The sequence below is a fragment of the Catharus ustulatus genome, chromosome 1, assembly GCF_009819885.2.
Source record: "Catharus ustulatus isolate bCatUst1 chromosome 1, bCatUst1.pri.v2, whole genome shotgun sequence".
Taxonomy (NCBI): Eukaryota; Metazoa; Chordata; class Aves; order Passeriformes; family Turdidae; genus Catharus; species Catharus ustulatus.
In genome coordinates, this window is record NC_046221.1 from 155,585,446 (window position 1) to 155,657,534 (window position 72,089).

A 72,089-nucleotide genomic window follows, 5' to 3' on the forward strand; every position below is an offset into this window, starting at 1 on the left:
GAGATCCTTTGTTTCCATGGGTGGTTACAAGCAGATTAGCCCTAGGACTAAGGCAACAGTCCAGCTTCAGATTCAGTTCCTGGCTCCCTCTGTGCCTGGGCAAATAATGTATCTTTTACAGAAGTGCTTTTGTGGTTACTGTTTTAATTCATTGAAGATCTAGATCCCCAAAGGCTTTCAGGGATCCAGCCCTTTGCTTCACTTTTCCTTGGGATTTCAGAGCCAGAACAACAAGGCCCTACTGTTCATTGCCTCTGTTGAGAGTGAAAATGCCTCCAGCAGGAACTGATGCTCATTGTACATTTGCGCAGTGGCCCCAGGTCTCTGCTGGGACCTGAAAGTGATGCCAACATCCAAGAAAAAACAATTATGGCACTGAGGAGATATCAGAATCAGGCCCCTCTGCTGCAATGGGCAAGTGAAAGGCTAAAAAAAGGTTGACAGTGACAATTTTACAATCCACCTAAGCCAAGACAGTTTGACACACATTCAGCTCATGGCACTCATCCTGCTGGTCCTGCAGGCTGGGTCAACGATGAAGGGTGTGATTTTGAAGGTCTGATCAAGCCTCCAGCTATCTCCAGTGACCATAGCCACTAACCTTCTGTGGAGGCTTCTCCAGAGTCAGGACAGTAGCTCAAGCCACCTTGTTTGGGAGCCCCAGAGAACAGGTTATCTACTCATCCTCAAAGAAGAAGGCATGAAGCTTATTAAAATGCTTCTCCATGTAGTGTTGGCTGGAATTTAAAACACCATTTTGGTGTGCATGCAACTGGAAACAGGGTCTAGTGCAGTTGCCATGTTTTTGATGTTTTCACTAAGGCTGTGATGTGTATATGTAATATTCCAGGAAAACCACAAAATTTAGAAAGACTGTGTCACCTTGTTAATTAAACCCTGGGATTTTTTTTGTCCCAGCTTTCTTGAAGGAAATTTGAAACAAACAGTTTATTAAATTGATAGAGACAGTGTTCTCATTATTTAGAGGCACATCTTCATACATTTACCTTCTCAAATTGTGACTTTCAAGTTTTAACATTTCCATAGCGTTATTTCTGTAAGCTTCATACACTGAAATATATGAAAAATTAAAGGGAAAACCAGATTGGTTTGGCAGTCTGAGTTACTCCAGCTATATAACACATTACTTGTTTGTAATGCTTCATGGTGAGGTTTTTTAAGGTAGCACATTGCTGCTGTGATTTAAACATATTAACTGAGTGGCAAATGGTTCACGAACCTGTGACTGACGCCTCATGTAGAAATTTAGGCTAGCAAATGAAGGTGAAATATATCTGTGACTGACATTTCCTTTTCCCATCCTCTTGCTTGGCCAATGTCCAAGTGGGCATTTGCAATCTGTGACAAAGCTGTGACCTGGAGGACACATAAAAGTAAATGTGGTAAAAAGGATGGTCTGAGAGCATTTACTTAATTTTGAATATCTTGGCAGATTGGAAAAGCCAGTTGTTTCCCAACTAGCATTTCTTTGCTGGTCTGTTTCTGGTTCAACATTTGGGGTTTTTTTCTGCAACACTCTTATTGGGCTTGGGCAGAGGTCTAGAGTCTTTGGGCAAAGTGGAGTGTATTACTCAACCTGCCTAAGCATGTCTTCATTATTGGCTCTCTTGAGAAACTGCTGGAGTAACCTGTTTACAGCAGCCATACATACTCAAATTGTTCAAACAAGGTCATAAAAGACATGGGGAAAAGCATTTAAATTAAAGAATCACTGTTTTGTATCCCTTCATTCACATACCCCCAGAGCTAACCCCAGTAAGGATTCTACCTTTTAATTCTAGAAAAAAAATACTCTTAGTGTTTTCCCACAAATCAAGTTTGGGAGGGCAGTCCTGTATATTTTTAAGCATTTTCCATCCAACTGTGCCTCTGGCAATAGCTTTCAACAAAGGTACCACGTTTCCTTGCTTTCTCTACCAACACCAGAAGTCCCATCTGGCCTCTGCAACCTCTGCTCACCCATGAGCAGCTGCCCAGCACACGATTTTGCATCCTGGCTTCCTGGCTGCTTTCACTAGTCTAGGAATACCATCATCTCCTCAGTACTTTGCACTTTCCAAATAGACTGCTGACTCTTTGCAGGGCTCTAATTCTGTAGGATCTCTTCTGCCCCAAACACACATGAGCAGCAGAGAGGGAGTCACTGCAGGATCAGATCAACATTGGCAGCTGGTGATATAAAACTAATTTTTTTAGATTAGATTTTTTTTTGTTTGGTCATATTATCATTAAAAATAAATGAAAACATATTGCAGTCATTCAGTAAAAAATAATTTCCCGGCTGGAGAGATCTGTGTGGGTCTGACAGGCTGGTCAGACAGCGTGCATCACCACTGGGTGCCACCTTTGCCAAATCTACAGGCAGACTGGCCATTCCCTGTGCCAATGCCAGGTCCAGGGGATGGTGCAGACCCTCAGCTCAGCAGCCCCATCCTCCCTGCCCATCGTGGTGCATGTGGGGTGCTGAGCCTCGTGGGCACTTTGCACACACACAGGTACATACACACACAGAGCCAGGGGGTGAAAAGCCCAGGCTGGTGCCATGTCCCAGGTCCTGCTCTTTTCTGAGCGCCCTGGCTCGTGTAGGCTGTGCCTGCAGCTGCCCCAGCCCATGTCCAGCAAACAGCCCTGCCCTCCCCCACGCACTGACCTTGACCTGAATACCATAATCCACTCCAGCCAAAGCAATTGCAGAGAGTGGCAGGTCACCCAAGGATACTTTTTGCAGCTCTGCTGCACTATGGTGCAGCTGCTTGTGAAGGAAAACTACCTGCTATCCCCTTTCCCAACCCTTGGGTTCTTCTGGACGTGCCCAGTGATGGCATCCAGTGTTTGATGCACATCCCACCAGTACCAAAATACGGAAGGGTGTATGGGATGTGGGGCTGCCTCTTTAATGACATCAAAATAACTCTCCTCAGCCTGTAGGAGTGCTGGGTGAGCGAATGATCCCCACGCTGAGTTGCAGAGAACAGACATTGAACTGTGTGGCAGTTGCAATCAGAAGCCTTTTCTTTTTCCTTTTTCTTCCCCCCTAACGCTGGTCAGCAGCTGTGTTGTTTATAAAATGAATGGAGCCCTTAATGAAGCAACAGATAGAAACAGTGAGAGGCTGTGTCTGTCTGTTACAAAAGGCTGAGGGGGAAGGGTTGAGCTCTTAAAATACCCTGACATCCTTTCTGTCAGTTATTTAAACATTAGGCATGGCAGTGATCAGCTACCAACATAAAGTCTGTATTTGGCTAAATCCACACACATCAAAACAGCTGTTCATGTAGACAGACAGGGGGAGGATTTCTGTGCCCATGAATGTGAAATAGTGCAAAATAGTGCAAAGAAAAGAACCAAGCAGACAGCATGTGGGAAGGGGGAGGGCCAAGCTGCAAGCAGCACTGCTCACTGTGCTGTATTGGTGGATGCAACACACCCCATTACAGGCACATTGAGGATTGCAGCAGATACTCTGCCCAAGATGCAAAAGCAGGAGAGAATTCCAGCGCTGGAGAGAAAAAAATAAGCAGCTTTACTATAAACAGTTTTCACTCCAGCTCAGTCCATCTCTCACAGCACATGACATTAATCATAAACCTCGAAAACACATCTAGGTTAAAGTTTCCAGCTGTTCAGTCAATAGAGATTTTTAAAGAGGAAAGCAGCAGCATCCTTCAGCACAAAAGCCCTGCTGCCATGACATGGGATTGGCACACCCTCTCCCACTTCCCTTCTGTAAGGACAGGGAGAGATAACATGAAATTCTGCCACATTTTAATACAGTAGATGTTGAGGCCCAGGCAGATATGGAAATAACTTGGATTTCAGCAATGATATCCTTTCTATTAGCAGTTTTGAAGAGTACCACTGCAGTAAGATTTGGCATTGAGATACACTAATGCAATCAGGAAACCTCATGGTCCCTGGGAGCCCATCCTGTTTCCTTTTTTTATAGCCCCAAAAGCACTGTGAGGGGCAAATTAGTTATTTTCTGGAAATCTCCCATTACCCAATCAGAATTTCCTCTATGCCACAGCAGCTCTTTGCTCCCTAGTGGCCATTCACACTTGTAAAAAAGTGAAACCCCAGCTCCTGTTTTCCAGGTTAATGACTCTACACTATTCAGGCTAACCTGGTCTCCAACAATAATGCAGAAGTCAGTTTTTGCAGGTCTGGGAAAGGTTTTTATAAAATTTCTAATAAATCTGCAAGCCACTTGCATTTCTTCAGTTACAACACAAGCTAAAGATGCCAGCATACCAGTACTGCAGGGAAAGTGGAGTCATAACTCCTTGTAAAAGGTAAGACACCACTCCTCTGTGCTGCCCTCCAGCTTTTATGCACAAGAACACAACGTTCTTTGCCAAATGAACACTTTTGATTGCAAAGCTGACATTTACAGTGATCCTAGCAACTCCTTGCAGCTCAGAAGTGCTCACAGATCCCTTTTGTGCTGCAGTAAGGCTTGGATGCATTCCTCCCCATTAAACCAAAATAAACTGCCTAGGCTTGACAGGCACACCATGGTGTCCTTGTGGAGGGAATGATTAGCCATTCCCAGAAAAGCTCAGCAAAGAAAGTAACTTTGCCCTTCTTTTGTAAGATGAGCTGGCACAGGTTGCTCCTGGTTTCACTGGCACTGGCTGTCAAACTCTGTGCTGGTATCAGTCCAGTCCTGACTGCTGAATCATCACATCTAGTAGAGCCTTGGCTCAGACATGACAAATATTTGCTTTTACATCTTCCTGTCACAGGAGTTTTTGAGATACAGGAGGAATGAGCAGCCCAAAATAGTCCCAGCAAAGTCATCAAAGTACCTGTCCCTGAAAAGTCCAGTGCTTTAAGTCACTAGGTTAATCTTTACTTTTCTGAAGTTATATTCTTGTAAGTTTCAAAAAGAGCACAATCAGAAAAATCAAGTGGGATCTGCAGTTTTAGTCAGGAGGCCTGAATAACTCCAGATATCCATGGGAAACTCATCACATTAGTGGATTGAAAGATCAGAAAGGCTGCAATGAGTGTGGCACCAACTCCAGTGAGGAAGTCAGAGCCCAGATCTGTGCACTACACACTATTTTATCCAGGGAGACAAAAAAGTTCAAACAGCAAATAGTACTCTGTATCATGGCTCAATATTTTTCTACATTTCTATATCCTTTAGCATAAAATAGTCAGCAACGATGCTGAAGTGTGTGTGGTGTTTGCTTAGAATAGTAGGCTGGAGGAGGGAAAGCTCTGAGCACAAAAGCAGGGGATGATAGACCTGAGCAAAATCAAGAAGACTTCATTGATACAAAGGGATGACAAGAATATGTTTTGACTGAAAAAGAGTATTGTACTCCTGGTAAAACATGAAGACACCAGACATTGCAAAGTTACAAATTTATTTGTTTTGAAATAAATACAAATACTTCATTAAGAAACTTTTCTTGATAGACTTTACACAATAGCTTTATTCTTTCTGGAAATTGTCTGTTCTTCCCACAAAATGTTATGGATATTCTACACAAGAGCTGAAGTTAGTCAATATAAAGTAACCTAGATGGTGTTCTTCGGAACAAGCAATCCCAAAGTATTAACATTTGCTATTTAACCACTCAGCATTTGAGCTTTTTGTCTGTGTGAGGACTGTAATTCAGCAGGTATGCACTGGAGCTCTGGAAATCCTCTCCCACTAGCTATGGAAGGACAAACTTAAGAACACCCAACTGTGACATTCTGAGTGGCAGAAAGGTATCAAGCCACTAGGTTCAAAGAAAGCAACCCAAGGCTATGTAAATGATGCAGAACCAGCAGATCATTACATTTACAAAGTCATTAGACACTGTATTCCAGAGATACAGTGTTGCTGCTCCACCACTTCGTGGAATACACTTTTCAGCACCAGTGAGATCTCATCAAATCTAGTAATTAGTGGCAGTTGAATGTACAGTATCTAATTACATGCCCATCCCACAGTTATTCATCTCTCCTGACAAACAGCAGCTGGATCTGTCTTTGCTTACAGAATTCCAAATTTATCACAATTGTGCTGGACACAAAACTTGAGCTGCAAAGATAAGAAGCTTTCTGAAGGAAATAATCAAGCTGTTTCTGCTTAGCTGGCATGTACAGCTATACCCTATTTGTTACAACTACACCAACTTCTGCAGTTTGGTAAACCCTTTGGCCCAAGTTCCCAAACAGGAAATTCTACCTTGCTTACCAAATTTAAATCCCATCCTCATTTGGCTAAGCAGGTTTTAGGGTCTAGGAGGGGGGGAAGGAAAGGAAGACTGGAACTAAATCTCAAAAAAGTGAAATGAAAAACCTTAAAGATTTAGTTCATCTCAAAGTCACATTAAAATTGCCTATTTTAGTAGTATATTATTGTACATAGGAAAACAGGCTTGCATACTAATGAATTAGAAGGCCTATAAATGCACGATACGTTAACTTTTCTATCATTTGAAGTCAAGCTATATACAATGAATTCAACTCCAGCTTCAACATGAGGCCATAGCACATTTGTTTCATTTCCTTTTCCTAAAGTCATCCTTAAAAGTTCTTTTTTCTCTCCCCCACTTTGAAACTCGTCTCAAATTGTGCCAGTTTACTTACAAGAGAATAAGAGATAAAGGGGCCTGTAACAGCTTTGATTTTAAAGGAGGGTATTCAGCAATTCTGGTTTGACTCTGAAGTGTTTACAACCACATCAGCTTTTGGCAAGTATCCTTTAGAATTTGGCATCCACTGAAGGAGGGCACAATAGCAGCAGCTGTCTGAGATACAAGAATAATGATAGAGCAAATGAGATGCTTCTTTTCTTTGGTCCCTCTCAGACCCTGGTGAACAGAGTTCATCCTACAGAATAGCTAGAGATTAATACCAGTTATGGTTTTGTCATACACAGGGGGCATCCGTTACTTTTTCGCACTGTGACCAGCTGAAAACCTCCCACAGCCATCTAACAGGACACTTCCATGGACTTGGGGCTTGATTGTTCAGCGTTGCTCGCCGAGTTGGGCGTCAGCTCGATCCGCGTGTCGGTGTGGGAGCGGCTCCTCGTGCCCTCCCCGGTGTGGGAGCGGCTCCTGGTGCCCTCCCCGGTGTGGGAGCGGCTCCTGGTGCCCTCCCCGGTGTGGGAGCGGCTCCTCTGTCCTTCCAAGGAGGTGACACTGGAGCCAGAAGCCGTGCGGGACCTCATCAGCCTGGTCATGCTGGCAGAGGGCACTGCAAGAAGAGTTTTCATTAACATTAACACCTCGCTAGGGAAGGAAGCCTTCGCCTTCCTCTTGGCTCAACCACGCTTGGAGGAGCCTTCATGGTTGAACAGATTCTTTTCACATGTACAAGGACCTCCCCTGCTCCAGGCATGTAATTAAGAACAAATTACTACAGTGGAATTAGAGGCCAGGGTTGAGGGATTCAAGAAACTTTAGGTCACACTGCTCTGGCTGCAGGAATCCAGAGGGAAACTGAAAAGACCCATCAGCCTTCCCATTACTTTCCAATATTCAACCTTTGCTGGCAGCCCTGGCTCATAGTGCAGCCTCACAGCAGCTGTCAGAAGCAAATATGTGAAAAACAAACAGCTACAACTCAAAGAAGTCTCTGAGCCAGTGGGGTTTTAAATGTTGTGTGCAGTAGATGAACCATTTCCTTTGATGCCACGAGGGGACACTATTACAAATGGCCCCCTTAAAAACATTGAGATCAAGTAAAAGAAGTATATTGTGGGTATAAGCTGTTCACAAAGCTCTCCACTATTTAATAACATCACTTGGTCTGAAAATCCTTTGCCCAGATGTTTTTTCCCCCCTTGCAAATGCATACCCAAAAGGGAAAAGCTGACACATCCGGGATCAGAGTCTCCCTGGGTGCTTAGATGCCCAATTAACTTCCATAGCAAGATCAGCCATTCAATAAAACAAATACTTACTGTATCCCATTCCCTGAACAAAGTATTTGAAAGCTTCAGCAAGTTTGGCAGGCTGCAAAAGAGAGACAGTTATTGTAGGAAGTGCTCAGTAGGTTATATTATAATGTTACAAATTCCATAGATGCCCTGTCTTAACAGGGACGTATTAAATCTTCTCTGAGTTCTACTGACTCTATGAAAACTTCATTTATAAGAAAATGTCCCCATTCTTCTTCCTAGTCACCTCCCCATTATTTTACAAAATGGATACATGCGTTTGAGATCCATGGAACACAAGTGGCTGAAAACCTGACGTGTGCAGTTACTGAGGCAGGTGAACCAAAGTAAAACAACTGGCCTCACAAAATGTACAAGGCAGTTCATACAAGACTGGTAATTGAATAATTCCTAATCAGCAGAGAACAAGTTCAGCTATTCAGAGCTGACACTTATGTTTATAGGGCAGGAAAGCTCACCAGGAATACACAAGCACAACTGCCTACAACCAACATTCCTGCAATGAGGCACCCCCTGTTTTTCTCCTCTGCTAACAGTGGCCACATAAGCTTCACAGTCTCAATGATTTCACATGAAAATATTTTTTGTGTAATTCTCTGAACCACTGCAAAGAACAGACTCTATAACAGAAGCAATGCCCATACTACTGAGGGGCTTTAAAAAAGCCTTTTCCCAATTCCCACTGTTGGAGCATACACTGCCTGTACAGGGACTTCAGCTGCAGGCAATTCCAAATTTAGCTTTCCCTGAAGTTCACAAAGACCAGTTTATACTGCATTAGAAATCTGTTTAAATGTTAGATCACAAAGTATTTCAAAGCTGATTTACAAATCAGCTCTTTTAATGAGGCAACACAAGGGCATAGGTACATTTTAACTTTGCCAACCTGGCTTTATTAGCAGTTATTTATTGGAAGTTATGCCTAAATGTGTTTTAAAGTCCAGTTCATCCACAGTCAAGCTGAGCCAGTGTATGCAATAACCTAGCATTGTTATTTCCTGTCTCCCACTTTCCTGATGTATACTATAAATAGTCCAAGTAGGAATGCTGTTAAAATGTCAGTGGCTCAAGCCTTAATCCACATTATCTTAGTAAATGGGCATAAAATAATACCTCAGTTAATACCTCTGCATTCCCACCTCAGTTCTTCACTTGGTTAGGACTTTACTAGTAAAAATAATATTCCCCTCTCAAACTTAATTTTGCATTTCATTGCTCTTTAAAGTAAAAAAGAAAGCTCAGATGACCAACTGAATCATTGTAAATGAAATCATAACCATCCTTTTGGCTGACATTTGGGAACAGCCAGTACCCTACAGGAAAACACCCATTTGTTGCAGTCTGACACGCTGCAGAACATGATTAGTAGGATTTCCGCCAGCCAAATCCTACCTGGGAGACTTGGGGGAGCCCACCACAGTCAGCCATCTGAAATGGGATGAGAACAGCCAGTTAGCATAATGCCAGAGGAACCCACTTATGCTCAGGATATATTGCAATGACCTTTTGAGCTATCTGGCAGAAAAACCACTTCCTTTTGTTGTGTGAGTAATACGCACGTGGATGAATGTATCAAAGCAAGCTGTTAAATGTTTATAAAAGCTATGACTGCACCCCAGAAAACCACAAAGTGTCCTGGTGCTCAGGGAAAGCATCACCTGGAGCTACAAATGCTTTTTGCTGGGCAGTGATTGCCAGTTTCTTAGAAACCAGCCTATAGTCCTGGTTGCAAGTTCAGCTCTGAATTACAATAACATGACTCTGTATTGACATGGATGACAAACAGGGTAGAGAAGACAAACACCTAAAAGCTCAGAGGTGAGAGGGAAAAACGATTTGCTTAGATTGCTGATGGCAAGCATCAGCCTGACTTGCCAAGGGAAGCAGGGAAAGCCAAATGAGAAAAGCTATCTTGAGTGCATGAAATATTTTTGGAGCATTTCATTTTTCCTGCCACTCCACCCCTCAAAGTCAACCCAACAAAAACAGTCCTGTTCCAAAGAACACTACAAGCTGAAAACAGTAGAGTTGTAAATTACAGGAAACCCCAAATCCTATCTAGGATTAGTTAGCAGTAAAACAGACCTGCAGCAGGATCTGGCATCAGCCATATCCCTGGGCTGAGCAAAGGCTGGACACCGAAACAGGGTCTGAGACAGTGTCAGAAACTCCCTTAGTGTGTCTGCCACACCCACATTATAGGGCAGCAGTGTAACTCTTCAATGTTAGGAGGAAAAACATGAAATATCTTTACTTAAATTTTCACTGACTAACTCACTAAAGAGAGATGCAGTAGAAACTCTTGGCAAAGCATGACCAGACTTGTTTCACTGCCTGCATGCTATTACTTCATCAGTAAAAAGCTGAAGATTGCACTCTTACTCTGAACACCAAATATCAGCCAAAGCCTTTGCATGATGTTCTGCTGTTTGTAAGAGCATTCTGCAAAATTTTTTCTGGAAAATAGCAGTAAAATGTCCTGGACTGTACCCTCATAAAAGGCAGGTTGACCAAACTGTGGCTGATAGATTAGCTGTTGATTCACCTGACACTGTTGCTGAGAAGCAAGCACAGGAACAGAATGAACTGGTTTACACTCCTACTTTGCTCACAGCTTTTCAAACATTTCAAAATATCTCAAGATCATCTTTGCCAGCTCTAGTCAAATTCATTATGGGTATGTGAAATACTGAACATTTCAACTCTCATTCCTGCTATTCTGAAACGGAGGAGCTGAGAAATTCCCTGCTGTTAATTCTGACAAGAAGCCCCTAGTCTTGTTTATCCCATTAAAACATTCCCAACCCTGAAGGAACTGTCTTTTTAAATCAGAACTGGACTCTCACTGTATTGTCAGTATTGCATCACATCACTCTAGTTCTGCTTTTTTAGCTAATCCGGCTGGTTTTATGCGAGAGGAATGTTTATTTTAGAAAGCACAGTTTTTGTTATTACCTTCAGAAGGGTGGTCCGTGTTGGGTCCAGTTTTGAGTTGCATTCAACCTATAGAAAAGAATAGCAGCATAAGGCCTTGCACACAAGATTTTAAGTATGAACTCTTGTACAAGAACAGATCCAACACCTTGATTTGTGGCTTAATACTGACTAAACCAAGTGTTATGTGTGAAGACTATGTATACATATACACATCTTTAAACTCAGGTAAGTCAGTTCACATTTTTAACTGCATTTTTTCCATGTACATTGTGCATTTTTTTCCATAGTTGGGAACTGGAGATTTTCTTTTCATCTGTTTCTGGGACTTCAATGGCAACAAGTGTTGTTTATCTTGTGATTTGGGGTCATCTGGTAGCGTCCCAAGTGGTGAGCAGCCATGTGGCCATGGGCCAGCAGACTGGGCATGCCCATTAAGGCACAACATTTGAAGTCATCCAGTCATCTGGGGAGAGTTATAATGGTCAAAAAGAAGCTCTTCACTTCCAGAGTGACCCAGGGCACAGCTCCAGCACCACACAGCAAGTTAAAATACCAGCAGCAGATTCTTCTCTAAAGGAAAATATTTGCGGTTCACTGGAACTGCTGTGGTGATTGTTCCTAACGTGGTAGCTATTAAATAATAGTGCACAGGCAGAGGGGACAAACAGCATGGAATTTATGGCAGCTCTCCTGCAGTCTGGGAGAGCCACAGGGTTGGATTGAGAGCCAGCAGGGCTGCTGTGTGGCAGGGGCTCTGCTGGCCTCCTGCAGCCCCTTGGCTCGCCCACCCTTCCTCAGCAGGGTGGCAAAGATGGCTCGAGGTACCCACCACAGCATCCACTGCTGGGGAGCTGTCACCAACCACCAGGAGGACAGGACACCTGCAAAGAAACACACACGAGTGGTGTTACCTCTGCCACTCAGCCCAGACTTGCCCTGAGCTGCGTTTTGTACCTCTGGAAGGGTGAGAAATTTAAGTGTGTGGAAATTATTTAGTTTGTATTCCAGACACATTAAAGACACATCAAATCCTCTACTAGCTGCAGATCTACTGGCATGCCCTGATTCCTTCCCTGTTCTTTTCCCCAGCTGGCAGGAAATCAGCCCTTGCCAGCACTCTTATTCCTTCCTTGCTTTATAAGAAATTGAATGTGGGCATCAGCATCAAAGTCTCACACCTACCACTCCCCAGACCCCTGAGTTCCAACTTTTGGGTCTGTCCACCCAATTCCAAACAGATTGTCAGAGGAACAGTCTCCTGTGTACAACCACAGGACTTAACAACTTATGTAACACAAGTTGCAGCATAAACAAAAGGCAGATGATCTGACAGTCATTCTCATATCTGCTCTATCTTCCTGAAAGTTTTTGTTGTTTGGTTGGTTTTCTAAACAGTTTTAGGTTGGGGTTTTTTGGTTGTATAAGCACAGCTCAAGTGCCTTCCAAGCTATAGTTTCCATTAACATATTTCACATTTCATATATAGCATGCATACACTAACTTTTCAAGCACTTTGTAAACCCAAATTTTCAGATACACAGTGACAGGAACTACTTCACTTTAAATTTCAGTATGTTTGCCAGGTTTGAAGAGAGGAGTTCTTCCTAATGGCAGTCTCTGACTTGCAGTAAGCTCTCCAGTAAAATACTTACTGAAGGGTGACAACATTCACTCCAGGAACAGGGCGCTCAATTTCTAGATCTCGCCGACTAAAAAAAATAGAGAGGACAAAGGTTTTTGATACACTGGAATTTTATAGATACTTCTGTATTCTTCTAGTTTAGAGAAAGCACAGGCACTCACATGCTAATTTAATCTATGTTGTGGCCTCCATAACTGATGCAGAACCACACTTGGACTGAAGGATCCATGTTCAGTCCCAGTGTACAACCTTTCACCCCACAAATGCACAAGGTCCTTCTCCAGTAAGCAAACCACCTGAGATCCCTAAAGACACTTTTAAGCAGAACTTCATACTGGGGGAGCACATGTTATCCCACCACACAAGAAATACTGTCTCTAAAGAGCTGGACAGCCTCTTAAAAGTTTCCAGTTATAAATCAGGTAAATGTATTTACCTGTTGTAAGAGTTGACAAAGAGATGAAGGTTGGTTTGATTCATATCATTAATGATATGCTGACGGTAAGTATGGATCAGGTCATGGTTGCTGTGAATCTCTTCCTAAAGTGGAGACAGAATTGTTCAGAGCAGGGGCTATTTTCTGAAAGGATCTGAAGACATGGCATAGTAGTTGTGTATCAGACTCATATCTGCACAACAGGAGTGCACCTTGGGGAAGGGACAGCTTTCAGCACCCAGTGAAGTCACCCAGAATTAATATTAGCTTCTGATTGCAGTACCACAATTTTCACTTTAAAATTGAAGTATGTTGTAATGTTGAAATCTCACAATTGCAAAACATGTTGTAGTGCAGATGGTTGCAGTCAGACAAGTGTGAGGTTTTAAAACAAAAAAAAAAAAAAGGAAGATCCAGGGTAAGAAGCCTAATAAATGTTTCCAGGGTAAAGCAGATGTTGAAAGCTTACAAACATGTAATGTGGAACTCAATTTCACAATAGTAAATAACTAAGCATCGAGGACTTCAATCAGTAACATTTTCAAACAGTTGGGTTCTAAAGTCTTATTATCTAAATAATCTAATATAGATTACTTCCTTGTTCTGCTGGAATAGAGTTTTCCATTGCATTTGCTAACAATTTCAAACACAGCAAAGTAGCCTCAGAAAACAGACCAGCACTTTGCATTAGGCTTGCACTGAAGAGCACCACTAATACTAATGGCCAGCTGTCACAGAGTTACAAGTATATTATATAAATAAAAAAAATCTGTGGGGTTTTTCAGCTCAGAACATGAGCATATACAACTCTTATACTCATGTTTAAGTGCTGGCTGCCTAGACAGGGAGCTGCCCCTATTAGAGCTGTCACAACTGAGATGCACTTGAGTACTGAAGACACAGAAAACCCCATGGCAGAATACTGCCCAAAATGCTGGGGACACAAGTATGAATCCTATCTCACAGTTTCTCTTTTGTTGTTTAACTGAAAACTTCCACTCCCCTCCCAGCCCCAGGAGGGAAACACAGATGACTGAATACATCAGAGGAATCTTTTGAACATTACCTTTCCAAATAGATGTGAAATGACCATGTCTGGCAAAGCATTTGTCCAACCTGAAATCTGAACAGCAAGATTACCTAAGTACCTGCTATTAACACAGCCCCTGAACAAATGACACCTTTCAATTACCCATAAATGGACCACTGAGGGTTTCTCTGCTCTCTACATGTACAATATCCTAAACTGATATTTGCCCCTCCTCAATCCAAATAGAACACCATTAGGGGTTTAAATAACTCTGTCTATTTCGATAAATTTGATATAGGAATATATTTAGTAACTAAGCCTTGAAAGAATGTTACATCCTGGCTCTGCAAGTTTCTCCTAGGAGTTTCTTTTATATCAACATTTTCTGGTTGCATGAACAATCTGTAACCAATGCTCTGAGTCCTTTTGGCAACTAAGACTCAGATAATTGAAACATGGAAGATGCTGTTCTGGACATTTTTCTGTGCTCTGCTTCATATGTTGGTAAACAAAGCCATGGAAAAGAAAGTACTGAATATTAAATTTGAAGTTTTCTTGAAAGTTTTCCAAAATTACCACGTCGAGGTAAACTCTCAGCAGTTAGGAGCTCTTAAGAATTGTCCCAGTAGCTCCACTGTGCCACATGTATCTGTTTTCTCCAAGTACTTATTTTTATCACTAGCCTTGGATGAAGTTTTTTTTGCAAATGGAAGAATAAGCCCCAAACAAATTAACCCAGGATGTTTAGTATCAACAGCCATGCCTTGACATACAAGGCTGCCAAGCTCCTTGTGTCCCACAATGAAGTAAGATTTATTTTTCTAGCTTAAAGATGCTTACCTTAGTTGCTGCCCAGTCCATCCAACCTTCAGCACAAGGGTTTACATTAATGAGAACTAATCCCTCCACCATCTCTGCATGATTTAACTGCAAAAGAGAAGGTCTAAGATTGATCACACATCCTTAACAGCTCAGACAGCAAAAAAATTTAAATTAACAGATTATTTCATGGGGAAGAAAGTGGTAGGTCTAGGTTTATCTTGCAGAAAAGCATATGTATGGAAAAAAAATTCATTAGAGTAATTTAACTGAGCAGCTGGAGAACATTAGGATTTAACTTTTTCTCCACCCTCAGTTTAAATAGAGAACTCCCATTATAAAAACCTTCTGCAAATTAAGTGGGTAGAGCCCAGGCCTTAAAGTGGAAAATTTAGGTCTTCTGGATTAGCTATCCTGCAGATTGTGGTATTTCACTTAAAAGCCTGGCTTGCATACTTAACTGGGCACAGCAACACAGGAATTCTCCATGCACAGGATGGGGACAAAAACGTGTAAGGGAAATCAGGCTTGAGGCTTTAGGGAAGCTGCACAAAACTTACAGCAAATCTGGTTAAAATGTAAGCACCAGCTCCAGTTCCCATTCCTATGATGGTCTTCAGCCTGCACAGCAATAAAACAGAAGAGACAAATGAGGAAGGGTGCTGAAAATAAATTACACCAGTAGCCTTCCTCTTTCACATGCCAGGGTGTATCTACAGAAGGGTGGGCTCAGCTTGGGCAAGATGTGGACCCTCAGCAGTGGCCACAGAAATATCTGCAGGACCCTGGTCCTTGTGCACTGCAGGGCAGCAGCTATCCCTCACTTATCTTTGAGTAAATATACTGAGTAACCACAGCATTGTTCTGATCCTGGGAGGAAACGATTAGCCTCTGCCAGAAAAACTTGCAAGATACAGACCTGAAATCTGCAGCCTAAATACAAAGCTCCCCCTGCCCTCCCCATCACAGCTGGGGCACTGGTTCCTCTCTGACAGGAGGCTGGCAGGGAAACACCTCCTGCTATCCAGTCACTGGGGTGATGAGGTTTAAACTTCATAACCAAACAGGGCAGAGACAAACCAAATATTTGCATTAACTGAAATCAAGTTTAAAGCATCACCTTCAAGGTTGTAGAAAATACATGGAAGGGAAGGCTAGACAAAACCACTGAGAAAAACAGAATATTCAATGCTTTTAGGATAATACTTGAGTTTTTATTCTCATTAGCAACATTAAATCAAGACTTTTTAAATACACTCCAGTTGAATTGATTTTCAAGGTACTGATGTTATTGGTCACATTTTCTTTGCACAGTGCAACAGAACAGATGACCCTGCACCTGACATGAGGCAGTTAAGAAAACACACATCCCCTAAGGAGGTAGTGAGGTAAAGTACTTCACAGTACTGTAAGAGCTGGTTATAACTGTGGGGAGATGATCCAGCCTGTACTTTCCAAAGCTGCCTAACCCTGAATGCCAAGTTTTCTCTGCTTGTCCTAAAAACCTCTTGGAGGTGTCTACCTGCCCTCTCCACTGTGTACCAGGAGCACAAGTTCCACAGGAAAGGAACCTTTTTCAGCTACAGCTCCTGCTAAAGCTGAGCTTTAAGGCAGGAAAAATCTCCAAATGTGGTGCAGGTAGACAGCCCAGGAGCACTGCCACTAGGTCTTTCAACATTGATAACCTGGCACCTGCACTTGGTAGTAGAAGAGGCTCAGGGAGGTCAGACTGACCCCCTAGAACACTCAAGCCACAGAAGCAAAACAGTAAACGTCTTCAGATAGGACTCTGCTTTTTTTTTTTTCCTGCTTAACCACACAGGAAAACGTGGGCTGCTACAGTGGGAAGAACAGATTGTCTGTGCCCTGCCCCTGCGAGGGCGATGCACAGAATACTGGAGGAAGCCCCTAAATTAGGCACATGGGATTTCTCCTAACTTGCTTCCTGTCTAAAAATAAACAGACACTTCAAAAAGGGCCAAAAAAATTAGCTCTTTGAGAAACCAAGGCAAAAGCAATCCATCTATAACAGAGGAATCCAAAACAACCACAAGTGTAGTTCTAGCAAACAAAATGCCAGACAGCCAAGTCAAAGCAAATGCCTTCTCTTTCAGTGGGCCACATAGAGAATGAGAAAAATAAGCAAACAATTCTGCACTCACCCAAACTGTTTCAGGATTCCAGGAATCATTTCAGCCAGCTGATCCATGGAGGGATACACATACCTAGAACAAGCATGTTTTTGAGGAGTAACTACATCATGTCCAGCAGTACACACTGTCTAGAGGCACAGAGATCACTCTACCAAATGTGGTCATCATGAGATCATTGAGTGCATGGGCTGAATTTAAATCAGGAGCAAGCACAAGTAATTTTGCAAAAATATGAGCATAATCTATATATATTCTATATATTACAGAACAATAGATGTCTAAGAATAAAACAGATGACAGTGAATCTTTCCCAAGGAAAGTTAACATTCAGAATTTATGAAAAAGTTTGAACAAGAAAATGAGTTTCCAGCCACATTCCCTATGTTTGCATTTCTACTCCACCACAAAAAATTTTCCTAGTATTGCATAATCAGAGACTACAGAAATGAGTTCTAGATATTTGCAAAAAGCTTAAATGTGTATTTTTAGGGACACAAACATTGCTGTAGGATAAATGAGAACTGCTTGCCATCAATATTGATGGAGAAAATGAAGGCATAAGAAAAGCTATGAAGTTGATGAAGGCTCAATAAAAACAGTTGTTTGTTAATGCTCCTGGCCTTCTTAAAAGCAGAAATAAAACTTTGAGGGAAGGAGATTCTGAGAAAAATCTCAACTGAGTAGCATGTGAAAAAAAAATCTGTCCAGAGTAGAACTGGAAAACATCTGCCTAGGATGTGTTTAAACCTCTGTTTCCCATCAGAATTACACCTAATTATTCTTTAGTTTAGCCTCCAAAATATAACCAAACAAAAAACCACCAAAGACTGCAAAACATTTAATTTCTTGGTTTTTCTTGGAAATTAAAACCTTAACGTGACAAAAGCTGGTATCACTGCAACAGCTTTGTTCTGGGAGACTTTATTGCAGCCTTTCAGTACTTAAAGGAAACTATAAGAAAGAGGAGGACAAACTTCAACAGGGTCAGTTGTGATAGGGAAGGGGGTAATGATTTTAAACTAGAAGAGGGTAGATTTAAACTAGATCTAAGGAAGGAGTTTTTTTACAATGGGGGTGGCAAACCCTGAAATGGGTTGCCCAGAGAAGTGGTGGACTCCCCATCGCTGCAAACATTCAAGATCAGGCTGGGCAGGGCTCTGAGCAATCTGATCAAGCTGTCCCTGCTCATTGCAGAGGGGTTGGACTAGGTAACCTGCAAATTTCGCTTCTAAACCAAACCATGATTCTATGACTTAATTTGGGCATGCTGGTCTCCCAGCTAAAGGGCAAGCAGAGATAACACAGCTGCTTACATGGCCATCACGATTTTATCAAGTCTGTGCTAGCCACAGATTGTGATGGTTGCCCTCTGCAGCTGGCAACTCAGAAGCATTAACACTTGTTCAGGACATGAGGGCTAAGGCACTTAAAAGCTCATGGTTTAAACAAATGCAAAGACAGGGGGACTGAAATAGCTTTGTAGGCTGCTCTGATAGACAACTGGGCCATTGCAGCTAACAACAGCATCAGACCAGCTTAAAAATTAAGCAGGGAAATAGACTGGCTCATGCAGCAAGGGGACTTGTAAGCTCCTTAATAGGCAGCTCTTACAGAACAACTGGTCCTTGCCTTGTATCCTCCCCTTGGCATGTTGGCTGCTCCCTTCCTCAGCCAAGCTGATTCTTGTCCAAGGGGCATCTCAAGGTAAACCTGTCTCACTTGACCTAAACAGGCAAAGCATTTTGGCAATGACAGTGCTCATGGCACACAAGGTTTCCCAGAGTTACAGCATGGTACACAGCACAGTCAGGAGCACACAGCTACCTACAACCTTCTGTGAGGTGTTTCACCACCTTGTTACTGCCCAAAAACCTGGTTTTTCCAGGTAGGTTATCAACTTTACCATGCTGTGTCATTTCATAAAGACCACAGATTTATGAGGGATGTTATATACAGGTCAATGCCTGTCTTGTTTATAATAATCATCTAGTTTTCATTTAGTATTTATATCCAGAATGTCATTACAAAACAAGCTGACTCAATACTTAAATTTAAAAGATGTAGATCTCTGTCAAGGAGCTAAAACACAAAATTGCAGTCCCAAAGTCTACTGTGAGCTGGCACAACAAAACAGAGCTCCCAAAACTCCTGTACTTTAGAAACAGTGTCAGGATCTAAGTTCAAAAACCAACTACTGTGCTTGGTGCAAGTACTTTTTAATGAAATTGCAGATCAAGACTTTTTTTCCAAAGAGAGGTAACTATGAAAGCATGGGCTGTTTCCCTGGCAACTCACCCAGCCTGGAAAGATGGTGCTCCATCCTGCTGCCCAGGGGCATCCACATGGCAGACTGCAAAGTGCTGGGTGATTTCCTGCATGTCCTCAAAGTTGAAGAGAGGATTGAAGCAAGTTTTATCTTGGGAAGGAAGAAAATGGTAAATAATTATGCTGGAGGAAATACTAAGTTTGCAGCTACAAAAATAATTTATTAATCTATCCTACAGGTTAATGAAAAGTTGAATAAATCAGGTCAAATAAGGTTTTCCATCTTATTTTTGTATCTACTAGAAGTATTTCCTTGCTATACCTCATGCCTCAAAAATTATTCTTTATGCAAAGTTTAGATACTAACAAAATTTAGCCAAGGGTATTTATCCCAGATTTTGTCTTAAGTTATTTCCTTGTCTATTTTCTTTTTTTCTTTAATTGTGTCAAGAGAGATGAAGGAAAAAAATATTCAAGGTTAAGATTGTGACTTGTGCTTTTGCCCAAATATTACAAGTTAAACATTGTGATCCACTGCTGCAGACAGCTCAAGACAGAAGCATTTTTACGGGATACTCAGTGCTGCAGGCTCCAAGGCTTGAGGTGATCTGATTTCTGATTTTTAAGCAAGATTAATACAGGGAGAGGATTAGCATATTTTCCTTCTGGTGTGGAAAGCACCATCTTTGAGATGCCTAGAAAATGGTCCAATACCCTATGTCCTCACACAATACACATGCAAGATCTTGACAGAATATAAAATACTTTTAGCTCAAATCAGCTTTAGAAGATGCAAGTCCAGAACAACTTTGTCACTCTGGAAAGAAAAAGGTTTAATTTAAAGTTAAGTTCCAGATTTTTCTCTGTCCCAATTCACTGAAAATCAAAATGAAAGACACTTCTATGAAGCACAGGCAAGAAAGTTTGTTTGTTTTTTTTTTTTTGGTCTTAATAGTAATATTCACCCCTTTGCAATAGCCAGCCTGTAAAGATCAGCAGATGTTTTTAAATATTGATAACTGATTAAGAAACCATGAACTGTGTGCAACAAATATGACAAAAGAACAAACTAGAGCAGGCCTGGATATTAACTCATTATATGACAGATAACAGGCACTTAAAGTCTTTTTTCCTAATGCTGGCTAAGGACACAAAGCCAGTACTCATTTCATACTGACTCATATGAACCCCAGCAGCACAGGACCCAAAGCCCCAGCCGAGTTCTTTTTTCAGTCCTGCTGGCAATATACCACCAGTCTCCCCCTGAGATCTTTTAGTATTTATACACAGTCACTAAACTAACAGAACTTCTGCCTCTTTAATTGAAGTATTCTAATTATTTACTGAACAAAGACAAAAAAAAAAATCCGAGAATTACAGTAATTTCACAATTATAAGCCGCACCTGATTATAAGCTGCACGTCCAGGTGTCGGCAACGGTCTTGGGTTACAGTACAGGATGTGATAAAAGGTATCTGTTCTATCACCATCTGTTGAGGGTGGGGGCAGTGATCCTTATCTCAATGGCAGATATTCTGCTAATGGGCCATCCATTGAAACCAGGCAGGGCATTGTTCTTTATCTTTTCACAACCCATCATTCCTCCAGCCAGTCATTTTCTGCTAATGGCCATTGAGTCCCACTGTGGGACTGATAAAATTACTGCATCCCATTGGAAGTTGCTCCAGCCAGGGGGAAAGAGCCCAACATTTCTTACCAAGATAAAAACAGAGGTTTTGGGACACTAAGGGAGCCCCTTTCTCCACTGGACTCCAGAGGAAAACCGGATTTCTCCACATCACCACTGGACCTCCGGAGGGAAACTGCACCTTGTACAGGAGCACTGCTCCAACTGAATCACATCTGTCACTGCAGGAGGATGCAGCCACCATTTAATGGGACTGCTACCAACACCCTGCCTGACAGGGTGTCAGGTTGTACTCTGACTTTGTCAGGGTTTGGAGTTTGTTTCTTTGTAGTACTGTATTTCTCTTTTAATTTCCCTAGAAAAGAACTGTTATTCCTAATTCCCACATTTTTGCCTGAAAGCCCCTTGATTTCAAAATTCTAATAATTTGGAGAGAGGGGGTTTACATTCTCCATTTCAAAGAGAAGCTCCTGCCTTTCTCAGCAGACACCTGTCCTCCAAACTAAAACAGCAACTTTTCATTCTTTGTCCATATATAAGCCACACCTGATTATAAGTTGCAGTTTGGGTTCAGACAAAAATTTTAGTCAAAATGGTGCGGCTTATAATTATGAAATTACTGTACACTTGCTGTAAGAGAAGAGTTAGGTGCCACCTAACAGCTTCCAATGCACACAGCCAAGCAAAGAGCTGGGCAGAGTTTCCTGGCCCTGCTGTTGGTTTTGTGGTGCCCCAGAGCCGAGCTGCCAGCAGGTACTCACGGTTCAGGCCGATGTCGTGGTAGGTGAGGATGGCCGGCCGGTTCCCCCTGGGGGTGCCACACATGGTGACACGCACGGAGCCATGCACAGTCTCCACATCCTGCTCCTGGGAGAGAGCAGAAGAATCTGTCAGGGCTGGCCAAGTGTTCCACAGCTGCTGCAGCAGACCCTGAGAGACCACGGGCACAGGTCCTGCCCATCCCAGGTCTGCTCTGCGATCCCATCCTGACACCCCCTGCTCTCCCCCAAGGTGGGGGCTCTGTGCTGATATTTCACATTTCACTGTCACCTCCTCCAGTCCACAGACAATTACAGAGGCACTCAAGCTGCTAGCTCTAACCAGATACTGAGGGAATAGTTAAACAGTTTTTAACCACATTAAAAGGCAGGATAAGAAAACAAAACAGTTTTGTTGTAATAACACCTAGAAAAACAGGAGCTTACAACTATGACTCAGTATTTTCAAAAGTACAAGTCACCATGATAAAATATTTCTGATTTCTATGAAAAGAACTGAGAAAATAGCCACTACTCCCCAAAGAAAGCAGCATTAAGTAGGTTGCATATGCTTATTTGCCATAAGAATTTATTACACTGTAAAGCCTTGTGATTGCAGTCGTCTTCTCCAATAAAATCAGCAGCCACATGTGTTTGTTTTATAGCTTATGATGTACAGACCTGAATAGAAACCCAACTGTCTCAAGTCTGCTAATAGAACAAAATAACCACACCATTATTCTGGTGGTTATCAAACACAGCATTAAGAAGTAATCTGCTATAATTTGGCATAACAGGAGTTTATGCTGCTTACTGATCTTAAAGCCAAGGACACCTTCAGTAACAAACCAAAGTCCCCCTCAGCACCATCTTTTGGATCTGTAAGTTAGATGTGACTTGCACAAAAGATGGAACAGTGTTTTGTTTTCCCCTTGAACTTCAGATGGATATAAACAATTTGGTATTTTGCCAACGTGTATAAAGGAAATCACAAACCAACAGTTATTTCTGACACTTATTTACAGTACAATTACATTCATGCAATAATCAAAGAATTACATGGCCAGTAGCCAGTCTTTACATCTCACCAGAATTCTTTATTTACTGCTCAGGACACAGATATGATCTATGCAGCAACACTCAGAGGCGAAGTCCAAGTTAAATTCAAATTTATCAAAAATTTGTAGAACTCAGATGTGTACAGCCTCTGCAAAAACCTTTTAAGCAGGTTTGATTACCTTCTGATATCTGAGGTAATAATTCAGTCTAAATCTCAGCTCCTTAATTCTGTACAAGGAATGCGCTGCACATTTTGTACACACTGCACAAATACGGATTCTAGGCAACACCATTCTACATTTCATCTATTTTCCTTTTAGTTACACAATTACATCAGTTTTAAGTTACAATTGAGGCAGTGAATCAAGATCTATCCCCCTTGTACACAGGACAAGTTAAGCTATCTGAACTATACTCCATCAGAACTCTAATTTTCAGTTTCTACATCTCCTTGGAGACTCATTCCTCTGCATACTCACTGCATTACTTATCAGGTAAGCTGTATCTTCCACATCTAGGACCATCCTTAGGCAAAACAGGGTGACAAATCCAGCGAGTCAAAGAGAGGACGGGTGGCAGGTTTTTATCTGTCCCAGCAGGGAACTGGGTTATATAGACAAGCTGCTCTCCTACATAGGCTTATGACTCCCATCATGCCCAGCTGGGGAAACCAAAACAGACTAATTCACGAGGATGTCACTCTTAAATAGGATTTGAGCCAGGTTTGACCAGGGGAAGAATGTACTCAACAGAGGTCAGACATCAAAGGTGAACTAAGTCCTTGCCACACAATGTACAAAGTGCCAAATCTCAAACCTGGGATTTTAGCAGTCTTTCAGGTTGCTGTTTCCATCAGATTTTTAGAGTTTAGCTTCATTTCATGTTTTGTTATCTGAAATGCTGAACACCTCAAACTTATGCTAAATTAAATCAGAATTGAGTTCTCTCCTAAAAGCCAGGATTAAAGTTTCCAGTAAATGTAAAAAACTGAAAAAATAGTGTCACAATAATTCTGAAAAAAAACCCAACAAGGTCTTTTAAATGTTTGATATTCAGTATTTCCAAAGTAGATAAGCAACATTTAGTTTAAAGGATTCCTACATCACCATACTAATGTCACTAAGTTCAGCTTTTGGTGGAAAATACAGTATTTTACATTATACATTAGGTATGTCAATAACATATACTATCAAAACATTGAAAGGCTTGGGTTGGAGGGGATGCTCAAGATCATCTAATTCCAACTTGCTGCTGTGGGCAGGGGTGCCACCCACTAAATCAGACTGCTCTGGGCCTCAATAACATTCTGTATCATTAATATATATTTGGGTACTGTCATTATACCATACTCCTGAAGAGACTTGCAGTGCCAGTACATAGCAATTATTAATAGCTGAAATTAATAATGATGGCATTTAATGTTTTCCACATTCTACTCTTATGCTTAGCTAATTAAAATAATAACAATTTGGCAACCTCAGCACTGCAATGAGAGTAAACATTATTGTGTAACACACCTCCTGCTGAGTGTGGAATATTGAAATTATTTTCTCCTCTGTTAGAGACTAATAGGCATTTCATATAATCAGATTTCTATTGCTAGAGCTTTCCAGTAACAACAGTGAAAATCCAGAACATGTTTTCTTTGCAGGATCATCCTCCTCCGTGCACAAAAGTCTGTTCATGGTGGATAGAACCAAACCCTTGAACCTGCACATCCCACTAACAGCCACTGCTAACTCTTCCGGAACTGGAAACCCAAGTCTAGTTCAAACTCAGTGTCAGCTAAAAATAGTACAGAGACAATAGGTGACCATGCTCCCAGTAACTGGCATACACAGTTTAACAATTGGCTCAATTCCTCATTATTGTCACTCTGAGACTCCCTAATTCAATAGGGTTGTGCTATTTTCCTGTAGCACAAATTCTTAATGGGGAACGCACACAAGGTTCTGAAAAACAATCAATTCAAACCAGTTTGTTTGGTGACATCAACAACTTCACATCCCTATTGATCCTATTAAAGATCAAGAGATTTGTCTACGTGATGTAGGGATGGATGTTTTCAAAATGCAGAGCACTGAAAACAGATGGCAGCACATCCCAATCAACATCAACATTATAGTAAGAGGCTCTTCACCAACTGATTTGTATTAAAACACTATCTTGGAAAAAAAATCCAAGGTACACTAATCCGATAGAAGGATAAAGACAAACACACCATCTGTTCACATGTCTCACTTTAACAGAGGTGCAGTCTTATCACAGTGCACCAAACACATAAAAATACTTTCAGTACAGAATTCACAGAATTTTTTCATTATGTGTAATTTAAGGGAAGTTATCTCAGTTTGGAGGAGCTGATAGATTCTAAAATAAATTTTATTTTTGCTTCAAGTGACCTTTTTATTTTTTATGAGGTTAGAAGGGGAAGACAATCTGTTATCACACAGGAGAGCTCATTTATTCCTTCCCCTCTCGACCCTGGGTGAGATATGGATTGAGAAACATGTTTATGAACAAGTTGTTTTCTGAAGTACAGAATAGGCAAGCAAAATAACTCAGATATCTAAAAAATATCTGAATATCAAACTATGCAAAATATCTAAAGATATGTAAAAAGGAAAACTGCACATGCACACTGAACATTGTGCTAAATACATCATGTTTTATATTTTAAGTAAAATACTGCATTCCATCAAGATTATTTTAAAGCTTTCAAATATACTTAATCCTCAATTACAATCTCATGCTTTTATTTTAATTCATAACATTATGACTGTTAGATACACCTCCCTTCTCTTTCCTTAGAGCTGAGGGAAAAGCTTCAGAACTCTTAAAGAAGACTTAAATAGCTTTAAAATTTCTAGGAGATAGTATATTTTAAATTTGTATTACTTAAGAACTTTTTTATAGTAATACCTGCATAAGCTATTTTTTCATTTTTCTTTTTCAGTTTCTGGGAGATCAAAAATATTTGAGCTTTTAATGTGCATTTCTGTATTGAGTTTCAAACTTCCTTTGCCCTGAAGGTATTTAGCATTTTCTGCCTAGCTGCTTTTACTCTAGAATAGAATTTCAATTTATCTTATGCTTGCCTTTTCCTAAAGCCCCAATGCCCACACTTGCACTTTTTTTTTTTTTTGGTTACATTTCTATTCTAAATTAGCAATATTAAGAAAAAAGTTCCCCAAATCAGGTTGGGAGTCAGGTACATTTAATAAGGATGATGACTTCAGATGTAAATGTAAGTGACCCTGCTAAGGTGGAAGCCAAGAACAAAAACTTTGCTGCAGGAACTGACGCAGGTTACTGCGACAGCTCTGCCCAGGGATTCTTCCTAGTCCGATTAGCACAGGGTCACCCTGCTCTGCTGAGTACAAAACCACCCCCAGCCCTTCCCTTCAGCATCCCAAAGCATGAGGAAATCCTCACAGCAACGCCCCAAAGCACATCCACAGTGCCAGTGGGCATCCCAGCCCTCCTGACACAGCAGGGATTCACCTCCCCTTGCAGGGCAGCTCTTCCCTTCTCCCCAGCAGGAGGGAAGGGGGAAGCAAAGCAAAGCTGATCTCTGTGCCCATGGACACAGATGGCCACCAGCCATGAACTGCAAGGGACAACCTCATCTCTGCCCCCTACAGCTGCCACTCAGCTCCAAGTTCTGCTGAGTTACAGAGAAAGAGTCCTGATGGACAAACACAGAGCTGGGGGATGAATGAGCACAGTGATCAGGAGCCAGGGCTCCATTCCTCCAAAGCTGCTCAGCTGGAGAATACACCTACCTCAAACTGGAAATGCAATTAAAATGTGCTTGGCACAAAGACAGCAAAGCCACCCAGGGCACAGTGCCCTGCACTGGTTTATCCTCAATTATCCTAAAACAGGTTTGGCCAGGAGCACTCCTCTTCTTGAGACACAGGAGACCTTTACTTCAATTTTCAGGTGGGTGCCACAGACACACATAGTAACAGACAAATTGCTGACTAGAGGCAGCTCACAGCTGTCAGTTCTTTCATCTCTTGTTTGGGCCATCCCCTGGTAACTTCACAAAGATTTTCCTCCAGAGAATAAACAAGCACATTTTGCAACCTGTGCCTTCAGAAGGGCAAGATACCACTATACAGTAGCTTACTTTAAAAATGGAAAGCTGTGTTTAACTCCAGTCTGCCTAGAACTGCATGTGAAGTAAGAATCTATTTTCTTCCAAATCTGAGTAACTAGGTAAAATTTACTCTTGGAAGGAGAGCACCTCACAGACAGTTCTTTCACTAGTGGCAGAAACAAAATCATTAACTGAACAGTGTTTAACTTGTTCCCAGAAGGATGGAGGAACTTGCAGTGGATATGGGGGTCACCCACATCCATACACAGGCATTAAATAAGAAGCTCCATCCTGCCAAGCACCAAAAACTTCCTTCCCTGGCCAGGTCCAGCCTCTTCCCAAGTAGTTCATGGCAGAGGTTGCTCACTAAGAGCACACTTCAGCTTCAGCCTCAGTCCTGAGTGACCTCAGTCCTCTAGGGCCACACATGAACTTCTCTAATGAACTAAGCAATCAAATATCTCATAGCAGTTCCAAGCCACTTTTTCCACAAATCAACCACAAAAGAACTTGAAGAAACACAGGGAGGGTGATTGTGGCCTTAAGGACCAAGGCTAAGTCTCCTTTGCAGCCACAATTCTTAACAAAATGCATTGACACTGTTCTTCCACATTTTTCTTGAACTAGAACAACTAAAGATTAAACTCTTAACAAAGATAGATCATTAAAAAAAGTAAGAGCTGGCAGGACAGGGCTAAATGACAAGAACCACTGCTCTGGATTAGTGACAGTTAATCCAAAACATGGAGAAAAAGCAAAAACGCTTAGAGAATTTGATCTTGCAAGTTAAAAAAAAAAAATCTATATATACACATGGTTTACAAACCAAGCAATTTATTCCAAGAATAGAAATGAAATACAGGTCACTTCTGGATTCTTAATCAAAATACTGTAGTATTCTTGTTAGCAGATTTAATCTGGGATTCAATTTATTTAGACCAAGTGATCAGTCTGGAGCCAAACAGAAATCTTCTCCCATGCCATGCACAGTCCTGCAAGGAGCTGTATGGTGACAATCTTAACTTACATTTATCAAGACTTCAGGCAGTAGATTTCATTAGAAAAAAAAATGAGGGGGAAGATGCAGGATTAGTGTAAACTACAGATTTGCTATAGAATAAAGAACCATTGAAAGATGAGAAAAAAAAATCCAAAAGAGTTGTCTCACTTGGTTTCCAAGGAAAAGACTTGAATTTGTGCTGGAGTTTTTAAGCAATTGACACAAGATGGGATAAAAATATATAGACAGGTGCTAATAAAGCACAACATGCAATAAAGCAGAAAAGAGTTTTATGTCCTTCAAGGACCTAAATGGAGACCAGAACAATTTAATCACTTTCTCTAGCTCTGCACAATCTGCTTCCATTTCTACACACCTTGATAAAAATGAGCACCCAGTGAGCCTCTTCTCCCAGTACATAATCCTTGTCCTCAGCAGTGGGAAAACACCTCTCACACAGCTCATCAAAGCAGGTACACGCTCCCTGATCTCCATTCCAGCTCACAGTCACAGCTAAGAACCAGCAAGGACAAACTTCTCAGTCAAAAGCCCAAAGAGCAATAAAATAAGGGGAGCCAGGAGAGTGACCAAGTAATCTCTCAAAATCGTGACACTGGGTCAAGTGCAGAGCCACCATGTCACCTACAGGCATGCCCTAAACCTGTATGTTCTGTCTCTGAACAAAAATATAGAAATACCATCACTCCTGTTACTGATAATACTGATTGCTTAGCACCTTCCACCACCCCACAGGTTCCAGGAATATTTTGGAAAATTTCAACAGTATAATGGGATACATCCAGAGGAATGTTTCCTCTGAGGAAGTGCATGCACACTGCTAATGAAAGCAAATTAACTGGGGAAAGTGTGTGTCCATGTGGGAGGGGAATATATTGTTTTCACTACCACTGCTGAAGATTCTCATTCTCTTAGCAAGAATAGAACTGCTTGCAAACCAGCCACCCCCTTTGACTGAAACTTTCTCAGCCCCAGTCTGAAAAGGCCCCCTGTAGTTCCCTTCACATGGCTACAGCACAGCCCATTCAGACCCCTCTCCCACAGTAGCAGCGTTCCTGGCAAGCAGGCAGTCCCTTCTGGTCACATCTTGCTGTTTTCTCAAATGTCAATGCAATCTCCCCTCGTGCAAAAAAGGAAAAGAAATAAAATAAAAAAAAAATAAAAGCTTTACTTGCCTGAACATCGAAGTCTGGAAGGAGGCGAGTGATAGCCTGTGAAGAGATTTGAAAGCATTAATGGAAGCAACTTGCAGCTATGGAAATCTATGCTTGGTTATGTGTTCTAGCCCCCCAGTTCTGCAACTGAGAGCTCTCTGTCCATTCAATGAAAGCTCTTGTGATGAGCATCAAAATTCACCCAAGAGCTTTTAAACCCACTAACCTTCACGGAGAAATGAAAGCAGTAAAAACAATAGATTACAGACCAGCAAAATGAATGAAGCTGATGCATCCCCAGTTATTGTTAAATCTGAGCAATATAGTCACAAGGAGCAGGAAAACTGAACTTTTCTGCATCACTTATTGTAGCCATGGGACAGCCTCAGACCTGTTGAGGATGGGAAGTCCCTGCTCAAGAATGCACTGAACACTTGCAACTCAGTTAAGCAGTCATCACTGGGACTTGGTTTTAGGATGTGGAAGGTGGGAAGGGTCTTATTCTGGCCAAAATTAGTCTTTGCAGTGTTTGGTTGGACACATTCCAACCTGTCACCTGCCATAGCTGCTACTGACAACCTCCTGCACTTGCCATAGGTGTGCACCAGGAAAGGAGTTAGGTGACAACCTCCCACCTCCAACAGCCTAAAAGGCTTATAGCTTCCAAGGAGGAAGTGTCTTGTAGTTACCTCCTTTTTTAAGGGAGAAGAAAGGAGTCAAACTCTTATTTCCACTGCAGGGCTGAAAACAGAGGGAAGAGCAGCCAAGCAAACACTTTATGCTGGAAAGTACAACAAGAGGCCAAAGCTAGAAAAATAATATTGAAATAAAAAGGGAAGATTAGAATCCTGGCAAGGAGGTCACTCAGCCTCAGAAGCCCAGGTAAATTAAGGACAGATGTCAGAAGCACCATAGCTGCTTTCTTAGGGGACCCTCAAAGTACTGCAGTGTGACCTATAATTCTCACAGCTGGGATTTTTAGGCAATTAGGCACAGTCTTGGACATGCAAACAACTACCTAAGATCTAATTGAGCAGGAATAATTTTGCAAAGCCTTAGCTTAGCTAGAGTGTGCAATTGTGCAACTACTCTTACTGTATTGTTGATCTCATGACCTTTTAAACACAGCATTTCAGCCACTGTTGTTCCAGTGGGACCCAGAGCTGAAAGGAATAAGTATATTTGGCATCTGAACCAACAGGATATGAAATAAGGATGATCACTGCTCAGGAACAAAGACTTGGCCATAAGAGAAGAAATCCAAGCATAACAAGCCAGGACACAACTCCAGAGAGCCTCACCCAATAACCCACTCAAAACCAGCTCCACTGCTCATCTCAATATGTGCTGAGCATCCTTCAGGGCAGCATTTTCCACTTTCTCAAAATACATTAACATCCCTCAACGAAGTTAAAATGGTCACAGAGGAAATCAAGCTCCTAGTTTCCCCCATGCAGACAAAATTCAAGGTAACATCATGAATAAAAGCATATAGGGCTCATTGTCAAGATTCCAACTTTTGACTTATGTGCTACTGAAACATAGGAAGTTAATCACTATTTTAAGCTATTTCTTAACTTTCAAGCAAAGATATTTCAGTAGCAACAGGACTTCTGCTTAGAATCTCCTTTGCTTTGGTAGTTCTGAACAATATGGCCATTAAAAAAGGGGGCTTAGTTTCTGAAAGTTTGAGTGCTGCATTCAGTGGTATCCAAACAAGCTCTGCTTTCATGAAATGTCCTTGGCAAAGGAGCTGTGTTTGAAGTTTCTCTAGCCATTTCACTGGAGTCACAAGTGGAAATTATTTTCTGAAGTGTTTACATAAAAGAGGGAGGGAATAAAATAGAAAGTAGCAGATAGAGTAATGAATCTTAGTGTATAAGATCAGGAAAAATCCCAACACATTTATATACATAATTGTCAAGAAAAGTCATTAGGAACAAGTGAAAAATTGTAGTTTTGTTTCAAGAAAATGTTGAGATGTTTCTTTGGATATTATAGTGAATTTTTTGCCATGAACATACCAAAGGACACAGTATGGCTGCCACTGAAGAGTCAGGTAGCCACTGAAACCAGATGTTGTTTTTGTTTTTTTTAAAAAAAGTCCAATAAAAAGTGGAAAGCAGTATAACAAGGTTAAAAAAAAAAAAGCTGGGATGTTTCTGTGCTGCAATTCCAGTGACTGCAACAGGCTGTGGGCTGTACACACCCAGCTGGCTGAAACTCATGGCTCAGTGCACTCAGAGCGGACAAGAAGGGCTCAGCTCTACCTCTGGACTCAGCTGTGCCCAAAGCAAATGTAAAGGCTCTCTGTGAGAGGCAGCTGACAGAGCAAAGTCTGTCTTTACATTGAGAAATATGTACCTGTAAAGGAATGTATATGAGATTGCCCAATTGGCATCACTAAAGAGCTATCATTATTCAGAGAAGAAAAAAGTCTCACCATCATATTAAAAGAACAAAACCAAGCAAGAATGAATAATTAGGGTCAGTTTTGCATTATTTTAAAAAAACAGCCAAATGAACTATTCTTATTCCATCTCCAGCTTTTCTTCTTCCATACAATATGTTCAAAATAACCTAAGAACACAGGTGCAGTTCCAAAAGCAATCCTGACAGAAAACACAAGTTCTAAAAAGCTTTAAAATAATTACCTCCTCCTTCTCCACCAGAGGTTTCACCTCTGCAAGGTGAGCATCCTGGAACTCTGTTGACATGGTCAGTAGCTGATATCTGCAAAGAGGAAAAGAGATTTGTTCTCAGCTTGCATCAAAGATCAAATACAGGAACAAGTAAAGATCCTGCTCCACCCAGCCCCCCACAATGACCCACTCTTTCAGGTTATAGTTTAAAAGACCTCTGCAAGAGGGTTATAAATCTCTTGTAAAATGCCTCCCTGGTTTATTTATATACACACTCCTGCACAATTTGAGATTAAAGAAATATTAAGGCTGCAAGATCAAACAGAAGTTTGGCAGCTTCAAAGCAGGGAATGCTGAAGGAAACAGGGCAGGGACAACAGAGAACCATGGAAACTGTCATCCCACGGCTGAAAAATAGCATAGCCAAATCTACACAACTACCTACTGAAATTTGCTTGAACAGTTGTTGCTGAATACTTTTTTTTTTCAGTGTATGCAAGGCTCCCTCACTATCCCCCAGATTTTTATGGTGAGAAAAATCAAACTGGACACACAATAGCAGCATTTTATCATCAGACTGATTCCATTCTTCAGGACAGGCTAAGAATCAGATATTCCCTTAAGTGGACACCAGCAAGGTTCATGCAATAATGCTATTTTCCAAACTGTCAAAGGAAGGAACAAGACTGCTGCATCCTGCTCTTGGACAGGACTGGCACTGTGATGTCCAGCCCTCAGCTGCAGGAAGCCTAACTGGGAGCAGACACAGCAAACCCTAGAGAGGATTGCCAAGGCAAACAGAGCCACAGGTCATGGCTCAGGTGCAGAGCCCCTTCTGCATTGGTCCTCACTGGGAGCCAAGAACAGCATCTTCTCACTGCCGTGACAAAGATAAAGTACAGAGTCAGAGGGCTGTTCCCTGAGAGGCTCTAATGAACTGTTTTTGAGAAACAGTTCTCAAAAGAGATCCTAGAACAGCTGCAGCAGCAAATACAGAAGTCAAAGTCTTCTTATTACACATCCTTTAGCCTGCTGGAGAAATGCATATCATGTGGGGTTTGGGCATCTTTACTAAATCTCCAATTTTGTCTATTTACACTGTTATAAAACAAATTAAATATTTAATTTTTAAGAAAATTTTAGAATGGTCTCAAGTAAAACATATGAGTAAGTATACTCAAAGCAAGTCAAAAGCCTGAAACATATTCAAGAGTTATTAAGCATATCCGAACACATTTTAATTATTTTCTGAAGATAAGCATAGAACTACAGAACACAAACACAATAAACATTGATTCTTTAAAGCATGATTCCCTGTGTCCTGAATTAAATCTGATTTAAGCCCATCATGCTGTCTTCATAAATGACCTGATGGCTCAGGGAGGGCTGCGAAGCCCCAGGAGCATCCAGGCAGTGGCAGTAACATTATTTTTCACTCTGCCCCATGGGTTAACTCAATGCACTTGTCCCTGGGCAAAGATGCTCTGGTGAGTTTGCAGAACAGCTGGATGCTGCAGAAAGCCATGAAGGGACACAATCAGACATGGGTGTCCATCCACATTCAAATGGCTTTGGATTTCAGGAATTTGTATTGCTAGTTATGCAACTGGGGAGATTTTTAGTAAAAATCAGATTGTGGATTTTAAGTTCAGAGAAATTTTTCATTAATATTTTACACCACCAGTTGAGGCATGAAGAGAGGACCAAAACTAACACCACTGTCAGTGCTTTGTATTTCAAATTTACAAGATGACATCAGAAGTACTTAAATAGTCAGGATATTCAGGTGGCACTGATTCATCCTTTTCTCCACATTTTCCATTATGTTTTGTCCATTATAAATTTTAATCAAAAAGAAGAAGCTGGGAAAAAGCTTGCAAAATTTTGAGAAACTACACAGCGAGCCATTGGGCATGGCAGAGAGGAATAAGAAATGTTGTTGCAATATTTGGAGGTTGAAATGTCCGTATGCAATTGCAACTAAGAGTTTTTTTTTTTAATTCAGCAAGTTCTGTTAATACAAATATCTTCATATTGCACCTAATTCTGCAATAGGGATTAGACGTGCAGGAGATTTTTCTGTGGTTTTCCATAGGTGAGGAGAATAAGAAGTCAGGTCCCCTGCAGTTTTCCAGTAAGAAGTGGTTCAGGGAACAAAGCCACAGCCACTGTTTTTGGAATAGAGATGTTTACATGGGGTACTTTCAGATTTTCAGGGACTCAGAGCTCTTGACTACAAATGAGTGAAAAAACTGTGCCAAAAAAGAACAAGATGGGTGCTTTTTATAGCCTTGAAAACAATCCTGTTTTCATAATAGTTCAAAGTCGTTGCTCTATGTTTCCGAAAGAGCCGCTTTAGGAAGTGCTGACCAGCAGATTGCACGACTGCCACCAAGTCTGCTGAACAAACGCCCTACCTTCACCAAGTGCTCACTTTTGGAAAGATACCACATCTTAGAGCCATAATGTTTTCAGATCAGACATTCCCAAGCTCTGGGTGTTCCTTCTGTGCATCAGGAATACCTGGAACATTCCTACCAAGCAGCAATCTTGCGTTAAGGCAGGATAACAACACGCCGTTTGTCCAGAAGAGCTGGCAAACAAAGCCCTGCTATCTGACAGCACTGCAAAAAACATCTTATTTTCCAAGGAGAAAGATGGGGAAGTGGTTTTGTACCACCCTTGTTCAGCACAAATTTTCTACTTTCTAAATAGGTGCTTTGTGCTGGCCTCTGTGATGTGACAGGGCAGCTCAAAGCTAACGTAGCTGCATAACTCTCCTAAATAGATAACCATACAAGCATCCCTTTATACACATTTCAAAGCACTTGCCTCACAGATGCCTTCCAAAGACAAAGTTCATTTATATCTGCAAGCAGTAGTGTAAAGTTGCCAACTTGGAGAAAAACAACTTTTTTTTTTTTCACTCTGCTTGGCCAATTCAGCCTGCTGAGAGGTCCCAAGTTCTCCTCTCCAGGACAAGCCACTTCCACCCAGTGACACCCACCACCCTGTACCCAGATACCTGCTTCAATTGCTGCTCAGTGGTTTAAGTTTTAGAATAGTTATATTTCTAAGAGAAAACTAAGTGCTTAAGACACTTCTTAGGTGGCAAAATGCTTTAAAACTAATCTACCTTTGCCAAGTAGTAGGAAAGGCATCAGACTCTAGGAAGAAAGGAAGGTGTAAGGAAGGGTGAAGACATCTGTGCAATACTGTGCTGACTAATTTCATTTAGAGGCTTTTCTATGCCCCTTCCAGCCCAATCCCACTGCAGCACCTGTCACAACCAAGGCTAGTAGCACAGGAATCTCTATCAGGAGCCTGATTATTTTGATATTAAAATTTCAGAATAAACCCCCTCTCCCTCTGTATCATTGCTGGAGGGACAATCATTGCTGCAGCCTTGTTTGGGTAGCAGAAGGTGCAGGATAAATGTGCAGCCTGGTTTTGTATAACAGATCCCAGCAAAGAGGTTAAGAATGCACCCACAGGCCATCCCCAGACCCAGCAGTGCTGCAGTCATCAATATCCAAAACTAGGTGATATGCACGTGTGTGACCAAATTCCTTCCCAGCACAGAAGGAAAACAAGTTCCACGAGTGCCCATTTCACACTCCCTGTTTCTGAAGCTCACGCAGGGCTGTCCAAGTTTGTGACATGGGGTGCACAGTCAAGCACAATGGCCTCACAGCCATAAAGGGCCTGGGGCATTGCTACCAGTTCTGCAGGATTTCTCTGCCCTCACACCCAACTGTTTGTTATTTATGTGCTATAAACAAAGAGCAGCAAAAGGCTCCTGCCTGAGCATTTCATAAAGAAGGCAATTTCCTCAAAATTGATTGTTTGAACACTGGCAGCAGAGATTATTCTCCCTTTGAGTACAAGTGTGTAGAAGGGTAACCAGAGCATCTTGATGGCATTTTCATCTCTACAGGCTGAGCAAGCAGGAGGGACAGCAATCACTTTGCATGTGGGATTAAATACTCATGACATCTAATGCTAAAGAGGGAAACAGTTGTGGGCACTGAAGCCCCAGCTCCCAAGAGCTGGTGTTGTTCTCTTTGGAGAGAAAGGGACCATGTGAAACTTGTGCTCCAGGACCACAGGTGAAAGGTGTTTCCAAGCCAGTCACATCACTCTGCACTTCATCCCTTGAAAGCTGTGGGTGTCTTCAGCACTGTCACCAAAGGAGGTAGGAAGGACAGGGATGGCAGAGGTTCTGTGCACCTGTAGCAGCTCCCAGAACAATTATGCAAGGATGAGACATGGATGGAGAGAGTTAAAAATGTCTCAGAAGCTCTGAAAAAGTTGATTGGCAAATATCCTCATAAAAAAAAGAAAAACCAAAACAAAAGCCAAGCATCTCAGGCCTCTGACAATGAAGGAAAGTTACTGTGATACTCAAACAGCCTTTGAGCCTTCCACAGTCAGTTAGACCTCTTCCAGTCATTAACAGTAAATGCTGTAAACTTGTCTGACTGGCTGAACATAAACATAATTACTGCAAACTGGAGGGAAGCTTTAAAAAACTTGTCTCCACTAAGCAGAGACTAAACAGAGACAAGAGAGTTCATAGCACCCATGTGAAGTTATGGGCCATAATGCATCTCAAGTGCAGTTTACATCTCAGGTATTTTACAACAAAGTTGACAAATTTAATCTTCCTGTTTGTGAATCAAATGATTCATTTGCAAGCATCCAAACAGCTCATGCATAAGCTTCTGCCCCCACTCTGCCCTGTTTAAACTACTCTTTGTTACAGGCATTGGTATCACGAGGTCCTTTGTGCACAGTTACTGCTTTCCTCTGACATCGTTCCACACAATAAATTATGAAAGAGGTTTTACAGCAGTTCCTCCCCTTTAAAAAAAGGCAAATTACTTTTGACAGTGAAGTAGGATCTGAATAAACAGTTTGGGCAGGAAGTGTCAGAAGTTGACACTCAGCTACCTGGGACTCTCTAGGTTTCCTTAGCCTCTGGTTACACATTATCTCAATTTGCAACTAAAAGTTAAAACCTGAGACAAAGGAAAGCAGAACCTTTAAATAGCCTGACCTTTCAGGTGAGAAAAGCTCAGGAATCAAAGTAAATCAAATATTATCAGGGAACTGAAACAGTTATGCTGCCTGGTGGTCTCCAGTTCATAGATGTCCTGGGAGCTGCTATCACCCAGCCCTCTTCATGCACACTATGCTGCTGATACTCAATTTTATTACTTTTTTCCTAACCATTTTGCTTTTATTTTCTTTCAACCCTCTTTGTGAGTTACACCAGCATGTTTTTGTGAAGGCTCTAGTTGAAAATGAGAGCTGGTATCCAAGAAAAGAAAACCAAATGTTGGTTGATAGGAGGATAATGTAGCATAACATTTTTTTTTCAAGCCAAAAAACCAAGACGAGCCTTGAGTTTTAACCACTTTTAAGTTTACACTTCTGCTATGTGCTAATCAATCTGATTAGGAAACCAAAGCCTTTCAGCCAAGCCCTGGAGCCCTGTGCCAAGTGACAGCTGGGTGAAGGCACAGGGAGACAGCTGCAGGGCCAGAGCCAGCAGCTGAGCCAGCACAAAGGCACAGCTGGGGGCACAGCATCGCCCCAGCCCCACTGGACACAGCTCAGCCAGGACACAGCCCTGGAACTGGCAGCTCCTGAGAGCAGGGCTGGTCCCTCTGCACACACAGGAGCCACCCTGGCAGCTGCACAGGGACAGCAGCACCAAAACACAGGCAGCTGGAAGCAGCCCTTCTGTCTGCCCAAAGATGTTGAGCAAGGAGCTGTTGCAATCCAGCTTGCACAACCCTCTCTCTGTGGGATGAAGAATGTTCCTTAGAAAGCTTGAGGTCCTCCCATGTTTCAGAGGAGCAGAAGCTGGCTGTGGGAAGGGTTGGTGAGCTGGCCAAAGGACATGCCTGCTGTCCCCATTGCTGCTTTGCTGGACACCCCTGCTGTGCACCCCCTCCCAATATAATGAGCAGCTATCTCTTCCTAGCTGGCAGGGAAATTGAAATATTTCAATGCCTTAGGGCTTTTTCCTATTGTAGCAATCCCCAATACTACCTACAATACAACATCACAGCTCTATGAGGGACAGATTACAAATCCTAATGCAGTTCTCAAAAATTCATGCTTCTTTAACATCTGGCACCTGAGCTGCCCCAGGTCATACCTCTGTGACAAGTGGCTGTGTCTGATAATGCAGTGTAAGTGTTCAAGGACAGGCTGGATGGGGCTTTGAGCAACCTGGCCTAGTGGAAGAAGGGGTGGAACCAGATGATCTCTAAAAGACAGATTTGCCCACTCACACTGGTGCCACTGTTGTGCTTTAGCTTTAAAGGGCTCCAGGCCATGGGTGGCAGCACTGGAGGGTGGAAAGGATGAACAACAATCAGCTGCTTTCCCAGGCTTTGTTTCCTTCACCCACTCTCAACCTGTCTCCTTCCACTGCCCCAGCACCCTCCTCTGCATCCATCCCACTGCTCCTGACACTGAGCAGGCACAAAGCTCCAAACAGAGATTAAAGGTGATGCACTGACACAGGACCTGACACCTGCTCTGCACTGGGGTGTTGGGCTGGGCTTTGGGGGGCAGAGGAAATAACAGAGATGGAAAGAGGGGGCAGAGATGGATTAAATATTTCATAACATGGAAGAGCCTGCTTCTGCCACAAAGATTACGGTCTAAACAGACAAGAAAAGAGCTATTGTTGTTGCAGCTCAGCAGTGTCAGGACAGGCTCCCTGCCCCCTCCTATTCTCAGTCTGCCATGCTTTAGTAGCTCATAGCTGCTGCCCAGCTGCAGCCGCTTCAACAAGTGGGTGGTTCTGTCAAAGTTGGAGGCAAAAACAGACTGAGATTATTCCAGAAGGGAGCGGCTCACAGCGTACTCAGAGATGAAGAATGATGTCTGGCTTTCTAGGTTGCACCCTCACAAGAATATATGGATTCTTTTTATGTTTTACATTTTCACATTGATGTAGCAATCATGAGGACTTGAAGTGTTACAGCTGATGTTGATGACATTTCTTAATTCACATTTATTCATGAGGTCGTACTATACAGGTTGCAGCTTCTGAGTACATAGATGGCTTGTTCCACCTATTAAAATTGCTTGGTCATTGCTATGACAAGTTTTCTTTCCAACCCCTGCCAAAGTGTCCAGGCTGAAGCTTTCCATGATGAGTGCATGAGGATTTTTGCTTGTTTGTTGAGGAGAAAAGTATAATTTATGGATATTTTTCTGTTCCCATGCAAGGCCAGTTCCTTTTTCTAGGATGAACTTTAGAGCTTAATCTGAACTCAAACTCTGCACAAATGCCCATTGTGTTAAGACACATCTTTCATTCTTCCCAAGCAAGTCCCTTTATAAATTACCCAAATGTAAGCATTTTCACATGCTGAATTACTTGGGACTACATCTGGGCAAAATTCTTCCACCGCCTGCAAGCATCAGCACCCAAATATACAGCATGATCTTCCCAAGAGCTGAGCACACAGCCTGTACCACAGCAGGTGGGACTGGTGAGGGAGAGTCTAGACCAGCACCACCCAGTACCAGAATACTCCTTGCTTCTCAAAACAAGCCCTTTCAAAATCCTTCAAAGTGGGCAAAAGGCAGTTCACCATCCTCAGCTGACTTATTTCAAAGCCTTACCCATCCACACTCCAGGTTAGTGCCTATCACAGGCAGAGAACTTTGTTATCACTTTCCAGGCTGTGTTTACAAGAAGGGTTGGAATTACATGTCCAAGCTTTTATATAGCATTTTGATTATATGTACAACTTAATAAAATTCATAGTGTTTCACATAGGAAAAAATGTGATGCTCTTAAACTGAATCATCTAGGAAAGAAAATATAAAAGGTCATCATAAAAATTCTGCAGTGCTTCTACTGCATAATTAGTCCCATAGCCCAAAATGCCACAACTTTGTCCAAGGATAAAAATAAATCTTTAAATTTAGCAGGGATATGTTACAGTACATGCAAGCATGTTTAGAGCACTCCATGGCAGCAGGAAAATGACATCATTAGTTGGACAAGGTGCACACAAGCTTCCTGAAGGAAATAACCCAAAAACCCACAGCAAGAGTAATCTTTCCTTCCTTTAACAGCGCATTTCCCATCTGGATGTCTGTTTACTGTGTTCACAAATAAAAGTTCCTTTGAAAGTTACATCCTACTTTGCTGATTGCTTTTCCATCACAGCTTATACCTACCAGGAAACACAGTACCAGATATTACCACTTTTTTGTTCTGAATACCACTGCCTCCACCTACAGAGTCTTCATGATGGCATTAGAGTTTAAGATCCTTATTAGTTTGTGCTTCCTAAAATTCAGAATTTCTTAAAGTCAGGTTGTAAGAGTGGTGAAATGGCTATGACAGAAAAACCACACACAAAACAAAATAAAAAGCTACCAACCCAAGGAACGGTTGAAAGCAAATGGAAAGATTGTTCTGCAGTGAGTTGGGTTATGATGCACTAAGTCCTAATGTTTGGTGCTCCCACTAATTTCTGCATCATCTCTACAGGTCTAGCAGACTGGCCCTGCACATCCATGGTAGAAAACAAGCTGAAAAAGCTATACTTTTGAAGCTATACTTAGGTCAGGCAGGAAGCAGCCAGTTGATGGCTTGGAAAAGTAACAAATACCCAGTTTGAAAAAAGTCTTGAAAAGGAAGATCTATATTGACTAACTTCCAGTTTCTAAGAGAAAAAACTTGTCAGATGAAAAAGATATATTACAATTTTGACAACTAACTGAAAGGAAGTAGCCCCAAACCCAAAAGAAACATAGGAAACGTGATCAGCCACACAAAATAAGAGCTGCAAAACTGACACACATCCTGCTTAGTACAAAGAGATACAGCTGTGGAAAATCTCAGCACAGGCAGTCCAGCTGTGCATCAGCAAGCACACCCAGAGCACCTCTGCATGGAGAACACCCCCTCTGATGACAAACTTCTGGGCATTATCCAAAGGAAACACTCTCATTGTCAGCTGGACACAAAATAGACCTGAACCTGCAGCAGCCCTGAGACAAAACTAAAACTCATCACACTCATCATCCAACATAGGAGTTTGCACATTCAATCTGACACGTGGACAATTTCAGGCTTTACTTTTTGTACTCTACACTTGCTGTTCTGGATTAAGTGCTAAATAATGGTATTAATTCACATGGACTATCACTACTGGGTTTAATTATGTCATAACACTTCAATGATACATGACCACATTCAGGAAAAGCTCTGAAGGGCTCCTTACTGCTGCTTAAAAACCACAGCCAAAGGAAATTACCAGCAGGGATTACCTCCCACTGGCTGTGCCTCACTGAAGTCACCCAGGGCTCTGGAAGTGACACAGATGGGGAAAAAAGCTGCCACCATTTGATAGAAACACCCAGTTCAATAGCCATTATAGTCACAGCCATTGATTTCCAAGATGTCTAACCCAGATTTTAGTCATCCATGGGAACACACACCACTGAGCCTGAAAATGGATTTGCCTTACTCTTCATCTTTGAAACAGTTGCAGGATATTTTCCCCAGCAGCAAGTAATTTACTTGGGACTTCTGGGACAAAGCTTTTGACAGAGGGCAGAGGGGTAACTGCTGCTCCTGGACCTGAGCCACCTGATCTAGGGGGGTGGCATCCCTGCCCATGGCAGAGGGGTTGGAGCTAGATGGTTTTTAGTGTCCCTTCCAACCCAAGCCCTTTATGATTTTATTATCACCTGCTGAAACTGGAGATCAGCCCCACCTAAGTGGTGTCTCAAGGACAGCACCATCCTGCTTAGGTAACCATTCAAATTCACACCTGCAGCTGAAGCCAAGGGCAGTCTGTAAGTGCAGTGTGATCTTTTTAACAAAACAATGACAGGAAAAATTTGGTCTTCCGTACTTCTGTATTTCTAGGTGCTGTGACTGAACACGAAAGTTAGAGTTAAATAGTCATCTGGAAGTCTTACTTCATCTCCAGAACCAGTATTTCATCCTTGTTAATGCTAAGCAGTTGCATTTCCTGTATTTTGGAAAGTTTTCCTTTCAAGTGGTCAAACCAGAGCAGTTAGAGAAAGTCACTCATGTTGTGTATTGCTGTGACTGAACTGATCCAGGCCACTGCTTCCCCAGGCTCTGCTCTCCTCCCTGACAGCAAACAGGCTTTTGCTGCCCTAAGCTTCCAGCTGTGCACATGATGCAAACATTGCTGATCCACCACAATTAGAATTTTTATTATTTTTTGAGAGTTTCACAGTTTCTGCTCATGTTCATTCTGAAGAGCTTCAAGCCAACTTCAATTCTGTATCATTTCTTTTACTCTTTGTCTATTTTGGGACAATAAAAGCAGGAAATGTCTCATTACATATATGTTCTATGTTTTGTACTCTAAAGAGGTTAAGTGAAAAAACAGTATTTTCTGTGGGAAGCTAGAAGTTTGTCAAAATCTCTTAAGCTGCTCATGAAAAGATTCATGCTGCACTTCAAAGAAATTAATCACTTAGGCTTAAAAGTCTGAATCAAAGATTTTTTGCTCCCAACACTTGACTGCTAATCTCACCTGAAATACAAGAGCAAATTACTTAATTGCCTTCTAACTACCTCTAAGGACCAGGTTCCCTAGTCAAAGTGTTGCAAAAGGTGCCCTGTAATCTCCCCATGTAGTTTTCATAGTCCAAAAAGGAATATCCAAAGAGCAGAGTACCTCCCACTGGAGGAAAGACAACAGGGGAATACCCAGCTGGTCTGTCACAGTTTTGGTGTTCCTTTTGCTTTGTCAAGAGTTTCTTAAAAGCCATTGTAGAAGGCACAAACTGAACACCTTAGGAGTTTGATTTCTGGTAGCCCAGGTGCTGATTCCCAAACGCAGGCAGTGCATGCAGCAGCCCCCCCTCAGCACAGGGTGACACTTCCTTGGCTGTTGTCTAGTTCTGTGGACACCTGATGCTTTGACATCTCTATCTTGCTGTCATCTTGGTAAAAAGGCCAAGGAATGCAGGAAATAAGTACTCAAATCCTCCTTTCCAAGGGGAACAAATGAAATCCCTTCTTCCCCAGCCAGGTTCAAGGTCAGCCACATCACAGTGCCTCTTATCAGGGGAAGAGCTCATCTTTTACAAGAGCATGCATTGACAGGACAAGTGGGAATGGCCTTAAACTGAAAGATTTATCCATTTTAGCAAGATATTGGGAAGAAATTCTTCACTGTGAGGGTGCTGAGGCTCTGGCACAGGCTGCCCAGAGAAGCTGTGGATGCTTCATCCCTGAAAGTGTTCAAGGCCAGGCTGGATGGGGCTTTGGGCAACCTGGTCCAGTGGAAGGTGTCCTTGTCCACGGCAGGAGGATTGAACTAGATAATCTTTCAACAAAAACCATTCTGTGATTTCTCAGTTCAGTAATTGTAGACATTCCTGTTCAAAGTTTTCAAAGTTGAAATCAAACACATTCAGTTATCTGCTACACAAGGAGCTCAGATTCAGAAGCTGAGGCCTCCAGGTCCCCAAACCATTATTGCTATGGCATCTGTTGAATTTTCACTGAAAAATATTAGGTATAAAAACCAAACCCTAAGGAGTCTTGCATTACTACATTAAAACCTGCTTTCACTGCTTCTGCATTTCCCATATCAAAACAAACACCAGTTCCTCCTCAACATATTCATGAGTTACTCTTCTTTGAGGGCCTGGGACTCATTAGTACCCTGGGAACTGTACATGCCTTTAAAAAAAAAAAAATCACTATTTGTGCTGCTTCTACTCCAAACTTCAGCATTTCATCCAAAGTCATTAAATTCTTGCTGTGCACAGAACACCCCACAGCATTAGCTGCCTGCTGTTTACTCAAGTACTTGTGATAAAAACACAGTCATTCTATGTCAAACTACATTAGAGTCTTGTTAAAAGGACCACAAAATTAAAACAAACAACAAAAAATCCACATAAGAAAACCTCTCACAAAAATACCAAATCAAAAAAAAAGCCCCACAAAAACCCCAAAGCAAACAAATCAAAACAAAAAACCAAAAACAAACAAAACCAAAAAAAAATCAAAACACAAAAAACAACCATCAAACATGTTCCCAGAGTCAAGTTCAAAGTGCACTGCTTGATGCTGAAGTTTTGGTGTAAATGACACCTGTAAGAGCCAAGGCTGAGAACAGCAAGGCAGGCGTCTCTGATGTTTACCTGAAGCACTCGATAGCTCCTCCTCACAGATTACTTCCACAGCTTGCCCTCAGCAGTGAGTTTTGCAGCAGCTGTGTATCTTTGACACACTCGAATACACACGAAAAAAGTTGATAAAAAGCCAGAAAAAAACCAAAACATTCAAAACACCATGCAGAAAACCTGGAAAGAAAGCTTCAGGTTGTCTTTGTTTTCCATGTCATTACAATTGCATTTTCTAGGTGCAAAATACAGTTCTTATTTAAATCACAGAAAGAAAATTATCAAAATAACGTAGATGCTAAACAGGGCACTGTGATGTTTGTGCAGTGAGCAATGCCACCTCGCAAGTGCTTCAGAGAAAAACTGAGCCACGACGAAAAGCATCAACCAAAACCTCCTTAGCAGAAGTGAAATCCCTCATTCCAGGGAGCCCAGAGCGTGGCTGCGCCTCCCCTCGAGGGCTCGGAGCACGGGGGGAGCTGCGCCTGTCGCGACACACGATGACAGCCGCCCTGGGAGAACCGAGGGACAGCTCAGCTCCAGACCCAGCACAGAGCTGCGAGAGCCACAAACGCCAGCGAGCACCAGTGCCCAATTCCCGCAGAGAAAGTGCGTGCCTTGGCCGCACAGCTGTCCGGCACAGCCCGTTCCGTGCCGGGATCCCTCGGCAGCGGCATCCCGGGGAGCGCTGCCCCTCCGAGAGCCCCGGCAAAACCCTGCTTCAAGGGAGAGCAGGGGGAGCAGCTTGGAGAGAAAGGAGCAGGGGGAGGAGGGATGCGCGCTGGAGGGGGTGAGTGAATGGATGGAGAGATGGATGGAGGGATGGGCAGAGCTCCCTTACCTGCCGCGCTCCCGCAGTCCCGCTCCAGCGCCGCCGCCCCACGCTCGGAGCGCGGCTGCGGCCGCGGGTTCATTTATAGCCCGAGCGCCGCCCGCGGGCGGTGCCGCCGCTGGCCCGGGCTCCGCCCGCTCCGACTGAGCCGCTCGGCCCGCCGGCCGTCGTGTGCGGTGTCAGCAGGGACCCTGGTGACAACGGGGACCCTGGGTATAGCAGGGACTCCGGTGAGAGCAGGGACTCCGGTGAGAGCAGGGACCCCGGTGAGAGCAGGGACCCTGGGTGACAGCAGGGACCCCGGTGACAGCAGGGACCCCGGGTATAGCAGGGACCCCGGTGACAGCAGGGACCCGGGTGACAGCAGGGACCCCGGTGATAGCAGGGACCCCGGTGACAGTAGTGATCCCGGTGACAGGAGGGACCCCGGGTGACAGCAGGGACCCCGACGCCCACCCGCACAGCCGGGTCCCTCCTGCTGGCCGCGCTGCCCCCGCATTCCCGGGCGGGCTGGAGCGGCGAGAGCCGGGGCTCGCCGAGGAGAAGGGGATGGGGATGTGTGCGAGGGCTTGCCCGGGGCTGAGCAGCAGCCTCGGGACAGGCTGAGCCGACGATGGCGACAGCGGGGTCCTGGCACAGGTGGTCAAAGTCCTGCGGACCTACTTCTATATAGATATAAAATCTGTTTACCAGAGTTGCAAAATATTGTGCTCACGCATTAAAATGACCACTAGGAAGGAACTGTGATTGCAGGAGGGAGAAAATGCCTTTGCACGTTTCTGGTGAAGTTCAGAGGGTGCAGAGGGTGCTGCGAGTGAGTTTCCCAGTGAGCAGCCCTTTGGCAAGAAGCACAGCTAATAGTTTATTCCAAAAAAGAGGCCCTTGCCTGCTGAGCAAAGAGTATCTCTGTATGCACAGCTCTGTGTGTAGCCCTCCGCCAAGAGGCGGGTTAAACTGTCACGGCCTGAGCTGCTTTTTCTGTGACTTTTCTGTAAAACACTCTTCCCCCCAAGTGTGTGATTTCACTCAACAAACTTCACTCTTCTGGCATGTTACTGTGACCCAAACACATGAAATCCACAACATGTTGTCATTCCCCCTTGTGAGGTGGCCTGAAGAGGAAATCAGAAATTCCTCAAACTGAAGCTATGTTAAACTCCCAGCCCCTGTTTTCTCAGCTATATAATAAGGTTATTGAGTCTACAAAAGCTTGTTTCTGTTCAAATGCATATGAGCTTCTCTCCTCCTAAGTCAAATTCTGCACCTGAGTCAGAAACTGCTGCCTTTGGGAGTAGAACCCAAGTCTGGTTCCTTTTTCACCACACAGTTATGGGAGATCATGTTGTGCAGCAATAACTCTGAAGTATTACCAAGTGTAGAATAAAGGAAATGCCTTGCTCTCTTCTCTTTGACTGATTAATGTCTGCAAGGATGAAAACTATTTCTGAACAACCCAAGAGAGTATTTGTCATCCTAAGACAGCACTGTTCTGTATGTGCTTACTTTGTTTTTTGAATGATAAAAGACCTAATCTTTTTCGTAATAGTTTTAAACTGTGATGCCAGGAAACCAATGAAACCATCACAAATAATTTAATTTGCAGCTGAGCCTATTTTGAAGTCATATGTTCAAAATTATGTCATCTGGTCACTGGCATGCTGTGTTTGTTATGGAAGATCTGTCTAGCTCAGTGTACCAAAGTTATGGAACAAGTGCAAATGCTAGCTAGAACGAGAACATGGGCTTGACTAATTTTCCAGCAGATTAATCCTTCCTTCATCTGATCATGAAACAATATCCTAGCTCAAAAACATTCAGTCCTTCAGAAAACAGATCTGGGGCAGCGTCTGAACTGTATGATTTGGCCCATCCTCAAGCAGTTCTTCAGTGTGCTGTGCTTGGCTGCTTTTTTGGGGAAGGGGCTGAAAAGGGGCTCAAAGCTTCAGAGATTCAGATGGAACAAACTATTCTCTGGTCACTAGATGCAGACTTTTGCAGTTAAAAAACAAGTCATGAGCTTGGAATGGACTGGAAAACTGAAATGTTTTCTTTTGCTTTGGCTTGCAGTTTGTTTGTTATTTAGATCATATGCAGTGTTGGACCTTCAAAAATGCTGAAGACAGGCAGGTAGAAGTCTCAAGGAGTACTTGCTTGGAAAGTCTGGTAATCTGTGCATCCAAACAGAGGCTTAATTAGTTCATGCACTCTTCCCAGCTATTTTGCTAGTTGTGGCAGAGAATAACATGGTGGTTTACAGCCACTTTTGACAGATTGGTGGATTGCTAAAGAAAACAAAGTAATTCTAAAAGTTAGGAAGTATTTTACTGTGTGAAGATGTAATTGCTAAAGTTTGTACTCAGAGATCCAAATTCTGACCTGTGCCAGAAAGGAGCGCAGCTGAAAGCTTGGGGAACATCACTCCCCTCCGCTTGAAAAAGTCTGCACGGAGGACAGGTTGGCAAAACAGGAATTTCCAGGCTTAATTTGCCAGTGTCACTGCTGACAGTGCACCAACACAGCCTCAGTGAGTTTTCAGGCCGTGCTGGGCTGCAGGACTGCTCTCACTGCATTCCCACAGCAGCTGAATGGCTCCTGCAGCAGGAGCTGTACGTGTACAGACGTGTGTACTTTAGGAACCACTGTGCTGGGGAGACAATACAAGCTGCCACCCATGTGGGCCCTCTGAAATCCTAATGGGTACTTCTACTGTAAATATTATTTCGTTTAATAAACCAGCTCTGTGCAGCTGGCATGCACTTGTCCTTTAGAGAATAGCATCTCTGGAGGGGTGGCTGTCTGACACAGATCTCCATTCCCCTGCCAGCAAACAGGCTGTGCAAATGAACCTGAAAACTCTCCAGTGCTGCTGGTGCTTTCACTTGAGATCACAGCACAGGTCTTCAAGTTATTTAAGAGTAAACCAACAAATCCTTGGTTTACTGTTTCACTTTATTTTACTAAATTGGGTTGTTGTAGGTATCCACACAACCAAAGAATGAAAGACCATAATTCCGTGCTAGTGAAAGACTAATCACATGTGCTGAGCAGAAACCTGCCTATGTGTCCCAGTGTCTGGCTGAAATATTTCAGCATTTAAATAGCACTTTAAAGCCATTAACTAATCAATGCTAACAAGGCTCCAGGGAAAAGAGTGTAGTGCAAATGAAGAACCACCAGAATAGAGACCTGAGCCAAAGTCCACCAAAGAGTGTCAATTCCATCAATTTCAATGCTATGGAAACAGATTTTAATTCTGAGATTATTCCTCTTTCCCTTGACATTATATTTCTTGCCATGCCAGCATTAATTCAGGAAATTTCGGTGGTTGTGCTGCAGCAACAAAGACAGAAAAAAAGAGTTAAATACAGTGGGAGTACAGTGCTACATTTTGCAAAAAATATTATGCGTTTGTTTAGAAAGATCTCTGTACACTGTTTACATTTAAGCAGTGGTAATATTATTAGTCACTGCAAAAGAAACTGGGTGTTCCCTTGTTCTCACTAACAATACAGGAGGGATAATTTTGGATTAAGCTACATGTTTTATGAAAAATATACTTGATGTTTGCTGGTTCATGTTAAAAGAATTCCCTGTGTGACCCATCAAATACCACACCCCATCCACTGGGAATTTTATTCTACTGTAGCCTTTTGTTGTTGTCTTTGGATTGCTGGATGATGCTGACATGTGGCCATTCAGATCGGTTGTGCTTCCAAAAATTATTCAATGCAGCTTTGAACCAAGGGCATTAACCTCAATTAAAAATATAAATAAATAACACTAGCCTGAAGATTCACATGCCTTTGCCAGAGATTTGCCTGGTATTATTCATATCCCCACTTAAGTACTTATTTCCAGTTTGGAAACTGCTTTTGGCAGGTTTAGCTGCTTCAGCAAAAGCATAGATGGGGGGTGACTCATTTATTTGGTCTTGCGTTAGGAACTTCCTGCCATTCTCAAAGGAAGTGGATTTTTAATTTTTTTAATATATTTCAGAAGATTGCATTTATCTGGAATGAATGGAGGGGCTGGAGGGGGGTTGGTCGATCTGTTTTGCTTTGCACAGGTTTGTGCCTTCAGGAGGCTTTGGTGGAGTGTTTTACCAAGGGGAGCATTTCTGCAGGAAGCTCTGTTGGCCGGTGTGGAGTCCGTGAGTGACAATCACAGCAGGACTCGGCTGCTGAGTGACGCAGGCGCCCGGCCCCACGTTCTCCACTCAGGCTTTTGGTCCAATGCACATGGACAAATAAGTGCCTAAGAACGTTTATGAGAAGTCAACATGATGACTGGTAGGTATTAAAGCTAGCCAAGAGAGACAAGGTCTAAAATAGATTTTATGTTTATTTCCACATAAGGTTTTTGACTGTGAGCTCCCTCTGAGACGAATACCTATGGTCACTGAGAGTTTTCTCTGGTACTGCCTCACAGTCCATAACCCATAGAGGATGCAGCAATCAGGGACTTGGTGTCAGGTACCATATTCAGCTGTGTTTGAGCACAGCTCTTCTGCTAACCAGAGAAAAACCACAGCCTGCAGGGTGGGTGTGCATCCATTGCACAATGCTTTGCTTGCAATTCCTCCTGAAGGAGTTAATGCATTTTGTAAAAATAATGAAAGCTCTTCAAGCCAAAAAGGAAAAAGGAAGAATTTGGCTCTGCAGCTCACAGATGTCATTGTGAAGGCAGAGAGATAGCTCTAGATCCCTGCTACAATTGGAAGGGGAATTGGGATTTGCCGCATACTTTCACTCCTCCTCCAAACAGAAAAGGCTCCAATTGCAATATCTAGATGAAAACCTGTCTCTCACACCAAGAACTCACAAAGAGAGCCTTCATTTTTGGATCTATCTATTGTGCAAAGCTTAAGCCAGCAGGGGTTCACTGAAAATTGTGCAAGATAAGACAAAAGGAAAGAAATCTTGCCTGGGTTTCAGTTAGGATCTAGTGCAACTCCTTTTCTCAGGCTGGCAGTGGTTTCACACACATCCTGATTTGGTGGCAGCACAACTGGGGTTTTAGAGGTCTCAGTGGCACCTGTGTTTCAGACTAAAGGGGCAAATGCAGGATCCTGCACCTGTGGAGGATAAACTCTGAGCATCAGTGCAGGTTAGGGGCTGACCTGCTGGAAAGCTGCTCTGTGGAGAAGGACCTGGGGGTCCTGGTGGACAGTGAGCTCTCCATGGGACCAAGAAAGCCAAAGGTGTCCTGGGGTGCATCAGGAGGAGCAGTGCCAGCAGGTCAGAGAGGTGACCCTGCCCCTCTGCTCAGCCCTGGCAAGGCCTCCCCTGGAGTGATGTGAGCAGTTCTGGGCTCCCCAGTACAAGGCAGACACTCCTGGATTGGGTCCAGTGGAGGAACAACAAAGATCATTGAGGGACTGGAGCTTTTCTCTTACAAGGAAAGGCTGAGGGAGCTGGGCCTGGTCAGCTTTGGAAAGAGAAAACTGAGAGGAGACCTCATCAGTGTCTGTCAGTGTCTGTAGGGAGGTGCCAGAGATGGACCAGGCTCTGCTCAGTGGTGCCCAGCAACAGGATAATAGGCAATGGGCAGAAACTGATGCCCAGGAAGTTCCACTTGAACATGAGGAAGAATTTCTTTAATGTGCAGTGACCAGGCACTGGCACAGATTGCCCAGAGAGGGTGTGGAGTCTCCCTCACTGGAGATATCCAGCAACTCTCTGGACCAATCCTGTGCCATTGCTCTGGGATGACCCTGCCTGAGCAGGGAGGTTGGAACAGATAACTCACTGTGGTCCCTTCCATCCTCACCCAGTTTGTGATCTGATTCTGGGATTCTGTGAGGATCAGGTGAATTCACCACAATCAAAGTGTAACACACTGATGTAGTCTCAGTTTGGCTGCTCAGATGGGTTCTTTGTGTATCCTTCTTTGTCACCTGCTTGCTACTGTGCAGAAGCTTGGCCAGTGCCATGCATGAAGATCCCTGTCCTTGCTGATGGCCCCAGCAGGATGTGTGTGGTGACCAGCTACTCCCCTGCCCTCTGGTTTGTCCAAAACAAAGCTCTTTAGGGTGCTGGGGGATTAGAGATTTGGGTTTGCTCGAGTTTGTTTGCTCCTGCTGGAGGAATGCTGTGCTCTTCAGACCTGTCCACCTATTAAACACACATGTACACAGCTGTGTGAACAACTGTGCAGAGCTTGTTGTTTTAATGATCTACACCAAACATATACAATAAGTTCCTTACAGATGTAGCTTTACCAAGCTGGCATGAGGTATTACTTTTTTTATTCATGTTGATTCTTTTTGTGGTCAACTATGGGCAGGCAAGGAAGTATAGAAACCTATTTTGACTGTGAACTAAAGGCAGTGCCTTAGTCCTACACAGCAGTCAGAGGTGGGAGAAATGGAAATTTGAAAGGCTTTAAATATGGGTGGATTTTTCTCAGAGATGGGTGGCCTTCTCTAACCCATCCCAACGAGAAAGTTTGTCAGACAGTTTCCTCTGCCTAAAGAAAGCCAATTAGAAAATACTGCTTTCAGCATGAACATCTAGCCTTTGACATTTCTTCTCCTTGAACTTTTCTTTCCAAAATGACCTACAAGAAGACAAGCTGCACAGACAACTAATTAAACTTCTGAAGGATTGAGTGAGCAGAGATTTTGACAGAGCCCAGCTAATGCCCACAGCTGGTCATCCACAGCTTCTTGCATCTGTAATGCTCCCTCAGTCTGCCTGACCAAAACCTTGGGGTGCAGGACTCCATCCCCATTCACAATGATCCTTGTGGGTCCTTTCAAGTCAATGCATCCTGTGGGTCTGTGGGTCTGTGGTTCTGTGATTTGCTCAGTGAGAATCTGACTGACCATCCACTGCAAATGCTGTCCTGTGCTGTACTTGACCACCATGGACCCTGCTCACATCCTACCCACAGTGTTAGGGATGTTCAAACCCAGCTCACTTGAGGGCTGCACAAGCAGCCTAAAGGGGACCTTTAAAGCCTTTTATGTAAAACAGACTTTGCAGCAACTTGTTCTTTAGCAGGAAAGGGTGGCCAAGGAGGGGTTATGTATGACTCTGTGCTCTATAAATTAGGCTGTTAAAAACAAGAGATCACAGAACTTGGAAGCCACCAGGAAATCTCCTGATTTCTATCACTTTAGCTGAGATGCCTGCAATTCCTACACTGGCCAGGGCAGAAGACACCAAATGCAATTTGCCATCTTTTTGATTCTCTGTGGTCATTATTTGCTTGAGCAAAATTGCTCCAAAACTGAAGTACAATTGTTCCCCCCTCTCCCTTTAGCTCCCATCTTTAGCTGTTATATTTTTAAAGAAGTCTCTCCACTGGGTAGAAATCTAGAAAGTACTTCCCTCCCCCCTTACCTCTTCCTCCCACTCAGTCTGGCTGAGGCACTGCTATCCACACAAACCCAGGCTCATCTGTGTATACCAGAATCCTTCCCATTCCATTTTTCACAGCCTCACTGAAGGAACATCCAACTCACATCTCAGCTGAACTTTTGAACCCACCGAGGCTGAGATAGCTCGAAATCAAGCAGAACAGGCTGAAGGGTGCCTACTGGTTTAAGGAGCAGCTAAGCAAGTGCAAGTCAGAATTCTGTCCTCACTGATGTCTGATAAGGAAGATCTGGTAAAAGGCCTGATCATTGTCTAATCTTCCTCACATAGAAGCATCATGTGCCCTCTGCTTGAAAGTTCACTGAAAAGTGTGTGTCCTTGTGCCCCGAGCAACACACTGACAGAGCAGTAACAGAGCTGAGCAATTCACTAAAAGAAAGTCTGGTCCTCCAAGACCCTAAATGACATGTGTCACTTGTGACCAGTTAGATGGCTACTGCTTTTTTCTGAAGTTGTTGGTCATAAACTCAGGTCTTAAAACTTTGAACACAGAATCAAGGAAACACAAAGTAATATTGTTGGTTGGCAATTTATACTCAGAGCTGACCACATCAACAGGGCTGGGACCATGTTCATGTTCCTGGACTCCTGGCATAAAGCACAAACACCTATGAAACAGATACTTCAGGTTTCTTCCTTAACTTCTGTCCAAGTAGAGGAGATAAGGGTCAAATGGCTTCTTAAAAAAGCTTCAGGGAAAAAGATGCCAGAGAGGAAATAGATAAGACACAAGCAGCAGATTCTGATTGCAATCTGTTTAAAAGGCTTCTTTTTGGCAAAGACTGGGTGTGGCCTTAAGACAAATTATTGGAGGGAGTAGGGACAGGAGAAGAGAGCAGTAGGTAAGCTGATTGTAGCTCTTGCAGCAAAACTGGACATGCTCTTTTTGCCATGCTGTTTTACTAACAAAACAGTTGCTCAGAATCAAACAGCCAGCTCTAAACCAGCAATTCATTCATTTAATAGCTTTAGAGGCTGTTCCCTATTAAACAAGGCATGGTAAATCTGTTTCAGATTAGCAGAGCAAATGAGTCACAAAAAAAAATCCCACTTTGGTGTTCAGTTTTGGCCTGTACAAGCTGCATCTCAAACAGATGCTGTGTCCATTCTGCCAAATATAAAACGGCCAGACCCCAGTGTCTGGCCCTGACACCAAGTGACGTGGCCTGACTTCAGTCTTTGGGCGAGCCCTGTGTGTCAGACCGACCCCACAAGCTGTGTGGCACTTGGCCCTGGCTCCCTTCTGTGCTGCAAGTGGTGTCCCTTCAGTCCTAAGATTTATCTTTAATTCTGTGCTGTGTTTCTGAGTACAAAGGCTCCGGAAAAATCTAAGGGCGGTGTTGCAACCCACAAGAGTGATGTTTTTATGGCCTGAAGCTGAAGGGGGGTGTTGTATCCCCCAGGCTGTGCATGGGGCTCTGCAGGAGGATGGTTCAGCCTTGGGAGAGCAGCTGGAGTGTGGTCATCTACATAAAGCCTGGTGGGAAGAGGACAGACCAGAGCCAGGGAGCAAAACAGAAATTCAGCATATGGGCAGGAAAGAGTCTGAGTCTCACACCCTCTCTGAGCTCACACCCTGCACACATCCAGAGGAGCTGAGCAGGCTCCTCTGCGGGTTTTATCACCTGCATCCACCTGGAGTTAAACACTGAGCAGAGAACAGCCCCTCCAAACCTCTCAAGCCCTCAGTGCTTCTCAAAATCTTCTCACTAATGAAGAATTGCAGCAGGTGAAGCACCACCTCTGCTGACAGCCTCTGGATAGGTGGAAAACACTGGGAAATTTCAGCAGTATTTCAGCTTCTATCTGCCTGAAATTGGGAGGCAGAAGGAAGGCAGTAGTCTTATTTCTCACAGCAACCAAAATTTTTGATATGTTTAACAGCTTTCAGTTAATTCAAGAGCAACTCTGATAAGTTTTTTAACAGAATACAGATACTTCCATAACTAAAATACAACTGCTGTATTTTTACCAGAAAACAAATGTAAAAGTAAAATGAAGAATTTTACATGATACCACAGAATAGGGGTATTTGCAATCCAAATCATACCTCCAGGAAAGCTTTCCTCAGCCTAAAGCAAAGAGAAGGAGAGAGAATCTTTGCTGTAGGAACCTCCAGCTACTGAAGCTATCAAAGGTGAGTGATTGCCAGGTCGATGTTTACCATCTGCAAAGCATCATGTCATTTAGGGGAGGTTCCTGACATTTGGCCCTGGAAAAAAACAGCTGGTGGAAAGACTGGCTATGTGAATAGAGTGGAGAATATATCCTGTCTCAGGTAACATTTTTGACAATCTCAGCCAGAGCATTCTTATTTTCAAGTTGAAAAAGAATTGGAGGATGCATGAGTGCTTAAAAAATGGTTGTGATGCCAGGCCTAAAGTGTGTCATAATCAGTGGCTTAACATCCAGCTGAGGGCCAGGAACAAATGGAGTATTGAGGACATCCAGGATTTGTCAATGCCTTAATTTGGATGCTGAGACAATGGCTGTGTATCCTGCAGCAGATTCCAGATGATGCTTAGTAAGGGAAAATGGCTGATCCCAAGTGACAAAGCTTTAACCCAGAAGGACTTTGAGAAATGTGAAAACTGTGCCAAAAACTTCCTGAACTTCAGCAGGGAGAAGTGTCAGGTTCTGTGCTTGGGGTGGAATAACCCCACACATCAGCACAGGCTGGGAAGTGAATGGCTGAGGCTTTATAAAAGGGAGTCAGGATCCCAAAATATGCAAGGAGGCAATATCTGTTCTCATTACAGATGCTGCAAACAGCACATGGAGTTGTATGAGGAGAAGCAGGTTCAGGGAAATTATTACCTCCTTTTTCCATCCCTGGTGGGACCAGTTTTGGAGCCACCAGGATGTCAAGAACCTTAAAAACTCACAAAGGGCTGCAAAGATAGTTCTGGGAGGGCAGATGATCTTCAAGGAGAAGGTTGGGGAGCTGAGCTTGTTTGTGCTGTAAGAGGAGACACAGGGATGGTCTAAGAGAGCCTGGATCTCTGTGAGAGGAAATTGGAGGGATGATGAAGGCAAACCTGTCTTGGTAGTGGCAGAAAATATAATGGGGCAAGAGACACAAATCATGGCTTGGGAGGCTGAGATAAATCTGATGTTTAAGACAGTAACAAAAAGCTAAAGGAAACAGAAATAAGTTCTGCTTGGTGGAAGGAGCAGACCAAAGGAAAGCCAACACAGGAGTGCATAGAGTAGTTCACAGCAGGGCAGGGATCTCCAGTATAAAACAGAGTGAACAGTGCAGGGTGCTTAGAGAGGTGAACTCTGGAGGCTCCACCTTCTTGCAAAAATAAGCAGTTTCTGAACAGAAATTCTACTGTACAGCATGTCCTCTGGATATGGGAGGAAGACTTAGAGTTTTAAAAACCCAAGGCAAAAATTAAAGAAGCATAAGATCTCTGTTATTTTTGGAAGAAAATTGGTTATTTCTGACCCGCTTCTCAATGTTCAGAGCAAGTATCTAATAGAGTAAACACCTGAAGGTTGATGTGATTAGGTCAACATCATTTAAAACCTGTAAATGTAATATTTCTTCTTTTGAACAAATAGATGGTCAACATTGGCAGAATTACTGCTAAGGATGGGCTTTAGATCAGGAATCATTGGTTAAAGTTGTTGTTAGGAGGTGGCTGCACTGCTTTTTCCAGCTCCAGTTGTCACTGGAAAGGTAAGAGCTCACTGTAAATAAAACTTGATTTTATTTACAATAGGCATCAAACTGCGGAGCACCAGCTGGAGCAGGAAGGAATTCCAGTGAAAATGCTGAGGACAAGGATGTCACAACCACTGGGAACTTCAGGGCTGTGTTGGAGGGTATCCAATGAACAGATAGGCAGACCTTAGGATTAGGGTTTTTCTTACTTACAGAAAGTACAGGTCAAGAAGAGTAAGAAGGAACAACCAAAGCAGTGTTAACAGCAGATGGAAAAAATGCATCTTAAAGGGCTACTTGTATTTATTTTCTATGAAGCACAGTCCTCTTAGCTTAGATCCCAAATGGCCCTGGTGGAAGATGCAGTGCTCAGACACATAATTTCTCTTTATTTCACAGCTCATCTCAGAGCTGGTGATGCCCAGCAGTGGTCACAGCCCGGGGACAGGGTCTCCCACACTCTGCAGGGAGTTACACGTGCACAGGTTGCTGCTGCTCCTTCCTGGGATCCCCCTGCAATGGACTGACCACCAGTGGTGCTAAAGGGAAAAAACAGCTTTTCAGGAAGTGTGTGTTGGTCCCTGTTACCTCACTGAACTCTATAAGTGTCTGACAGCATGGCTGAACATTAAAATTAGCTTTTCATCACCCAGAGCTGAGACATAACATCCAAGGGTGCAAGGCCACAGGTGTTTAATAGCGTGTAGCAAAGCTTTACAAATGTACTAATTATTATTCATTAATTTTGGTATTATACTGCTGGGTAGAGCTAAGGTTAGGTTAAGGTTGGTTTACTAAGTTGAGGCTAATTTGGTAAATTAAGGTTAATTTAGTAAGCTGAGGGTAATTTACTAAGTTAAGGTTATTCTACTAAAAATTCTCTTGAGAGACATTTTGTGGCAAAAGTTACTACTGAAGTAGTGAGGAAATTCCCCGTCCTTTTGTGCTTGAGAACCAAGCCAGAATATAAAGCTGGAATACTTTGAGGTTATTGGTAATTACAAGTATGGGAGCCAGCACAAATATTGGTGTTGTGGGATGAGCAGAGTGCACGTAGGCACTCTTTGTGTAAAGCCTGAGTGTTGTAATCCACCCACCCGTGGTCTGTGGGACTGGGCAGCCTTGCAAAAAGGGAGAATCCATCCCAGCAAACAGCACCATGGAGCTGGGACACATCTGAGCAACGGGAGCAGAGATCTGAGCAGGATGATTAATACAGCATCACCCTGGGAGAGTAATGTGAACATGCTGAAACAAAACATTTCCCTGTATCTGAAAAGACTGCCTGTACCACCCTTGGTGTCCTTTCAGCTCTGAAAGATCCCGAGCAAGATGATAAGGAAATTATTAAAAATATTTGTTACTGAATGTAAGATTTCCTGTTACTGTGCTTTCCCTGATGGAATTCATTTATGGCTTTGTTTGCCCCACACATCATAGGTTATTTATATCTCAGAAGAAGCTCTTTTAAAATTATCAGAGTTTAAAAGAGGGCAAAAATTTATTGCAGCTTTTATTGTCAATTTTCAAACATCTTACCTCAAGCTATATTTGGACAGAATTTCAAACCATCTTGTTAGAAACCTAAATAAGTCCAGAAAATAATTATTAACTCAGAAAGGAAGCATTGACCATAACTAATTATTGCATTTTGAAAATCATAAAGATCTGTCTGCAGCAGTATTTTAAACTGGGAATTACAGTGAAATGGGGAACATGCTTTAAAAATTATTTTAAGGTAACATGGAAATAATCAAAAACCTTTAACTAGATTTTTTGACTGCAAAACCAGAAATGCCATAACTGATTCTTCCTGCTGGGTTATCACTGTCATTAGTTCCAGGACAGAAAAGCCCACAGAAGCCAAATTTAGTCTTGTGTTCTTTCTGTGGCATTTGATGCAGGCTGAGAGAAGGGACAGCTCTTGCCCCACATCCCTGGGTGGCTGTGACTCTGCTTTACAGCAGTTTATTCTCAGTGGTGAAAGGAGACTTTTTGGATCTTTTCTGTCTGCTGCTACTAGAAACCCAAGACAAAGGCTGAAAACAGACTTAAGCTGCCTGGGGCCAATTATTGATTGGCTTCCATCAGTTTTTAGCTTAACCCTGGTCTTGGCCGTGCTGAAAACTCCAGATGCAGAAAACCAGACCACATCTCTTCCTTCTCTGGGTGTGTGATGGTTTTCCAGGAAAGGTCCCAAAGAATTCCTGGGATGCCTGCAGGAATCCTACCCAGATCTGATCTAGCACCTTTCCATAACCTCAGGCAAGGGCTCAGGTATTGACAAGCCTGAGTGATAAGCACTGGGGTGATGGAGGAATCTGGTGGGTTTATCCCCAGAGGACAAGTTTTGTAACCCTATCTGCCTCATGATAAAATCCTTCAGGGATTTTTCTAGATGAGACAATCCACATCCTTGGTTTCGACCCTCATTCAGGAAAATTTGCAAGAGTAGCTTATCAGAATTTCTGGTTGTGGAAAATGGATCCTCACCTATGTCCAGGTGGCTTCAAAGCAGTGTGCAGCTCTTGGGGACCAGCCACTGCCAGTGCTGCAGGGTAACTTGTGTTCTCTGCCTGGGTCATCACACAGAACCAGCTAAAAGCCCAAGCAGGAAGAAAGCCCAAACAGTGTCTCGTGACAGCTGCTGGTACCAGAAGTTCCCTGGGTTCTGCAGCTGCCAGTGCCTCTGTTAGAAGCTTGTCAAAGCAGAACTTTCTTCACCAAAAGGGGAAGTGCCCTTTTTTTCCCCCAGCAGCTGAAGTGTACTGAACTAGATGTTTTTAGAGCCACATTGTCTGTGTGCCCATTGCCAACATCCAGCAGTTATGTTATGTGCTCTCAAGACTTTTCCTGGCAAAGTACCAAACCTCCCTGCCACAATCTGGAGGGGCCTCAGCTCATATGTTCCCTGGTACTGCTGGAAGGCTGAGCCAGGGCACGCAGTCTGATACTGGCTCTGCAGGGCTGGTAAATATTTAAGGTTAGGATTAACCACGGTTTTAAAACACCTCTTTCTCATAAGGGTTCACTTATGACATGACACCCGAAGTCCTTCCTGCAGTTAAATAACAATAATGATTCATTGTTGCCCTTGATGTGTGTTTCTGTTTAAATACTTAAATCAGCTCCTTAATATAGGAGGTTTGTTTATAAAAGTGGAAAAGGAACAGAGTATCTATCTCAGTCTGACTGATTGGCCAAAGATTTAAGGTGCATTCAGTTAAAAGGAAAACTTGGCCATGTTCTTTGTTCTATTTATTTTTTTCAATGGGAACAGATTCCTGTTTTTCTGGTCCTAAGAGGGAGGGATGTAGTAGCAGAAAGCATGAATAAAAAAGGGGTGGGAGGGATCTGGTAGCTGAGGTAAAAGCCAGCTTCATCTTCTTTAGATTGTTTCTCACTTAAAGGACAAACACATGACAGAGCTGCTGGGTTTTAGAAACTTGGACTGAATTTAAGATGATTTGAAGTCCAGGAAGCTCCACTGAGCTGGCAAGGGCTGTGGGTGACATGGGCATACATCACTATACTAAGTAGACAAAACCCAGGTAACTCTGGAAGCCAAGTATGATTTTTCCTGTTTATTGCTCTGTATTCAACCTCCTCACAGAGCAAGTGTTTAATTATTGCATTGTGCCCAGTTTGTTATTGGTGTAAATGTTTCAAGAAGGAAAACAGCATAAACATCCCCAGAATATGTGGAGAAGAGAGGCTCAGACATCCTGGAAAATGGGATGTGACCCTCCAAAGGTTTTCATCCAGTTTCCTATACAAAGAGGATTAGGGAAGCTCAAATGGTTTCTTGTTTTTGTAACCATTTAAACAGTAAAAGAGTTCAGGGAAAAAATAAAATTTCCAAAAGCAATGTAGTGCTGCACAAAAAGGAATTAAAAAAAGATAGTAACACTTCTGGAAGTACTGACTTACTGTAAACATTTGAAAAAAGAAGGCTGCTGGCCTTTAGGCTTTGAGTAAAAATCAAGGCTTTAGTCTATTGACAGGAAACCAGAGTTGGAAAGAAATTCACAGCAGTTCCAAATAGTATTTTTTTCCCCTTAAAGTGAGAATGCTGCCAGCAGCTCTTAGTGGAAAGAACAGAACATGTATTTTCATATCATATTATAGAAAACTAGAGTTGAAGAGAACTCAGAATGAGAATCTGTGCCTCTTCGGAACAAAGGTTGATTAAATGTAACCACTGCTTATCAACACTTTTTTAACCTCTTTTAAAATCCTCCAGAAATAGAATTTGGGAGTTCTCTAGGTTCTTCTAAGATACATTAATCTAAGAAATTATTTTTCATTTTTTCTTCTTGTTAGTTCTTTCTTATCATAGGCTAAGAGCACTTGGAGAACAAGCTTTTCTTCTAATATGTAACATTCTTGATAACATTTTCCAAGTACAGGAAAGCCAGCAGTTTTCAGGCTTTCCTTCTCTGTGTGTTTCTATGGTGTTTCTACTGGTTCTTTTCCCCTTTTAGTATAGAAAAGCACAACAAACTTTATTTTTAAAACATTTCCTCATAAGTCCTGTTGCTTAGAGTGCTTGCCAGCATCACAGTTTTTCATTCTGTTTTCTCTACATCTTTTTTTAACTTGCTTTTTTAACTTCCAAAGCTGGCACTGAAATCTGAAAGTCAGAGGTGCTGAAGGGTTCTCTGGATTTGTTACTCAAAGAAGAGCAAAGTTTAGCTCCTATGTCTGACCTGCAGTAGTCCTGCTAATACAGCTCAGGGCAATGTTTGCTTTGTTTCCCAAATATCATCCTCTTTCCTGTTCAGTTCATAGAACCTATTCTCTGTTACTGCTGTCTTGAGAGGTTCTCCTTTTTGCTAATTAGACCATGATTTCTCATTTCTATGTTTTTAATGATTTTACTAATTTAGGCCATTTCTTCTGCTTAATGAGATCAGTTTGAGTGTTGAACCTGCCTGCACATGTCAATGCCAGTTGCTCATGTAAATTGGATTTCTATTTTAGTGGTATAAATCAATCTGAAAGGAGCTGTTTTATGTGCCATCTCTGTTGGGTAGCAATTATTGCACAATGCTATGAGTCATATCACTGAATTTTGTGGTTACACTGTAGTATTTTTTTTTTTTGTAGACTATCTATCCCAAAGCTTTATTACTAATGCCATGGATTACATCAGATGCTTCTCTCTCATCAGCTGAGTGAGTGTGGTGGATTGACCTTGGCTGGCCAGCAAGTGCCCATCAAGCTGCTCTTTCACTCCTTAGCAGGACGAGGGGAGAAAAGGAGGTGAAAATCCTGTGGGGTGGGATGAGAACAGGGAGATCACTCAATTACTGCCAAGGGTAAAACAGAACCTGATTTTCACCGTGGTGATAATTAACTTAGTTTATTGTTAATTAGAAACATTGGAAATGAAAGAAAAACTAGAAGCAGTTTCCTTCCATCCTCCTTCCCAGGCTCAGCTTCACTGCTGACTTCTTTACCTTGTGCTCCTCCAGAAGCACAGGGGATGGGGAACGGAGGTTGCAGTCAGTTCATCACACCTTCCTCCTTATGCTCTTCTTCAGCTCCAATTACACAATCCTTGATGAAATGTTCCAGCATGGCTCCTTTCCACAGCCTGCAGTGCTTCAGGGTCAGCCTGCTCCAGTGTGGGCTCTCTCCCTGGCCACAGGTCCTGCTGGAAGCCTGCTCCAGCCTGGGCTCTGCCTGGGCTTCAGCTTCCAACAGGACACAGCCCCTTGCTCTGGTGGGGTGCCCATGGGCTGCAGGTGGATCTGTGCTCCATCACACACCTCTGTGAGCTGCAGGTGGATCTGTGCTCCATCACACACCTCTGTGAGCTGCAGGTGGATCTGTGCTCCATCACACACCTCTGTGAGCTGCAGGTGGATCTCTGCTCCATCCCAGATCTCTGTGAGCTGCAGGTGGATCTGTGCTCCATCCCAAACCTCCACGGGCTGCAGGCGGATCTGTGCTCCATCCCAGACCTCCATGGGCTGCAGGTGGATCTGTGTTCCATCACACACCTCCAGGGGCTGCAGGTGGATCTGTGCTCCATCCCAGACCTCCAGGGGCTGCAGGGGTGCCGCTGCAACACCAAGTCTGAGCTTCCAAGTCTCTGCTCCAGTGGCTGGAGCACCTCCTCCCCATCCTTCATCAACCTGGATTTCTGCAGGACTGCTTTTTCACACATTGTCACTCCTCTTTCCTCTGGCTGCTGTTGCACACAAGTTTTTTTCCCCCTTTATAGTTCATTTTCCCAGAAGTGATCCCACATTACTGATGGCCTCAGCCTGGCCAATGGTGACTCTGTGTTGGAGCTGGCTGACACTGGCTCTGTTGGACACTTGGGAAGATTCTGGCACCTTCTCACAGAAGCCTCCCCTGTAAACCCTGTCCTACCAAATCCTGGCCACGTGAACCCTGCACAGGGAGTTAGCACGTCAGAGAAGGAACTAAATTCCATTAACGTGCTTTGCTCCTGACAAAACCGTGCTGGCCATTTCTGAGTACTGTATTTTCTTCCAACTGCTCATATGCCATTTCATAATTTGTTCCAAGACCTTTCCACATTCAGCTGGATTCCTTGGATTTGTTCCTTTTCCTTACTTCCACCTCCTTAAATGCAGATAGGACACTCACCCTCACCAGTCCTCACTACAGTCAGCCTTTAAAGGTTCCCACTTTTAGGGATTTTTCTTGCAAAAGCAAGTGAAAAAGAGCACAGTTGGTGACACACTTGCTGGCTCCAGCTGCACACCTCTGTGTTCCTCATTTTTCCCAAGGTTTTTATTTGGCTGCAGTTTATGAGTTGTCTCTTTCTCCAATCTAGACAATGCCTGCTCCACTCTGGAATTCTGCAAAAGGAGTCAGAGTTTTTGGCACACTCTTGATTGATGTTTGATAATGCAGCTCCTGCAGTAATAATCTGCCATTTTTCATAACCATTCCTTGAGCAACAAAAGGTCTCTGTTAAATGTTTAATACCAGGCATGATCCCAGCAATCAGGGCTGGTAGAAGACTATGAAATATATGAGGTAGGAAGATGTCAGAGGAAAAAACTCAAGAGGCACAATGTGGAGTGTTGTCTAGGTTCTGTATAAATATAGCTGGATGCTTTATTATCTTTAAAAGTGGAAGATTTTCTCTTAGTAATAGAAATAAGAAATCTAATGAGCATGAATATTCGACTTAGCAAAATAAAAACTGCAAATCACAAATATCTTTTATTTTACTCTCCATAAATATGCTTGATTCAAAACAATCAGGCATACCCTAGAATAGTTCCACGTAAAAAGAATCAATTGTAACAAACCTATTGGTTAAATTTTAACTTTTCTGTTGGAAGGCAACATTGGCAACAATAGCAACATTTTTTCCTACAGCACTTCTGCTTTGCAGAACAGAATAAAATTCCACTGCAGGCCAGAGTCATCTGCTATCCTTCTTCATCTGTGTTGGCCTTAAAAAGTTTCATAAAAACCATATAATGAAACTTGATTTATAGACATGTTTTTTGTTTGGTTGGGATATTTATTTGGGAGGGATGGGGACATTTGGAACATATTGCTGTCTCAATCTGGAAAATAATCATCATTGACTATCCAAGGATATCATAAAAATGTGGAAAATTGTTCAGAGTGCTTTGAGTTAATCTGAAGGAGCCCTTTAAAGATGCTGCATGCCTAATAATTGTGGTAAAGATAACTTGCAAGTAACAAAAAATAAAATCCATGTATTAAAGCTGAGGTGAAAAGTCTTCAAATTCAAATTCTTCCAACCCAAGTGCCAGTGAAGTGTGGAAGCCATTGGTATAAAACCTCATTTCAGAGGAACTAGAACTGTAAACAGTGCCCAGTAAATAGCAGCAGTTTATGTTTGTGTCACTAAATCGTGCAACTGAAGAAGGATTCAGCAACTGATGGCAACTTAGACTGTCTGAGAAAAAGCAAAATTTCCTTCAGAATGCTGTTATTGCTCAACCAAATCTTATTTAAATTAATTCTCTTCCCAAAGGAATAAGATTTTGTGACCTTTTCAGGACATTACATTAAAGTGTGCTTTGTTTATTGAGTGTTTTTGAAACTGCTTGGACCAAAATGCAGTTTTGCTCCAATAAAATGTAGCTGGACCAGCTCCATCACCCTCCCACTCTCTGAAGCCCACAGGACTAAATGGGTGTAACAAAATGAAGTATTTGGCCATTGACCTGCAAGGCCAGTGACTCATACTGGGTCACATAAAGCTGTTTCCCAGTTAGAGGCTGAAACAGAGGGCTGCTGCCAGGGCTGAGCTCCCTGCTACTGCAGAGAATGTGAGAGGCTTCAGGGAAGGGATCACAGAATCACAGATGGTGCAGGCAGGAAGGAATTCCCAGAAATCACCCCCTGCTCAAGCAGGAACACTTAGAGCTGTTTGCCCAGGATCATATTTGGTTGGTTTTTTGTTACCTCTAAGGAGAGGTAACCTGTGCTCAGTCACCTGCATGGTAAGGAAGTGTTTCCTGATGTCCAGCTGAATTCTCCTGTCTTTCAGTTTGTGCCAATTGCCTCTGCTCCTGTCAGAACTGAGGAGAGGAGGAGAAGTGGGAAGAAGAGACTGGAAAGGCCATGTTGAATTGCCAGCTGACTTCTCCAAACTCAATATTCAGGCTTCATACTTCTGGATTTTCCCCTGTGACAGAGTCCTGGAAAGCCTGTGGGAGTTTTGATTAGAGGGTCTCAAGACCCATCAAACTGGCTCAGTATGGAGCTCACTGGTTTTTCAGATTCCCAAATTGCTGATGCTCTCCACAATGCAGAGACATAGAAAAATATCCACCTGGACAGTCCTGCCAGGGTCTCATCCCTGAGTTTGCTCATACCATCAGAGGCTGACTGTGTGCTCCAGCAGCTGAGCAATTCTGCTGTGGGGAGGGAGGAAGGGGAGGGATGTCTGAGGTGAAATCTGTCCCTCTGCTTGTCTGCCTGCACTTTTGTGCTGTTCTCATCTCCATTTCTCTTCTGAGATCCTCTCACCTGGGATGTGTGGAAGCACAGTCCCTCTCCATTCACAGTATGACCCCATAAATTTAATTTTAGGATTTGAGGATTGTATTACGTATGAGAATTGCCTAATCCAACACATTAGCCAGCCAAATTGGCAAAGCATGTTACTGGGGGGCTTTCTTATTTTGCTCAACCAGGGAGCTAAATTTTTTCTCTGCCTGGAAAAATTATCAAGAAATATTGTTTCAGAGAAAATGTTTTGGAAGCATCCTCCCAAGTGGGGATTAGACTTGTTTTAACTAGGGTAATCTGGAATTGGAAAGCTTCACAGACATCTGAGAGTGCCTGGTGACATGTGGAAGCAAAAAGGTGAGACTGACTCATAAAAGTGCACTGGGGCTGTTTTACAACAGCAACTCACAGAGTATCTGATCCAAAACAAAGCAGGATTTTCTTGCCTGCAGGGATCACTGTGTATATACAGAGGAAACAAAGGGCTTACATCTTTCAACACAAAATATTTCTGTATAAATAGCTCACAGGAACACAGCTAATCTCTAAGGCCTTCTGTCAACCAGCTGTAGAAGAGGGAGGAAAGGAAAATCTTTTAGGGAAGGGCATCTTCAACATGAAGGATGGGCTTTTTTGTAAAGCCTGTGCTTACTGCCTGGTCTCTGAATCTAAAATCTGTGAGGGGTGATCACTGTAAGCAGAAGACAGACTGTGTCTTCTCTATTCCTGAGACAGAGGACTGTAGTACGGGTTCTGAAGAGTTTGATCTCCTACCTGTGCCCTGGGGTTATATCTGCCCTACCAAATAAAAATTATCCAGGCAACTCAAACTCTTGACTGCCCACACTGCAAAATCGTTTCTTCTTTCCCAGGATCTGTTAGACACCAGCCCAGCCAGCTCTGCCCAAGAAAAAAGTTTGGCATGGAGTGGGTGACACCTCTCCCAAGAAGCCTTCCCCAGTGGCAGTGAGGGTGAGACCAAATCAGATGCCTTTCATTGCCTTTGTCATCATCTCTGCTGTCTTTAAATCCCCAGGCTCTCGTGCTTTTCCCTAGGAATGCACCCTCAGGTTCCTATTATAAAATCATCACCCTGGTGTACCTTGTGACAAGAGACAAGGATCAGTTCCTAGAGGGAATAAATTTTTAGTGTCCCACAGGGCAGCACAGCTGATTGTCTGATGCATGGGCTCCTCTGCAGTGAAACTGTGGCATTTGGGGGGCACAAGGGCAGATTCTTACTGTCCATCTGCTGTCAGCCACAGAAGGTTGTCTAGGAGGGATGCAAGGAAGAAAATTGTCTCTAAGTCAAACAAAGGCACCCAGGTAGTGTGGCCTTCATGTGTACACACTTTTAAGGGGCACAGCCTTGTAAGAACAGCCTAACATTCCCATTCAAACATAAACACAGAATTCTGGAAAGCATGCAAGCACAAATTTGAGAGCTAACCTCATAACCTCATGTGCCAGGTTAACAAGGTGTATGGATCTGGGGTTAGCTCCTCAAGTTACTCAAAGCAGGTGACTGAAAAAACTCAGCGTACTGAACCTCTGATTTTCAAATGTTTGCAAAAAAAAATAATGGAAATCAGAAACAGATTTCCACAGGCATGGGGAAGAAGAAGGAACAGACTAGTTTTTCTAGGGGGGTTGCCTATTTGCTAGATACATGTGCAGAGCACATGTTTTTCTCAGCATTGCTTCAAGACCATTTAATTGACAGCATGTTAGCCTGGGAAAGGACAACAGCTTGCAGAGAGTTTAGAGACACCCTTTCCCATGGACACCTTGGCTCATGGTGTTGCTGTTGAGCACGGATGCAGTGCCATGGCAGTGTGGCCCAGAGATCTCAGCATTTGTTGGTGTAGAGTCAGGGTCAGGGACACCCCTGGCAATCAGGTGGATTGGTCTCAGCACTTTCCTTCTAGCAGGACTGTCACTGTTCCAAGCAGTGCAAGGGAGCCAAACCCTTTCCTGAGGTGGGCAGCAAATGGAAGATGTTGTTCATGCCCCAGTGACAGTGTGACTGATGTGATGGTTTCAAGCAAAACTAATTTCTCAGGAGAGGTGTGTAATTGTGAAAGATGGCTTCTGCCAGCTTAGCTTGTCTCTTTCTGATATGCACACACCCTGAGGGAGTGGGCAGGGATGCCTACCTTTGAGGAAGGGCCAGGAATAGCTTGTTTAATATTTCAGCTGCACAGGTACGAGAACTTCTGTGCACAGCAGAAATGTTGTGGAAAGTAACTGATTAATCACACATTGAGATATGCTCTACTTTTACTTGAATCCCAGTGTTTTCCCCGTCAAAGAAAGACACGATGCTCCGTGGTGGGATTCTGTGTTTAACTCTGGTGTTTAACACAAGGCAGCAAAAGCACATTTCATCATGCAGTGAGAGGTGGCCCTGCAACAAAACAAACTACTCTTAGGGTACCTGTGGCCAGGCATTGGCCTCAGGCGTGCCAGGGCTCAGGCCTTACCTACACAGCCCTCACCATGAAATCCAGAGATAGGAATCCATAAACAGTGCATAAACATGACTGAAACCTCCAACACAAGCACTGCCTGCTGACAGGAATGCGAAGTGGATGGGTTTGCTGCACTGCTGTCCTACCCTGGATGCATATGTCTGAAGAGAAATGGAGTTATCATTGAGTACTGAGGATGAAGAGCCTTCTCCCAAGAGCAGATGACTTATGATAATTCCTGTGTATGGGCTTTCCTTTTGGATCCAGGGACTTTCTGATCTTGGCTGTACCCTAACCCCTACTTCAGAGGAGTACTGGAGCTGTGTCCCATTCAAAAATGCCTGTCACTTATTTTAGGGTACTTTACAGACAGGCAGAGGATGTGCTACACAAAAGGTGTTCCATATAAAGGATGCCTGTCATTACAGTAATTTCACGATTATAAGCTGCATGTTACAATACAGAGTGTGATAAAAGGTATCTGTTCTATCACCATCTGTTGAGGGTGGGGGCAGTGATCCTTATCTCCATGGCAGATGTTCTGCTAATGGGCCATCCATTGAAACCAGGCAGGGCATTGTTCTTTATCTTTTCACAACCCATCCTTCCTCCAGCCAGTCATTTTCTGCTAATGGCCCATTGAGCCCCGCTGCGTGATTGAGCCCCTTTCTCCACTGGACTCCAGAGGAAAACCGGATTTCTCCACATCACCACTGGACCTCTGGAAGGAAACTGCACCTTGTACAGGAGCACTGCTCCAACTGAGCCACATCTGTCACTGCAGGAGGATGCAGCCACCATTTAACGGGACTGCTACCAACACCCTGCCAGACAGGGTGTCAGGTTGTACTCTGACTTTGTCAGAGCTTGGAGTTTGTTTCTTTGTAGTGCTGTATTTCTATTTTAATTTTCCTAGAAAAGAACTGTTATTCCTAATTCCCATATCTTTGCCTGAGACCCCCTTGATTTCAAAATTATAATAATTTGAAGGGAAGAGGTTTACATTCTCCATTTCAAAGAGAAGCTCCTGCCTTTCTCAGCAGACACCTGCCCTCCAAACTAAAACAGCAACTTTTCGTTCTTTGTCCATATATAAGCCACACCTGATTATAAGCCGCACTTCGGGTTTGGACCAAAATTTTAGTCAAAATGGTGCGGCTTATAATGGTGAAATTACTGTTATGATGCAGCAGTGTTTCTGGGGCAAACAACAGCTGTGCAGAAGAGCTATGAAACAGTCTAGAGAGATTCTGCCTGCATGTCCTGTCTTTGCACTGTGGCCCAAATGGAACCTGGAGTCTCCTTCTACCCACCTGATCTCTAGATCACAGGAATCAGTCTTCCCTTGCTGTGCGAGTTATCAAGGCTCACCACTCACAGCTTGGTGCACAAGGTTCTAGGGAGCTGCACTGGTTGAAGCAAAGGGAGGGAATAAAAGCTTTGGCTGGTGGTTTTACATATTTTTGAGATCTTGTAGGACTCTGCTTCTCCACCTTCCTTCCCCTGCTATCCTGCCTGTCAATGACTGCCAACCACCCTGCAGGCAGAGCAGTATATGGCAGCACTCTTCAGTCAGCTGCTCATGGGAATCAGCTCAGACCAACAAGCTGAAGGATGAAAGCAATTCAGCTGATTTTCCACGAGAAAAAGAAACAACAGTCCCACAAGTGCATCATCCAGCAGATCGGCAGTGGCAAACATCTAGAAGGAGTAACCACTGATACAAGTGCATCCCAGAAGAATGTCTAACTAGTGCGTCCCAGAAGAATGTCTAACTTGATGGACATTTCTGCTTGGGTCTCTATCAACCTGTCCTCTGCCTAAATGGGAGTGTTTCCAGGAGAAGCAAAGCCTAAAAGAGATCAGAGATCCTTTCCTGCCTACACATTCATTACTCAAACACATTTCAGAAAGAGATCTATTTCAGTTCAGGGTCATCTGTTCAGGGTGAGACTCTTTCAGAGTGGTTTGCTCTGCATGTTGATTTGAATCATCTCCTACTTGCTCTTATGCCACTGCACTCACTTAGGAAACTGATCCCTAAATGTTCCAGCTCCTGGTCAGTTGACAGGGCATTTCTTTCAGTTCCCATTTAAACATGCACATATGTTCTCCTCCTTGGAGTCTGCACAAAGCCCTGCATTGTGGGCTGTGCAGGATTCTAAAACTAGCACAGTTGGCTTAAACTTGCCTTTTTCAAAGATTTGCCTTGCCTCTTTTGAGCAAAACAAAGCCTTTTGTATTTTTGAGGCCAAAATGGTTCAAAAAGGAGAACCACAAGGCATTAAGGGCACCCAGCTCCTCTCCCATTGCAATTTGGAAACCATTCCCCAGCCCTGTGTGAACACAAGGGACAATCATATGGAACTGCACTGCATAATTTGCTTTAAGAGCATTGCAGAAGGGAATATCTGAGAGCAGAGGTGAATGTGCATGCCAGTTCTTCTGCCAGTCTCCAGAGCTGGTAGAAGAGTAGGTTTTTTTCCCCTTCCCATGATAAAGGATTCCTGTAACATGAGCATTGGTTTACCCTCTGAGCCTCCAACATCTTCATGATTTTCATAAAGACTCTTCATAATGAGCAAGGTGAATACACTGGAATTAGAAAAATACCTTTTGAATTCAAGATGTGATTGATGGCATTTCTCTGGAAATGAAAGAACAGAGGTTTGCTAAGGGAGGGGGCAGGACAAGAAGTGAAAAATGCATTAAAAATAAGGTGCAGGGAAGAGATCAGGGAGGTGGTGTTGCCTCAAGATTGTGCCAAGCACAGGCACAAACAGATGCCTGTAGTAGCAATGTTTTGCTTTCTGAATCAGCCTGACCACAGAACCAGTTCAGTGACTGGTCCTTGTGAAAGCACAGAGGCTGTAAAGAACCAGTCCCCTACCAGCACCAGGTGGTACCAACAGCAACACTCACCCCATCCTGGGGAAAGCCAGGGGCAGCACTGGCACTCCAGGGAGCTTGGACATGAACAAGCAAGGAAAGCTCTTATCACAGTGTTGAGTAAGAAAGCACATGAAGTTCCAGTTGTGCCTGTTTAGTTGCCTGGCACCTTGTATTGAAACCAGTCCTTCCAACCTGCCCTGGATCCCAGCCAAACCAAGAGGTGGTTCCCTTTGCATCAGGGACTTTCAGCACAGAAAGCCTCTGGGAGAGAAAATTCTGCTCCCCTGTGGAATGGGAGGACATGCTCCACTGCCCATGGTCCATACAGGAGGGACACAAAGGACAACAGTACAGTCACAGGTAGTTACTCATCACCAGGGGTGCAAGCAAAGATACAGCATGTGACCTGAACTTGCCAAGGGATGAGAAATGTTTCCCTTATTTGAGTCCAGACAAGATGTGAATTTTCAAAATGTTGTGTGGATTCTGTCCCTTTTCTGTGTGTATGCATGTAAGTGTGGTGTTGCACAGTGAAGTGTGCAGCTCGGGGGCTAACCCATCACTTCCCTAAGTTATAAGGAGGTTAAAGTAAAGCAGAGCTTAAGGGTTTAATTTTTGCAGGACATAAGAGGCTGGGCTCTGTGCCAGTTCATCTAAAAAAAATATTCATGAATTTGCTGCAGAAGGGAGCAGCAAGTGCCCCAGACACAGAGGAGGTGCCTGGGCAGCAGCAGGATCTCCTTGGGGCTGGCTGACTGCCCACTGCTCTGCAGAGCCTCAGCACCCTGGCTGGTACAGCTGCCCACAGCTCCTGACTGCCCTGGGCAGCTCCTCCAGGGCACAGCCCCTCTCTCGTGGGGCTGTGGTGTGCTGGGAGACAGATTCAGGCATTTGGGAAAAGGGTGGCAAGCAGGAGCTGGAGCAAACCCTGAAAGGAGGCCAAGCCACAGGGATGATCTGACCTGAAGCTTTTCCCTTCACAGCAGCAGCCAGGCTTGGTGCTGAACACCCAGAAGTGTCCTGGAGGCAAGAGTTCTCCAGCCTTCAGTGACTGCTAATGAATAGCTGACAAATTTGGGGCAAGTACCTTTGTCTGCATAAGGTGGCATTAGAAGGTCCAGGCTGGAATGAGGCTGGAAAATGTTGTTTGCTGGCAAAGCTGAATCACCAACTGTTGTCACTGCTGAGTGTTGTACCAGGTCATATAGCTGAATAAAAATTATAGTTTGTTTGCTTGATTGTTTTTTAATCCATTCTATACTTAGACTATAAATAGATACGTTGTGATTGAAAGCTTAATCTCCCCCATTTATCTATTAAAGTCATATTCCATAACTTGGAGAAAAAGAACACACTGCAATGCAATGACTAAAACCCTCCTTTCAAAACACTTTACCATATCTGCACATTTCTCAGCTGGGAAAATAATTATTCAGCCATGGTAGGGTTAGATAACCTGGGGCACATACGTGCAAAGGAACTAGTCCATTCTGAACGAGTACATCTCCTAACTGGAAACACCTCAACCTCATAAAACAGACTTATGAAACTATAGGCTCACAATTTACCCTAATTAGCCAGTGACAAACCCTCTGGCCTTTGGTTGGATTGCTCTTTGCATCTGAGTTTTCGTTTGGTTCATGCTGGGTGCTGTGTAGACATTCATTTTCAGTGAATCAGTGAGAGAACCATAAGTCATCCAAGATGACTGACTCACAGTCCCATGACTTTTAGCAGCAGACATAGTCTAGTAGCACCATTTCACTGGCATCAACATTTTAGAAAAAAACAGACCAATTGCTCAGAGATACTCCACACATCAATCAGAGTCCAGTCTCATTCACCAGGCAGTCAGACCAGCTAGCTACCTGAATCCCTTTGGTTGGCAGGTCAGGTATAAAAATATTTAAATCAAACTGTTTTTCTCTAGTTTTTTTGCTTGAAATAGCTTTAAAGCACAAGATACAATTAATCCTAAACAATTCTGGGGGAAAGTAAACATGCTGTGAATGATTAGCTAACTTGACCTCCACTTTCTAGTGGAACAATGTCTTTTATACGAAAAGTTGGAAAACATCAATGAAAGCTGATGTGTG

General features: G+C 43.1%; 1 protein-coding gene across 2 annotated transcripts; it reads right to left on the reverse strand.

Moving 5' to 3' along the window:
• Positions 1-5,379: 5,379 nt before the first annotated feature.
• On the reverse strand, positions 5,380-44,689 carry NDRG1 (N-myc downstream regulated 1). 2 transcript variants are annotated; one of them, XM_033063402.1, is made up of 17 exons: positions 44,606-44,689; positions 31,609-31,687; positions 28,976-29,011; positions 21,622-21,727; positions 19,243-19,363; positions 16,957-17,019; positions 15,355-15,415; positions 14,816-14,902; positions 14,012-14,068; positions 12,946-13,049; positions 12,520-12,576; positions 11,697-11,748; positions 10,886-10,933; positions 9,323-9,358; positions 7,934-7,985; positions 7,146-7,224; positions 5,380-7,115 (listed from the first exon to the last, which is right to left on the reverse strand). In XM_033063402.1, exons 2-17 carry the CDS (start codon positions 31,669-31,671, stop codon positions 6,959-6,961), a joined length of 1,179 nt encoding a protein of 392 aa, XP_032919293.1. In that variant the 5' UTR covers positions 31,672-31,687; positions 44,606-44,689; the 3' UTR covers positions 5,380-6,958. The 2 variants fall into 2 exon arrangements, with proteins under 2 accessions (XP_032919293.1, XP_032919285.1); XM_033063394.1 differs by having other exon boundaries at positions 5,380-7,224.
• Between the last annotated feature and the right edge of the window lie 27,400 nt (positions 44,690-72,089).

Excerpts from the sequence above, each read along its gene's own strand:
- NDRG1 (XM_033063394.1), bottom strand. The coding sequence starts at position 31,671 with ATGTCAACAGAGTTCCAGGATGCTCACCTTGCAGAGGTGAAACCTCTG. Across the intron at positions 29,012-31,608 it reads CTCTGGTGGAGAAGGAGGAG|GCTATCACTCGCCTCCTTCC; the intron begins GTAATTATTTTA and ends ATCTCTTCACAG. Across the intron at positions 14,069-14,815 it reads TGGACTGGGCAGCAACTAAG|ATTTCAGGTTGGACAAATGC; the intron begins GTAAGCATCTTT and ends CTTGCTGTTCAG.